This window comes from Equus quagga, chromosome 21, assembly GCF_021613505.1.
Source record: "Equus quagga isolate Etosha38 chromosome 21, UCLA_HA_Equagga_1.0, whole genome shotgun sequence".
In the NCBI taxonomy this organism is placed as follows: domain Eukaryota; kingdom Metazoa; phylum Chordata; class Mammalia; order Perissodactyla; family Equidae; genus Equus; species Equus quagga.
In genome coordinates this window covers 38,388,797-38,453,220 of record NC_060287.1, presented here as the reverse complement: position 1 = coordinate 38,453,220, position 64,424 = coordinate 38,388,797, and the positions used below count along the sequence as shown (strand labels likewise).

The following is a 64,424-nucleotide window of genomic DNA, read 5'->3' as shown; positions in this document are numbered from 1 at the left end:
GGGCTAGACGGACCAGCGTTGTCACCTCCCGGGGTGAAGGAATTGGACCCAGGAGGAGCAGTGACACTTGATCAATGGCCGAAGCTGGTCCTCAGAATTGGCAAGGGGGGCCAGGAGAGGGAGGCCCCTCCCCTCTGATTTCTGGGCAAACCCTGCAGGAAGTCTGAGGGCCTAGAGCCCCCTGCATGAACGTATGGGCCAGCACCCCAGGACAGGATCATTAACAAAGGGAGTTCCCAGGGGGAAAAGAAAGCATCACATGTCCACACTATCGCATGAAAATATTTATTTGTGGATAATCAGAAGTCAACAGGACCAGCACAGACAGACATGGCCTCTATACGCTGACAGGGAGTTTTGTTATAAACGCACCCACACGCGCACAGGACGCAGGCCTGGGAGACCACCGTCCAGACCCACAGAGACAGTCCCTCCCTTGCAGCTGGGACCAAGGGGTGAGGCGCTTTGTTCTGAGACTATGTTACACCCTGGGAAGCTGCCCAGATCTGAGCTCCCTTCCAGGAAGGAGCAGGTCCACATGGGCTGGGCTCTGCCCCAGCATTTGGTCCCGTCAGTCCAGGTCTGCCATCCTTCGCCGAAATCCCAAGTAAAATTCTAAGTTAGAACATATGTAGCCATACAGTGAAAAGCATTCAAAACACCACCCACATACTTCTTGTCCCTGGGTGGGGGAAATGAAGAATTCACTTCCACTTCCCCAACATTAGACCCATACCTCCCACTGTCAAGACCGTGGTTCCAGGCATTGGCGGGGATGCGCCAGGGCTGGGGGCCTGCTGCAGGCTGGCTTCCACCCCCCTCACTCCTCGGGACACACCAGAAGGCTGCTCCCAGGGGGCAGGTCCCCGCTTCCATCCCCCAGCACTCACCCTCCTTGTGCCAGCTCAGTCTAGTGGCTTCCCACCAGCTAACCCAGCCCCACGCTCAGAACAGTATGCGGGAGGGCGGCTGGCTCTGCAGAGCCGGTGGGTGAGCAGGCTGGGCCCTCGACTCATTAGGACCAGTTTCCCCGTCAGGGCCAAGGCCGCTCTGGGGGCTTCCTGAGCACAAGGGCTCAGGGTGGTACTGTCTCCTGTCTGTTCCAGTCTGCCCAATTCTGCCGGACGAAGGGCTGGCCCTTGCTCTCTGGCTTCAGAGCCAACCCTCAGGACAGCGATGCCCCAGGCCAGGGAGAGTGGCCCACAGCCTCATGTAGGCATCTCCTACCACAATGGGCTTCCCGCTGCAGAAGATCAGAACTGGCCCCCTACTGGCGTAGGGCCAGGTGCTGAGGGGAGGCCATAGGTGGGGGACTTTGTTCACCCTGGGGCTTGGGGGTCCCCCAGCCTCATCCACAGCCGGGAGTCAGAGATGGCCCAGAGCCTCTGGCTCTGAGCACAGGGCTCTGCTTGGCTCAGACACTGGGAAAGCTGCTTATTCTGTTTATACCTGTTTATTCTGCCAGAATTTAAAAAGAAAATTCTAGGAAGAAATTTCCATTACTGTAAAGTTTTAAAATATTCTCTAAGTCAGATCTAGAGTTTCTCATTAAATTCTGTCCTAAACAAATGACCACACTGTTGTTTGGGAGCACAGATCACTAACGAAAGGCAGGAATGTGGTGTGTAAGACACTGTTTTTAATTAGTGTCTCCGCACTTTGAGAACAGAAACCATTTCACACTGAGAATAAACTGCAGAAGCCCACAGGAAGATGCACGCACGACGAAAAGCCCACGACGTTAGGAACTGTGAGGCCTGGCTGCGTGGCCACGCGTCCAGTGGAGCCTTCCAGCCAGCGGTGATGTCAGGACGAGCCTCTGGAACTCTACCGGGAGGCAGGACATGTGCAGGGCCCCCACTCCCTGTGCAGCACGATACAGACCGAAAAGCCTGGCTCCATCACCAGGAAGAGAAAACTAATACACTGAAGAAGGGCCTCCTAGAAAGGCGGCTGATGTTTGCAACCCGCCAGGGTGGGGGCCGGGGCCTCCTGCCCACCACTGCCCTTCCTTCTTTGCCCTCACTGTCCCTCTACTGGCAGAGGCTGCAGAAGACCCTCCAGCCACCTGATTCTGCACCTGTCACCTGTCACAAAGCGACCACAGCACAGAGATGTGCACGCCAGCTCTGCACACAGCGAGGCCGTGTGTGTGGGTGCTCGATCACTGTACTTTGAGAGACCTGCCTGAACAGTGCCCGAGGGCAGAAATGGAGAGAGTAGGAGGGGTCTCCTGGAGGAATGACGTCCATCCAGACCAACTGGGCCCACGTTCAAGTCTTCCCAGGCTTAGGGTAGTCGACCTGGCCTCCCAGAGCTGCCCTCCCCAGGGATGGGGTCCTTCTGAGTGCCCTCTCCAAGGACACAGGAGACAGCTCTCCAGGGAAGTCTTAATGCAAAGAGCCACAAGAAGTGATGAGAAGGGAAGCCCCCTGCAGCCTGGCATGGGAGGTGGCCTGGAACGAAAACAGGTGGGCTCAGCAGCCGTGCCCCTCTGACAGGCAGCACTGAGTGTGGGGGGCCATGTGGCTCCCACCCAGACTCAGAAAGCCAAGACTACCCTCACAGCATCCCCGTCTGCACAGAAGCCATTCTGCTCGCTCACAAACGCCACTCCCTTCCTTCGGCCCAGGCAGGGGCTGAGTGGACCCAAGCCCACGGGAGACGCATGTGATGAAGGCCCGAGGGACAAGCGGGCGGCAGAGGAGGAGGACACGGATTCCTAGCTGTTCTGGCACCAGAATGCAGTTATGTGGTCACGGGGCGCCTCAGATGCACATCGAGATGGTCCCGGACACCCCAGGCAGCTGGTCCCATCAAAGGGCAGGAGGACAAGGAGAGGGTGTGCGTGCCATGGAGGTCCAGTGGCCAGAACACTCTCACCTCCTCTTTCGTACATTTCAGGTGAGGAGCGAAATGAGGTTCAAGCCATGAGATGGATTGTGGGTCAGGGTGGACTCAGGGTAGCCAGTCATCCCAGGCCCCACCCGCCTGGCTCCTCTGGGATCAGAGGACTCACCCTGTGCTTTAACTCCACAGGGGCCTGAGGCTCCAATGCACAGCGTTTCTTTTCTTGCCGTGGATGACGACAGTGGGGAGGTGACTGTTCACCAGGACTCAGGTGTCACGGTGTAGGCTGCACGCTGTTGACATTGAACACACCCTCCACTGACTCAGCACAGTCACGCCAAGTCGGGCTCGGTCCACTGGGGCACGAACCAACGTGCTGCAAATCAGTTGCAACACGTTTAAGAACAAACAACAAACAAGGCTTCCTTTCGACCATCACTGACATGTATTGCGAAAGAACACAGACGAACAGGACGGCCTCAGCAGGCGAGGCAACGATTCAAGACTAGTTAAAAGAAAAGGATTCATATCTCATAACTCGACTTTAAGGTCTACAGGAGAAGGTTTGAAAAACTGGAAAGTACTAAAAATCTATAGTCTGATCATCAGCAGGCGATTCAAGGCCAAGACATCTCTCATCTCGAAACAAATATTACTTTGCATGTTACTGAACCATGGGAAAGGAAGAACAAAGATGAATTCTAATTTGGACCCAACCTGTATCAAGAGCCAAGCCAATGGACCCTGGGTGACTTCTGGATGGGAAACTCCACACACAGACCATCCAGAGCCTCTGCTGTCACAGACGGAAGATGTCCACGCAGAAAGGACCTAAGACAGCACAAGGTGGGCAACAGCACGAGGAAAGGTACGCTTTGGATACAGTTTCCCATGGAAGCTGTTATTTCTACGTGAGCCTCCACCCTGCAAAGGCTCTCGGGAGCCCCCAGTGCTTCCTGCTCGGTACGGAGGGCTCAAGCCTCAAGTTCTCCTTGTGGTCCGGGCCTTACAGCCAAAGGAGACAGGAGAAGGTCTGGGGCACGCCAGAATCCATGATTTTACAGAAAGCTCAACAGGGGGAACAGTCTCATCACTCTATGTCTAATAAAGGAAGGGAATGAATGAGAGCTCGTGTCGGGGACTAAGCCTCCAGAATAAGACCTAAAGGACCCAGGAGCAAATCGTGTGTGCAGGGTGCGCCTCCTTCAAGTGCACTGTACACGCAGAATAAGCCCCACGACCAGGACCGGGTTTGCAGGGAGGCTTTGCACCATTGCGCTGAAGAGGGATACATTCAGGTTCTTTCTCTAGTCTTACACTTGCTCTTGATAGTGAAAAAGAAAAGAAAAGCAGCTTTTCCCACTGGCTGGCGATGTGGCCGTCTCCCCAGCTCTACTCGGCAGTGACAGGATCTTCTGTAGAAGGCGCCACAGAGGCCCAGGGCCCTGAGTGACTGTGGCTGCCGCCGCTCACCGTGTTGGGGAGGCTGCCCCCCTCCAGGCCGCCAGCCACAGCCTTCCTCCTTCTCCAGGCCCAGTGGGCTGCGCCCCGAGGCACAGAGGAGCCTGGTCCTCGGAACCAGGAGACACGACAGGGACACACATGCCCTGACCCGCTGGCCGCCATGGCGAGCCGAGACCCACTGACCCTGTGCGCGGGCCGCCGGGGCACGCTGATGCCTGAGAGTTAAGACATTAAGAACGTGAGCAGAGCGGAGAAGAAAGAAGAGCGGAGTCGCACAGCAAGTCGGCGGAGACCGGCGTCTCTTCCCCTTAGGGCTTTCTCAACTAAGTGAGGACAATTCTAGTGGAGAGCTGAGAGGCCCTCTGGAAGACACTGGAACTGCCACAAAAGAAGGTGCGGGCTCCAGGAGAGGGCCTGCCTAGGGGGACAGCGCTGTGGATGGGGGGACAAGGGCTGTCCTTGGAGTATGCTTTCCCAGTGGCCCACATCCAGGCCCCCCACATTCTGCCATCTCCCCACTTCTCTCCAGGCTGTAGGTTCCCGGGAGATGCAAACCTCTGCACCCCCAGACCAAGGCGGAGGGCTGCTGAGATCAAGATACGCTGAGTCTTCAGGAGGGGCACCCGGCAGTGGACAAGTGGACTAGAGTCACGGCCTAGGTGTGGCCTTCGCTCGAGGCACCCAGAGCTGCTCCTCTGAAGCTCTGCCCCCTCCCCTCTCAGGTTTGGGGAGGGACGAGAGCCGGCTTCTGCAAGCCTCTCGCTTCCTGGCCTCTGGCCGGCACAGAACGCAGAAGGGGGGGGGTACGAGGTAACTGGCCGGTGGGGTGAAATATGCCGACAGTGGGGGGCAGGAGCCCTCTGTATCTGTCTGTACACTAACACCATGGCACAATGCATTTGTCACCAGCAGCAGGTGGCAAACACAGGGCTTAACTTGTTGTACCATAAACTAGGCAAGTTTTCACAAGGACCCGGACACAGTCATCACCCCCAGCACCAGACTTTTCTTTATCTCTGCCACGTCCCCCAGTGAGTTACAAGGTGGTCCCGCTGATATACATGAGATTTACGGACCCACTTGAGTTTTCGGGGTCCTGGAAAGGTCCCCACCAAAGTGACAGTGCAGGGTCTGTGTGTGTCTGAGCCCGCTGGCATTAACCTGTCCATACGGCAGAACGAAAGCGGAACATCTGAAATCCCCAGGGATCTAACAGGCGGCAAAGTCAGAAATAAAAACATTCTGATGCAGGAACAAAGAAGAAAGGGCAAAACAGCAATAAAGATATTTGGCATAATTCTTCTGATGTGGACAGTTAAAACCGGGCACGGTCTCAGAGACGCACAGACACGGGGGCTTCCCCAGGCCCAGCCCACGCGGGACAGGGATCCCACAGACCCCCGAGCCAGCCGAGGAGGACACCCCTGAGACGGTCAACACGGAGCTGGTTTTCCAGGGAGGCCCAGGAGCCTTCGGGGGGAGGGGAGCTGTTTCCAAATTAGAAATTTCTGTGATCGCTTTGTTATTTTTAAAAAGCACAACTGGCACGTTTTCACAATTAAGACCAGTGGATGCTGGACACTCATGAAAGAAAAAAAATCTCAAGTTTCGGTCACAGCTCTAAGGCAGACGTTACACTTTTCACAGGAATGAAAATGGAGACACCAACACGCTGTGCGTCGGGAGGTGGTGCACGCGGCCTCACAGCACCGTGGCCTGGACGACGATCTCCGGGTTCTCGATATCCTTTTTGCTCTGGACCATCCTCAGCTCCAGCTGGGCCGGGTTGGGCTTCAGTCCTTTCCCAGCCTGGGCTGCAGAACGAACAGAGCGTTAACGGAGTGGGCGGGGCCGGGAGAGGCGACGCTTAGTTTCTCTCCTCCTACTGCCTTCGTCCGAGCCCCCCCGCCGTCTGGATTACTCAGGAGTTCCTCTCTCAGAAGGGGGCTCCGAGCTGCTGCCCAATGACCCCAGGCCTGAAGGCCAAGGCCAGGGAGCCGGCGGAAGGCAGGGACCCCATTCACAGTGGGACAAAGTGGTCACACCAGAGTCCAGTGGGTGTCTCCCTCTCCCACCTCTCTGACTGAGGGTCCCAGACACAGCGCCGGCCAACGAGCCCGCCTGCGGGAAGGCTACGCGGTACCTTTTGCACATTTGATGGTCCGCTGCAGAACGTGATGCATGGCTGACACGGTCTTCTCACAGGCCACCTGCAGGGAGGAGAGAAGCACTAGATCCCCCCCCACTCGACTCTCTGCTCCCTCTGCTGCCCCAGTGGGATTTCCCACCGACACAAGCACCGGCCCCGTCCTCTGAGTCACCAGGGCCCTGACCACCATCACATGCTCCCCAAACCACCACGGGACAGCCCACCGCAAAGATCCCAGCGCTGAGCAGGTGCCTGCCTACTAAACTAACCGCCTCCCTCTCGACCACAAACAACTCTGGGGCAGGCCTGTGTCTCGCGACCTGTCAGGATTGCCTGGTATGTCGTAGGTTCTTAATAACTGTTCCTGGAATGAACTGGTCATAAAGAAGCTACACAGGAAAGAGCTCCTGCCCCAAACCTGGCCAAAGTCATCACCTGCCGGTGTCTCAAAGTCAAAGACTCAGGCTTTAACTGGTGCTGAGGATGCAAGTGGAATGCCTGCCCCCTCCGCCACCAACTCGGGGAGCCGGGGCCGCGCTGAACCCCGACTTGGCCTTAGGCAGCCCAGCAGCGAGGCCTCCTCCAGGCACCAGCTGGTCAAGATGTGGCTGCCTGGACCAGACGGAGCTCCCGTGGCTGCTAATTAAACACGGCAGGTCTGCCTCACCCTGGGCCCACGAGGGAGGCAGGAGGGGGCGGAACTGGCGAGGAGACGGGTACCTGTCAGCTTCGTGTCACAGCACTCACCCCTGAGCCTCCCTCGTAGGGGAGAGGAAAGGGTGCAGCCCCAGGCCTGCATTTCACAAACACGGAGGGGGGCGAGCATCTGTCCCAGGGGAAATGGGGCCCCTCCAGGTGCCCGGCAAAGACAGCTTCAGGGGAATCCACTCCCAGATTCCCCACCTCCAAGTTCTTCCCTCCTCAAGTGGACACAGAGGCCAGTTCCTCTCTCCGACCCCTCCCCCCCCCCCCCCACCCCCCCCCCCCCCCCCCCCCGCCCCGCATTCTCAGGCGGTGGCAGGCGCCACCCACCCGAACCACTGAGGTGTGCAGAGCGGGGCATGCAAAGGGCCCCAGGGCTGGTACGGCCCCGTGCGCACTGGCTTTCTAATTCTTTGGTTTCGGCAATGTTGAGGCAGGACATGTGCTGGTCGTCACCGCTGGGCATCAGAGCAATCGGATAAGATATCACAACGCAGCTCTTCTGCTCAAAGCACAGAAGGAGGTCAAAGAATGCGCCGTGACTCCTGGGGTCACCGTGGAGCGCAGAGAAAAGAGCCTGCACCCCACACCCCGATTCACCAAATCCGTCTAGCAGCGGACCGTGCTCCCAGCACTGCCTGAGCAAAATGGCTCTCTCTACACAGATGCATTTGTGGGCATTTGCACACAAATCAGGGGGCACCGGCGTGGGGACAACGCCTGGAAACAGGTCTTATCCAAGCAAGTCTGACTCCAGAGCTCGCCCCTTGTGCCCCAAGGGGCTGCGAGCCGCCAGTCTAAGGTCACCGCAGGAGTTAATCTCAGGACAAACTTGCACGGTGCTGCTCTCCTGGAGGATGCTCCTAGCTACTGAGGCTGAACACCACCTCTCAGTCATAGCCAGAGCCCTCAGGTGCCCTCTGGGTCAGGACTTCCCCACGGGCAGGACCGGGACGACTCCGGGATGCTTTAAACACGTCCTGTCTAGACCCCCACAAGCACCCTGACCGCCCCTGCTCACAAACGAGAGAGACGGTGGGGAGTGGGGTTGGGGCTCACCTAGACGGGGACTCTGGAGCCCGGCCCAACCACCCTCCCCGCCCCCGGCTCACGGTGAGCCTCGTCTTCCCTCCCCGTCTGGGGCCCATGGGAAGCAGCTCCCTGCAGAGGCGCATGGGGCAGGGAGGGGTGCATCCTGCTGACCTTGAGATTATTGGGGTGCTTGTGCGTCCACGCCAGGAGCATGGCGGCAAAGAGGTCCCCGGTGCCCACGAAGACCGCGTCCACCCTGCGCATCTCCATGCGGATGCGCTCCGTCACCACGGAGCCATCGGGGCTCCCTGGGGGAGAAGAGCAAGGCTGGCTGGGACCCGAGCCCCTCGGCAGCAGAGGGCCAGCCCCACGGGGGCACAACTGGCCTGCCCTCCTCCTGCCCTGCAGGCCACAGGGAAGCTAGCGCTGCCCGCCCAGGGCTCAGTGCCTCCTGGTGCCCCTAACGCCCCCCCAGCAGCTGCCCCTGTCCCAAGGGGGGAAGTGGAAGACTGGAGCCCCGGAGGACCACACAGTCAGGTAGGCCTCGGGGGACAGTGTGCAGCTCAACAAGAGGCCAGCACACATGATATGACGAGGACGGAGACCACAGCCCCAGGGGAGTAGCAAGGGTACCTAGAGCTGTGGGGACCGTGTGAACTTAACGGAGTGGGGTACGTGTGCTTGAGGGCGAGTGCATGTGAGTGTGTGAGTGTTCTTTCACACAGACACAGAGGGATCGGCCAGCAGGCCGCGTACGGGCTGCCTAGGTGTGAGCCCCGCCTTCCGTGTCATTTTAATGCTGTGCGCAGAACACTAACTCAGGTGGCACTTCCATGAGTGAACCACCAACACAGTGGGGCACGGAACGCCCTCCCAGTGAGGACCCAGCTCCGTGGGAGGGGAGGCATGCGGACGCCTGGTCACCCGGGAGCCGGCCCATTCCATGTGGCCCCCGAGCCCGTAAGACGAGATGTGGACCCTGAGCTGCCCGCGTGGTGGTGGGCATTGAGAGCTGCTCGGTGACCACAGGGGAGCCGGTCAGCACCCTGTGCTCCATCGCACCCCGTGTCACAAAAACCTTTCTTTGATTCTGTTTTCAAAGTCTGATCTTTCTTGAGGTGACGGGAGTTCAGGAAACTGACTACCTGCTGAGTATGGCATGATTTTCCTCCTATGGAACCCAAAAGCTTCTCAGAAAACTCAGGGACATGGGGCGGGCGGAAAGGCAGAAGGGAGCCCAGTGCCGTGGCAAGGGCCAGCGCAGGACTCACGCATCCTCTGGCTCCCCAGTGCAATCAGGTAGTCGTTGCCCCTCGGGGAGGGCAGGTCGGAGCTGGTGATGACCACCGTGTCGGGGCCCATCGAGTGCAGCACGTCCATCACCTGCCGGAGCACAGGCAGTGCATCAGCTGAGGCCCAGGCACCCACACGGGGCTCTGGCGGCCGTTGCCCCAGGCCCATGAGCCCAAACAGCCAGGCACGACGGGAACTTGTGCCTCCGATGTGCTCTTGCGTGGTCTGGCTTAACGGGATGCAGATGGCAGAAGCCGAGAACATGGGGCACCGCAGCCCGGTCCCAGCCTGCCCTCACCAGTTCCTGCCCACCGTGGGGCAGTTTTGCTAGCTCAGAGCGGCCGTCCCCATTCCCTGCAGCTTCAGGTCCAAGGGTGCGTGCCTGCTGGCCCCCATGCTGCACCCTCCCTGTACTCACATTCCACAGGAAGACAGCAACCACACCCAGGCCGCTGTCCTTCCTCATCCCAGCTCCAGGGTGGCAAAACCACACACACCACCAAGCAACAACTGTCCATTCTGGGAGCCACTCACTTGCTCATTCATTCAGTCAACAAACATCTGTAACACCCCAGGGTCTGGAGCTCCCTGCCCTCCGAGGGCACAATGTCATGTGACAAAATACCCACCAGGCTAAACCAAGGCTCAGGAAAGTACCGGCTGAGCCACAGCGGCAGGCCTGGTATGGAGAGGCTGGGGCAGAGGACAGGGAGGGCCTTGTCACAGGTGGGAGGCCGTCTCCGCTGTCCCCCGTGGGGCCAGCGCCCACTGAGCTGCTCGGGACTCCCACCCTCTCGTGGGGTCACTCTGAGAACCTGAAAGGCTCCTGTGCGGACCCTGAATTGTGCGCACACACTCAGAGTTTCTGGTGCCCCGGGGCCAGCGTGGACTCCAAGTCACATTCTCCAGGCCGGGGAGAGGCTGGGCCCTGAGTCATGGCATGGCGGCCGCTCCCCTCCCCTCGTAGCCGGGGCCACAGAGCGGTGAGGAACTGATACGTCTTCCTTGTGCAACCGCCTCAGAGAAATGCTTGTGATCACACAGGCAGGCGGTGGGTGCCCTTTGCTCCAGAGCCCAGTGCAGGCTGTGGGCGACGTGTCCCCCGCCATGCACGCAGGCACATGCACTCACACACGTAAACACACACGGGGGGGGCACCCACCCAGCACCCACTTGCTCTGGGCACCACACGTTGTGCCAGGTCAGAGAAAGGCCTCAGAGCGGGAGGAGGGCACCCTCCCACCCCGTCCCCCTGCTCCAGCGTCCCCTCTGCACATCAGGGAAACAGAGGCACTGCAGCCCCATGGGCCCGGGTGTGGCCACAACTGGCCGCCTCCAGCTCTGACCCAGGGACGTAGCTCCTTGGAGGGTATTTCCTGGACAGGGAAGAGAGCTCATGCTTCTGACGAGGCCCAGCCACAGACGGCATGAAGCTGGTGCTGGCCCCTGGCAGCACACCGGACCCAGGTTTGTTGCTTGGGCAAGCAGCCCAGAGGGTGGCAAACCATCTAAAGCTACAGGCAGACAGGAGGCCGACTGTCAGGAGTCCTGGAGGGAAAGTCAGAAGAAAGCTCGCCCTGGGCTGCAGCTCCTGCCGCACACTGCCAGCCCACCCCTCCTGACGACTGGCCCTGCAGGTCCCGGACGTGCCCTGCCAGCCCCCACCAGGGGCCAGCCACTTCCTTGCAATCAATCTCTTCCTACACATGCACACACACACAAGTGCGTGCACACACACACACATGCATGCTGCACACTCTCACACGTGCGCACACACACCACATGTATACACATGCATGCATACAGACTCCCCCCACATGGGCATGGACACACGCACCCACCCCTCTTCCTGGTCCCTGGTGGACCCTGACAGCTATAGACGATTTTTGGTCGACACCAGGGAGAAACAAGTGGACGGTACTAGCATGTGCCTGGCGCCTGCTCAGTGCGTGTCTGCTTCTCTGACCGTCCGCCAGGCGGCAGAACCTCACCCTGCAGTGGGCCTTCCCCACAGGCAGGTTGGGCCAACCCCACAGCCTGTGGAAGGGCCCCTCCCACAGACGCACGGGTCACGGGCACCAGGTGCAGCTGCTGCTTCTCTCTGAGCAGGAAGGCGGGGACCAACGAGACCAGGGGACAAGCTGGGACGCAGAAGTTACACATGGCGTGGGTGTGCTGCAGGACCCGGCAAGCCAGACGCACGGCGCTGGCACAGAGTGAACGCTCAGTAAACGCTGTGACTATTATGGGCTGAACTGTGTCCCCTAAAAGGAAACCATGAGGCCCAGGCCCCAGTCCCTCACAACTTCCTACTTCCTTATAAGGTTCCTACTTCCTTATTTGAAAACAGGGTCTGTGCAGATCTGATCAAGTTAAGATGAGGTCTTTTGGGTGGGCCCTAAACAGGGACGACTGGTGTCCCAATCAGAAGAGGCGATCAGGACACAGACACACACGGGGAGAATGGCAGCGAAGACAGAGAGGCGTCTACTAGCCCAGGAACGCCAAGATCACCAGCAACCACTGGAAGCTGTGGGAGACGCCAGGAGCAGATTCTTTCCCGCAGGATTCAGACAGGGCGCGGCCCTGCCAGACCCCTGATTTGGGACTCCTGGCTGCCAGACCCACGAGAGCACACTTCTGCTGTTTCTGCCAGGGTCTGTGGCACTTTGTTACGGCTGCCCCAAGACGCTCACACGGCGACTGCTGCACGAGCAGAGCAGACCCCGACAGCATTGAGTGGCGGGTGGCCAACCAAGTGGGCCAAACAGATTGACATCGCGTCCCCTGGCCCTGCTGGCTGGCTGACTGGACCCAGGATGCTGGCCACTTGGAGTGCCCATCTCCCATCCCCGAGAGCATGTGGCCGCCCCCTCCCCGCCATGAGCAGTGCCTCCCGTCCCACACCAGGCCCCGGAAGCTCTCCTTACCGCTAACGCCTCTTCCTGGCTGTGGATCTTTCTGCCGCTCAGCAATCTGGAAGACAGGCAGGCAGGTGAGATGTCACTTCTCTGGGTTCTGCCTGTGACGTTCCCAAAGCTGTGGTGGCCCTGGACATGTCCCTCCATCCCCACAGGGGACTAACTCAGCACCTGCTGGCCATCACCCACCAGGTGGCACTGTGACGTGTCTGGGGACCAGTCAAGAGTAACATTTAGTTTTCAAAGGGGAGTCTCACACATCACAGGGGTGTGGTGAAGTTCCAGATTGTGGCTATGTTTACGTGTGACAAGAGCGAAAGACAGCAGCCACATCAGGCCTGGCACTCAGGCAGCAGGTATCTGCCCGACTCCGGGATGGCCTGCCCCCAATCTCCGTGCAAGATTTCTGCTCCCCCCAAGGCAGGACCTTCGGAGGAGCCCCTCAGTGGCCTGAACGAGCAAGCCCAGGGCAGACATGGGGACGCTCCCCACACACCCCTGTAGCTCTCCCCTTGGGGAGGTCTGAAAGCATCAGCCGTTTCTAATTACTTACTCAGCCTCAAACTGGTTGGGGGTTATAATGTCTGCAACCGGCACAACCTTTTCTTTGTAAACTGGAAGGAGGTCCTCTGGAACGTACTGAGGAAGAGAGGAGACAGGAGCACAGGCTGATGCACCCAGAGGAGGAGGAAATGAAACCCAGGAACGTTCGAGTCCAGGCTCGGGGACCGTGACTGTGCAGAAGAGACATTCACACCACAGGGGCAGCGTGTGGGGACCCAACGGCTCCCAGGGGCCTGAGGGAGGGCCAGGGCACCTCCTTCCATCCCTAACATCTTAGGCTTCTACGGAGGCCCTGGCGTGACTTTCTACCTTCTCCACTTTACGACGTCACCCACTCTGTCCCACGGCAGGTCGGTGAGCTGTGTCCACTGCCTGTGTACGGCTTGCAGGCTGAGAGTGATTTTCACTTTTTGTCTTTTAAAGTACGCTTTTTGGTGAGGAAGATTGGCCCTGAGCTCACATCTGCTGCCAATCTTCCTCTTTTTTTTTTCTCTCCCCTCCCCAAAGCCCCAGAACATAGTTGTATATCCTAGTTGTAGGTCATTCTAGTTCTTCTATGTGGGACGCCGCCTCAGCATGGCCTGATGAGTGGTGCCACGTCCGCACCCAGGATCTGAACCAGCGAACCCCGGGCCACTGAAGCAGAGTGTGTAAACTTAACCACTCAGCCACAGGGCCAGGCCCTGATTTTCATATTTTTACAGGGTTGGGAGAAACAAGTCAAAAGATGAGTAACATTTTGTGACACAGAGAAATTACAGGGAATTCAAATTGCAGACAGTCCGTACACGAAATTTTACTAGAAAACAGCCATGTCCGCTCATCTGCAAACTGTTTGTGGCTGCTTTTGGCTACAACAGGGACCACAGCCCAAAAACACCTACTCTCTCGCCCTTTACGGAAAACCTCTTCCGCCAACCCGCTTCTCCTCCTGCCCAGGGTTATGTCATCACCCCGAGTGCAGTCTCCCAGCCAGGCATTTAGAGAACCGGCGTCCCGTGTTTCGATTAACAGCAACGGGTCCACTCACCCCCCTGATATATGCATGAAATTACTAACCATGGAGCCCTCGCCGTTCCACTTGTCACCCATCACTGGATCACACACTGGAGAGACACAAAGGGCATCTTATCAGCAAAAGCTGCAGCGGATGAGAAAAGAGCCCTCGATGCTGACTTCTGTTGTTAAATCTCACGTATGCAACTAAAAGCTGGGAAAAAGTGTGGCCTCCCATTCTCATTTATCCTGTCACCTGGCACTGAGCATTTTGTTGTCCTGCCCCACCCGGGGCATCCATCCCCACCGTCCCTAGGGTCAGTGGTGGTCGTGCACCTCACTGCAGGGCCTGGCAGCCCAGCCTCCACATGCCGACACTGACTACAGCATGCTCCTGACCTGCTTCTCTCACACAGACGCCAGGTTCACTGTGAAGACGTTTCTAACCCACGTTCTCAAGACTCACATCTGTGGAGGCCCAGCAGATTCACACTCACGGGCTGGGAGAGGCGGCACGTGAACGGGGCGCCCAGAAGGAAGGGGGCTGAGCTGCCATTCACAGGGGCCCAGGCCGACCCCACTGGAGAAGGTGGCGGCCCTGAGGGCACGCGGGGTGAGCGCAGCGCCTACCGTACACGAGCCTGGGGTTCTGCTGCTTCAGCTCCCGCACGATGTCCACCACCATGGCCAGGAAGGACTTGTCCCTCGTGTAACCTTTGGGAGGGAAATCCAGGCCACCCTCACAAAACAGAAGGCTCACGCCAGCTGACCGCAGCAAAAGGGAAATAACCGCCATAGAAAGTGTTCCTCCCTGGAGAACGGCGGGCTGTTCTCAGATCCTGGGGCCACAGTTAAAATGAAGTGTCCCCAACAACCGGGGTAAGCAAGGGGACACCAGGCATTTCCCAAAAGAAACGTCAAGTTTTAAAGGAAAGGAAGAGGCCACAGTGACAGGTGTACAAGGAATGTTCTCCTCCTTCTGTCCTTTCACTTGCAAGAATAAGCATATTCACTTTTAACTACGTATGTAAATACAAACGGGTACTTCTTTTTTACCATGAGGGTTTGTAAACAAAACCAACGCACCAGGTGGCAGCGTATCGCTCGCCTGGGTGTTTTCACCCCCCGACACCTTCCCCAAATCCCACCTGTCCCCTGCCGTGGGCTCCAGAACCCCAGTGTGGTGACTTGGCTTGGCCAGGACAGTCATCATCCAAGCAAGAACAGCCTGGCCAGGATCCCAAGGTCATGCTATGGGGTCATGGCAGTTACTAGAGTTCCACCGGGTTCTTGGTGGCACACGCCACGCCCCCTTGAAGGAGGCAGGGACCAAGGAGAAGCACGGGAGTGGGGGTGCTCCGGGCCTTCCCCAGCCCAGTCCCGGCTGGAGTGAGCCCCACCAGCACCAGCGCTCAGCTCCCTCCGGGCCTCACCTGTGAGCACATAATCATATTTGTTCACGTTGTTCAGCTTCAGACCTTCGTACAGCTCATGGAGTTCATCCGAGTTCAGCACCTGACCCTTCCAGTGTGTGTAGCCTGTGGAGAGAGCCGGACTCTCAGGGCCCTGACACATGGGGACACAGGTGAGACACAGCTCACCTGATGGCCTGCTGAGGCCCACACAATCGGCCAGTCACCCCCGATGACGCCAGCGGATGGTCCTTTCCCCAGGGGTTGCTGCAAGGACTCAGTAAGGTCACCCAGGCATGGTGCCTCGGTGGGCCCTCCTGGGCCATCAGCCTCAAAGAACCCCCTGGAAGGTCCTCTGGCTCTGACACTGTCTGGGGTTGTTGTTACTGACGTCAGGGTCCCACCCTCCCACAGCAGTTCCCTCTGGAATTCACCCAGTGCAATGAGGGCGGTCAGCTCTCCAGGCCAGCTAAGGACGCCTGTGGAACCTGTGTCATGTTGAGAGATGGGATGCGGGGAGGGACACGCCAGACCCACAGAGCTGTGTAACTTCTCCCTATCTGTAGCAGGGCTCCTGGGGGTGACCCCCCCCCCCCCATGTCACAGTCACTTGCTTTGCCAGCCTCTACCATACATGTTTCCCCATCCAGGACAAGTTGTTCCATCACTGTCACCTGGGCACCTGGCAGGTGAGGGCTTGTTCTGTCCTTGCCCGCACCCCTCCCCGACAAGGCTGAGTTGCAACAGAGCAAGTCTTGGACCAAATCGCAACCAGGAGCCACATGTGAATTAGAAACAGGCCCAGGGGCTCGACCTGCTCTCAGCCCCGAAATGTACCCAGGTGAAGCATTCCCTCCAGGCAGACAGACATGGGGGTGGTCTGCGGGGGGACCTTCCTGCCATGCGGGACCCTTGCCCACACAGGCTCAGGTAGGGGCAGGGTGGAAGGTCAATGGCTAGCCCATACATGCGGGGTGGGGCTGCACCATGGACACCCCGCATTTCACCCATGAAAACGCGTTCCTGGCATCCCTTAGGCCCTGAGGGATCTCTCTGATGGATGCGTTTCTAAGCACGAAAGTCAAAACCTCAGGAGGGTGGATTCCCACGATAGCCAAGTCCATCTGGACCATCAGGCGGTGGACCCCGGTGGACAGGCCCATGTCCTCACCCGGCTACAGGCTTCATTCAGGCGAAGCCCCACGGGCCAGGCAGCGCAGGCCCAGAGGAGAAGGAGCGATGGCTCCCTCCACCGGGTGGCCTGTGGGCATGAGGGCTGGCTCCCACCCGAGGCGGAGCCATGGTGAAGAAGCAAGTCTGGAACAAACGCCCAAGAACACCTGTCAAAGCAATTCTCCAGGGACTGCTGTGGCCTCTGGGACGTCAGCCAGGGGCAAATGCCCACCCTGTATGTTCCATCAGAAGACAGCGGCGTACCCATCAGACCGAGAAACTGACTGACCCCTGTTAGCCGGGTAACCTCAGGGGCAGGAGGGGCAGGGGTGTCCACCACGGGCCAAGACCAGCTTCTCGCTGCTCCAGCTCAGGTGTCCATTAGGAGCTGGCCGTGTCCCAGACAGGCGTTTGCTCCACAAAGACCTGGGCTGCCACAGAAAGCCCGCAGCCCAAGGGTGGGGGAAAATGGTCCTTCCTGCCCCTCGGTTTTCCAAACATCCTACCAGACAGGGTGGGACTTAAGGCGACTGCACACGTAGTATATTTGTGTCCTAGGGCGGCGGTGACAAAGTCCCCCAGACCAGGCGGCTCCAACAGCAATTCTGGAGGCCAAAGTCCAAGATCAAAGTGTGGGTAGGGCTACTTCCTCGGAGGCCTCTCTCCTGGGGTGTGTAGATGGCATCTCCTCCCCTGTGTCCTCACGTGTCCTCTGTGTATCTGTGTTCTGATCTCTTCTTCTCATAAAGACACCAGTCAGGTGGGACGAGGGCCACCCTCGTGACCTCATTTTACCTTAATCACCATCTCACAATACAGTCACATTCTGAGGTGCTGGGTTAGGACCTCAACACACAAATTTGGGGGGACACAATTCGGCCCGTAACACGCAGTGACAAAGGTGAGTCACACAGACCTCCAGGTCTCAAATGCAGGGAATCACGCAGAGCACGCAGCCCCTCGGTGAGGCCGGCTTCCCAAAGAGACAAGGGGGCTTGGTCCACACCTTTGAGCCCTCCTGCCCAGTTGCTCCTTCTCCACGGCTCAGGACAGGTCCAGAGCCTTCCAGACCCTTCTGAAACAGGGGAGGGGCACTTGGACCCTCTCTCCAACCCATCAGGTTATGGATGAAAAAACAAACTCTGCAGAGGTCGAGCGAGTGACCCCAAGGGACACAGCTCCTCAGGCAGCCAGAGCGGGCCCAGCAGGCCTGTCCCGTCCCAGCCTGCTGGGAAGGCCCCTCACTGTCCCCAGCCTGTCCCCAGCCATCAGGCTCCTGGTGTCCACACCAGCTACCTCTCCTCCCAGGATTTCACCACTTGGCCTGGCAGCTGGTCACACTAAAAACTGTAAGCGCCAAGCCAGCTGGGCCTGCCCTGCCCACTGACCTCCAGTGCCACCAGTTTCTTCCAGCTGTCCCCGGGGCAGGGATCCTGGCTAACAGGCAGCTCGAGGACACCTGTGCGGAAGGAGCAACTTGAGCACACTGGGTGGGCAGGCGCTGCTTCAAAGCCTGGCGCTGCCCTGGAAGGCGGGCCCTGGGGGAGCCTCTCCACGTCCCAGAGGGCAGAAAATGAATTGGGGTGGGGGCCTTGCCTGTTGAAAGAGGGCCTGTAAGAATGCGGGCTGGGGAAAGCTGAGCAGAGAGCCATCCTGAGACGGCTGTCCCCAGAAAGGCCAGCTGCAAGGCCGGCCCCCACTGGCGTCTTGTAACTTGCATTCCCCCATTCGCAGAACTGAGAAGAGAGGCTCACTGTTTGCAAGAACAATGTGCTTTGTGCCACCACCTGCTTTGCCTGAGAGGCGAGAATTCGGTGCATGCCAGGCAGAAGCTGCCCACAGGACCAGCCCCCATAAAAATCCCAGGCGCTGATCTCTGACGAGCTCCCCGGTAGACGACATGTCACATGTGTTGTCACGGCTCCTTGCTGGGGAGTTAAGTGCGTCCTGCGTGACTCCGTGGGAGGGGCTCTGGAAGCGTGCACCTGGTGTCCCCGACCTCCCCTCATGCTTCCATTCCCTGCGCTGAGTTAGCTCGGTTAGGCCTTTTGCCGTCAGACAGCATAGCCATGAGTCCTCCCAGCCCGTCACCGAAACTGGGGGTGGTCCTGGGGACCCCTGGCACAGTGGGGATCCACCCTAGGAACACCAGGGCTATCCCTGCCCCCTGCAAACGTTCCCTCAGCCTCCCTCAGCCCCCAAAGCCTGCCTACCTCAACCCAGCCACCTCTCATGATCAGCCTAGACCCTCCCCATCCACGGGGGTCTCGGACGCGGATCGCAGCACTGCAGCATCCGGAATGCAGATTCTCAGGCCCTGCCCAGGCCCGCGAGCCAGACTCCCTGGAGCCCCGCACTCAGTTTTCACAAGGCCCCAGGCGATTCTCAGACACACACAAATTCCAGAAACCCTGATTGAGATCAGGAGGCAGCAGACCATGGCCCCTGGGCCAAATCTGGCCAGCCACGGGTTTTTGTACAGCCTCCAAGCTAAGAACCAGTTATGACATCTTCAAATGGTTGGGAAACAAGAATACTTTATGATTTGTGAAAATGATATGAAATTCCATTTCTGGTGTCCATAAATAAAGTTTAAACTCTACTGGAACACGGCCGCACCCACTTCTTTACTCACTGTTCTCTGGCTGCTTCATGCTCCAACAGCACAAGAGTGGCAAAGCCTCAGTCATTTAGCATCTGGCTCTTTACAGGGAAAGCTTGCCAGCCCGGCTCTGGAGTACCTGCTCCCCCAGGAAGCAGGCTCTCTGGCCTCAATCTTAAGAGTGATTTCTGACTCTAATCACAATGACATCCCACTTCATGCCCACTATGATGGCTAGTATAAAAAAGACAAATAATAACAGGTGTTGGAGAGGACGGGGAGAAACTGGAGGCCTCGGACGTCGCTGGTGGGAATGTAAAATAATGCGGCCACTTTGGAAAACAGCCTGGCCGTTCTTCAAACAACTACACACAGAGTTACTATCTGATCCAGCAATTCTATACCTCGGTGAAAACAGGAGAAAACTGAAAACACGTCCACAAAAACACTTGTGGAACAGTAGCATGATTCATAGTAGGCATGATTCATAACCCCAAATGTCCATCACTGAATGAATGGATAAACAAAATGTGGTAGATACAGGCAGTGGAATACGATTCAGCCTTAAAAAGGAATGAAATACTGACTCATGCTAAAAATGGATGAACTCTGATAACATTAGGCTGCATGAAAGAAGCCAGTCACTAAAGGCCACATATCTATTGTATGATTCCAATTTACGTGAAATGTCCAGAACGGGCAAGCCACAGACAGAAAGTGGATTGGTGGTTGCCAGCACCTGGGAGGAGGAGGAATGAGGAGGGACCGCTAACAGGTAGAGTTACTTTGGTATGGTTTCTGCTGGGGCAATGAAAGTGTTCTGGAAATATACTGGTGATGGTCGCACAACTCTGTGACTACACTAAAAACCAGTGAATTGCACACTCAAGTGGGAGAATTAATTCCACGGCATGTAAATATCTGAGTAAAGATGTTGTTTAAAAAGAAAAAAGGGATTTCTGACCTGGAAGAGTGGGCGGATGTCGGCTGGCAGGACTGCGTACTTGGGACCAGAGCTGCTATACCGGGCGACCCCGACCCCAGGAGACAAGCAGAAGCAGGCTGAAGTGGTCAGAGCCTCTACATGGCTCAGGCGTCCCAGTGTGGGATCTATGGGGAGGCTTGTGGAGCAGGGTATAGACAGATTGTGGTTGAACCCTCAAGGCCGGTCATGCATAGCCTGAGCTGAGCACCGAGCACACAGTAGGACCCATGGTGGAACTAACACAACAGCGAGGCCTTTGCCAGACAGCTCGAGAAGCACAGTGCTGGACAAGGGTGCTCATGAATGGGGACAGCCTCTCTAACCGGGTGATTCACACACGGCTCATGCAGTAAATCTTTCTCCCCGTATAGACAGGCCTTAACAGATGCTTGCTGGAGGTGAGTGCAGTAAAAAAAATAATAAAGCGCCTCTGTTCTTAAAAAAAAAAAAAAGGTAAAAATAGCAAGTACTCTTGGGTCCAAAGCCCAGGACAGAACAGACAGGGCCCCATGGGCGTCCTATACACACAGGGAGCGATTTGGCTCTACTCCCCGGGAATGGCGGCCGTGGGGCTGCATGGGAGCGGCTGAGTTATGTGTCCTCACCACCAGCTCCCCAGGTACCACGTGCCACACTGCCATGGGCGCTGGGATAAAAGAAACACCAGCCTCAGTTCTGAGCAGCAGAGTGTGGGCAGGGGGGAGGGGAACAGCAGAAAGGGGTACCTGGGCTCAGGGGCACAGTGAGGCCTCACCTAGCTACTCCCGGTTGGGGTGGTGGCACCTGAGCCACAGGGTGGCCCCGGGGAGGCCTGCCCTGGAGGCCCCAGTTAGGCTGCACAGACAGCGCCGTGGGCCCAACACAAGGTGCTCAGAGCCGCCCACAGATGGGAGCTGCCTGAGGGGTCCCCTGGCCAGGCAGGCCCTGAACAGCATCTGGGGGCGGCTGGGGTGGGGGCAGCGGGCTCTTCCCTATCCCGGGGGACTCCCAGGACCACAGGGGTGGGCCCCCCTGGAAGGGAAGCCCCCGTCCTCCTCCTGGCTCTAACCAGCCCCATACCTGCGTGGGCTCCCAAGCATGCGGGAGGGAGTCTGTCTTCATCCATCCATCCCTCCAGGGGCAGACCAGAGGCCCCCTTCTGTCTGGGAGCCCTCAGGACGGCCTGTCCACCACCAACTGAGAAGGTTCCACGGGAGCCCAGGAGACAGCCAATCACTAGTGAAGCCCCCAGAAGCTCCCGTCCTCACCCGGAATCTGGCGCAAAGGGCGCAGGAGTTTCTAGGCCAGGTCTTTGCTTAGCTGAACAAATGCTGATCGTGGCACAACATAACATTCAGCAATAAATTTAACTCCATTGTTTAATGTCCAAGCCAGTTTGGCTTATTTACTTAAAAAAAAAAAAACAAGAGGGCAAGAGGGTGGTTAAAACAGCCAATAAAACACAAAGGATTCAGGGAAGTTCGCTGGATCGAGTTCGACTTTTCATTTGTTTGTTTTGACTTAAACTTTCTGGGGCTTCTCCACATTTCCGAGCACCCTGGCCATTCGGCAGAAGCGAAGGCAGGAAAGGACCACAGCCTTTTCACCAGGGCCCGGCATGCAATTGCTCCCTCTCGATTGCAACACCCCCTCCCTTCCAAGAAGAATCGCACCCAAGAGAATTACGGAAAATCTTCCCCGTGCGGGCTGACCCTGAAGCACCTGCCCTCGTATCCTGTTGGCACCAACGCCAGGCTGTTTCTGGGACGTTCTGTGCTCCCAGGGTTCCTCCTGGGTTCAGGTAATTTCAGAAGAGGCGACGTGGCGACGTCTCCAAGAACCGAGAGGCTTTGTTCTCCCGCTCCGCACGGTGTGGGGATCACGGGCCAGCGCAGCCCGAGCTCAGGAGCTCGCCTGACAACTCGAGGGCTTTCCGAGGGCAGTGACCTTCACATACCCTTGAGCCAGCAACTCTGCTTCAAGGAGTCCGTGCACAGAAATCCTCGGGTCCTCGTGCACTGAGACACCCACACAAGCTGCCCCAGGCACTGGTTTTAATAGAGAAATCAGGATCCACCCACTTGTGCACCAGCAGCATGAACATGTGGGGCCCTCCCCACGGCCCGCGGTGTCACCCCAGTAGACAGCGGGGGGCATGAGCTGGCACATCACTCAGAGGACAGCACAGCCCTAGAGTAGGAACTGGGATCACTGTCCTTGTTTTACGGAGGAGGAAATTGAGGCACCGAGAGGTTATGCCACAGGCCCCAGGTCACCCAGCTCCAAAGCAGCCAAGCGGAGATTCAGAGGCAGCAGGCCAGACCACGGCCCCCGCCCTCCCATGCTGGGCAGCCCTCTGGTTCCATTTCCCCACCTGTCACATAAGGGGTGGGACCCCAGATGTCTACAGGGCCGTTTCTCATGCCCACACTCAGCTCTATGATGACGCTGAGGTCAACACCTTACCTGTGTGGTTTGAGAACTGGACAGAGTTCACCGCGTCGATCTCAAACCCCAAAACCTGCAAGACACACAGAGAAGGACCAGGTCTGAGAGAGCCGGGCGGCCCGCTGCCCCACAGCAGGTGCCCGATGACCGACGGCCTGGGGCCAGGCTGGAGGAGGGGAGTGGACTGAGGCCGGGCGAGTGCAGGTCCCCAGCACAGGCTGGAGGGTCTCCGACGTGGGGAACAGGAGGGTCTCCCCGAGTTGGGCCAGGTATTTGTACTCTTGGTGCTGTACATGTCTGCTGATGAACTTGTTCACTCCTTTATTTAAGAAATATGTTGGGGAGCAACCAGCCCAAAGGGCGGAAACTCAGAGGCCACAGCCCTCCTGCTGGAACTCAATGGAGAAGCACTTTCAATCCCTCTGGAATCCCACCAAACGAAAGTGCTCAAAGAAACCCACGAGCCGTCCATCGGTCAGGGTGCTGAAGGGCGGTATGAGGTTTCAAGCCCCCACTCAGACGAGGAGGGAAGGCCAAGGGCTCCCCCACTCGGGGACACAACTGACTGCTCCCTCCCCAGGAGCCTGGCTGGCAGCCCCTCTGTCATCACATGTCAGCTGGGGAAAAAGAAGGCACCCAGCCTGGGTGCATACAGAGCATACAGAGCAGGCGACGGAGAAAAGCTAAAGCCATCACTGAGCGAAGAGCTGAGTTTATGGAAGGTGGGAGCTCTTCCTTTAATGACAGGGAAGAAATGGCCCAGAAGCCAATGCTGACAGGTGTTCGTGGTGAGAGGGAGAGAACCAGAGAGAGCCTTCCTGGTGCTTATCTTTACTCTTCTGATTGTCCACGTTCATTCAGTATTGATTCTCTCAGACGCTATGACATAGAGGACACTGCAGATCCCTCGGGGGGACAAGGCACACTCTCTGTGGGGGCCCCCGCACCCAATGGCTGTCAGAGGGGGCAGACATCAGGACACTTCTCAGCCCATCTCTTGGCCTCCATGTGCCACCCTTACCCTGGGTCCCTGCCAGGCCCCACAGGCTTCTTCCACCTGCCTCTTCCAGGCTGGCCCCCGCTGACATTGTCGCAGGCGGACCCAGGACGATGGCCCTGCTGCGTGGTTCCCTCCCTGCCTCTCAGAGCGTCCACTGCATCGCTCCGCAGAGCCAGCCATCTCAGCTGCCGGAGGACCACCACCCAGCGCAGCACAAAGGCCTCAGGTGCAGGGCCCTGTGCTTGGGGATGAAGCCACGAGCCATCACCTACCAGGACGCGAGGCCCAAACACCCAGGAGCAAATCAATCCAGCGTGAGCCGTGTACCAGGGCCCGGCCAGGTCCTCCAGACCTGCGGGCACCAGGCAGCCACCCCCGAGAGCAAAGGGAGTGGCCTCGGGGCCATCAGCGCAGGAGGGACATCACTCAGGCCCTCCTTTCGCATCCCCCACCCTACATGAACGATGTCACCAGGGGAGGTTGGGGACTCATATATGGACCCATCCACCATTTGCCCTTTGGACACTCGAGTGCAAACAAGCTCTCAGCCGGCCCCGACTTTGAAGCCACATGAAACCACGTCATGACAGACAGGTGTTTAAATTGGGCTCCATGTGTGTTGACAGCTGAGCTGTCCTGCCGGCCCCCACCACCGGGACAAGGTCATCATCTTTCCTTTCGGAGGCTCTGGCTTTGCCCACAGCTGGGACGTGGGACTAAACTGGGAGTGCTGTCCCCCCACAAGGCCAGACCACGAAAACCACGTCATCCGCCAGGATCAGCGTGAACAGGACCAACCATGCCTGGAAATCCGGGACGCAGCTCACCGAGTCCCGGGACCTCTGCCTCCCCATCTCTGTCTGCTCCATGCCACCCAGGCCACCAGCAGGGCCTCTCAGAGCTACCCCCCACCTCCCAACACCCTTCCTGAGGGAAGCACACCCCTTGCTGGCCGCTCCATCCCGGCAGCTCCCTGGGGCACACACGGGGCCCACCCTGCCGCCTGCCTGCACCAGGCTGCCCGGAAGGGTCCTCCACCTTCTCCCCAACTCTCCCAGCTCCATCACCCCCACTCCGCTTCCAAGGCCCCAGCCTCTCGGCCATGGCCTTCCAGGCCCCACTGCATCCGTGCTGCGGGTCAGTCGCCGCTGCCCTCTGTGACGGTCAGGGCTCCAGGAGGGCAGGACCTGTTCTTTGGGACACGTGGGGACAGAGCAGGGCTTACTGAGTATTCGCTGATTTGATACACACACCACACGTATTTCCCATGTCTGTGTCTGCCATCCTCGTCCCCTGCTCTAGGCCCCAGCCCCCCACAGGGGGTGCCCAGTCTCCCCTCCATTCCCTCCCGGCCAGCCGGGTCTCAGCTGGGGGCCCCTGGGACGTCCACTTCCACAGCTGAGGCCACCAAGGGCCACCACAGACCTCGGCCCCGCCCGGAGTGTGGGGATTGGGGTCACGGCTAGAGCTCAACTGATGATGACGGAGAACGGACTGGCCGGGGACTGAGGACAAAGAGGCCAAGGGGCGCTGAGGGGCTCAACGATCAACAGCCAGGACTTCCAGTTAATGTGGCCGCTGCCCTTGAGACCCTCGCCCTCCCCCAGACCCCAGGAAAAGGAGGACAAAGGACCTTTTTATAATTCTGGTCCACAGAGACAAGGCAGGGAGGGGGCAGACGGTGGGTGAGAGGTTTCAACAAACTCAGTTTGTGTGTATATGAGAGAGAGGCAGACAGACAGGGAGTCAGAACCAAGGGGAGAAGCTGGTCCCAGGGCCCACCCCTCCGCCATCCTGCCCTGGCCGTCCCTGCCTTCTCCTCTGTGTCAACTCCCCACCCTCTTTTCCCCTTCATCTGACACCACCAACCAACCTTCAAGCCTCCTCGCCAGGTTCAAAAACAGGCAAAGCTCTGGCGTGGGCAACGAGGAGAGCGGGGAGGCGGGGGCGCGACCGGGAGCTGGCTTCTGGGTGCTGCGCATTCTCTTCTTCACGTGGGTGGCGGGGACATGGAGCGCTCACTTTGTGAAATCGGTAAGCTGTACATTTATGACTCGTATTTAACAAGTCTTCTTAAAAATTTTAGGCCGGTATTATCAGGACTTAAAATAATAAAACAAAAGTCAACAGTCTTTTTAACTAAGAAGTTAAGATGGGCACTTTGCAAATTGACTTGCCAGATTTCACGGCCTCCTATACACGGATATAGCCTGCAGTATTTCAAATGCTTTACAATTCTAATCAATTCTGAGGAAACAGATTGGAAGCAATGATGACACAAATCCCGAAAATCCTGCCAAAATATCCTGCTCCACTGCTTCTGGATGTGCAGATAATTAATCCTTTGGAGCTGGCAAATTGGAAGTCGCTATTTTCCGCTTTTAAAAGACAGAGAGAGCTAAGCCGCCAGGCTGGCATCTCCATTTCAAATACCAGCAGCGACATCAGCTTACTAGTCAGTGTCCCATGCTAGTGTGAGTGCACCTCTCAAACGGCAGGTGCGGGGCTGAGCGAGACTCAGAGAAAGACCACGCAGAGGGGCCGAGCTCCACCACGGAGCCCTCAGACCCCAGAGGAAGGAGAGTCCTGTGGTTTAAATCTAGTCTGCAGCTCAAACGCGCCCTGTGATGCTGGGGCTGCGACCCTGGAAATCACATCCCTGCTCAGCCAGTGGCTCCCAACGGCATTTGCAACAGGGAGGGAGAGAGACACTGGGAGAAGAGAAGGGTCCTGCCCCTTCCAGGTGGCTTTATCCCAGCGCTCTGCTCCTGCACAGTGATGGGCTTCCTCTAGCAGCAGCTAAATCCACTTCTTGGATTTCCCATCGCTGGCAGAATGCCTCGTCACCACCCTCCCCCCCGCCCACGGATCCCCTCCTCCCAGAGCTCCTAACGACCACAATCTCTTCTCTCTGATCCCGTGGTATCAGCTGCCGGCAGGTGCCTCCTCCACTAAATTTTCATGTTCCCTTTTTTTCCCTTTTCTGTTCTTCCAATATCTGCCTTAACAGCTGTCTCTATTAAATTCTCTGTGAAAATAATCACTCTGGTTTCTGTTTCTGGACTGGCCCTGCCTGACACACCTCATCTTCCCCCACCCACAGGGGACCCGGACACAGACTGATCCTCGGCCAGGGGTCAGCGCTGTGTCCTGGCCCCCCACACACCGTGAGCAGCCGGGTTCTCCCCAACGGTTGCCTGCCCGGTGTGCGGGCAGATCAAGTTCCTGTAACCTCGGCAGCCATCACGCGAATCACATCATGTGGCAACAGACCAGGGTGCCCCGTGGACCCTCCTGCCTGTCAAGACCACCCCATACGGGCCAATTTGTGGGAGAGCACTGCTGGTCTAAGTATTCTCACAGGTGAGAACCACACAGTTTTACAGTAAACCTTGGAGCTCAATGGCCTGTGGGCTCCTGCAAATTCTCAGAATTCTAAGAATGGCCCCGGTGGCCCTGGCTCACCCTTGCACAACCCCACGGGAGTGTGGGCGGAACCTCTAAATCTGACAGTCTCTCCCGTGATTCTGTCCTGTGGCAAACCAGAGATTAGCTAAGCCAGTCTGGTCCAACAACACGAACCCTTTAGACGCAGAGTTGTCTCCAGCTGATGGGCAGAAGAGGACATCGGAGCGATGCGAATGAGAGGAGGACCAATACACCGTCGCAGGCTTTGAGGATGCGGGCCACATGGTGAGCAATGCAATTTGCAAGTGAGTTTTACACACAGCCATTACTAAGAACTGAGTCATGAAACCACACATATAAATTACATCTTAAGCAAACATAAGAAATAGCCGAGCCCCACCACCCCCTAATTAGTCCGCTGTATTTCACCATTAGCCAGGCTCCTGAGCCTTCTGCGTCCGTTGGATTGGCATGGCAGGATTCTACCCAATGGAGGCCATGAGGCATCTCTTCCAACCCCAGCCAGCACTTTACCGTCAGCCGGGTGGATGTACTCACACCACAGGAACTGGCCCTCCCCCACCCCGAGACAGTTTTTTAACATTCACCAGCACACGGCAAAAACATCCAGACAAGACTTGTTTTAAGAAAAAAGAGGAAGAACTGACTAATCTAGACCCAGGGAGGATGCGGGAAGGAGGCCTTGAGAGGCAGGGACGGACCCCCCTCCACCAACCCCTGCTGCCCCGGGCGAGCGGCTCCCCCTCCCAGCACCGCCCTGGCTGACCCTGGTGGTGCCTGCCCTCCGCCTCCAGCTTCCCCACCCCACCCCAGTCAGGGGCCCGGGGAAGCGTCTCCGTGCCCCATCTCTGCAAGGATAGCCTGCAGTCCTGGCTCAGGATCCTCACTCCCATTCCTGTGAGTCTGAATGGCCTCCCCGCCACCATTCTCCTTGCCCCTTCCCCCGACCCCTGGTGTATCCCGCTAAACCCCAACCTTCAAGGGCTTGCCACTGCCCATGGGAGGAAGCCCAGACCCCCATTCTGTGAGTCCCTCCCAAGCGCCTCTGAATGAAGGCTGGCAGTGGCCAAAGCCCCAGCTTTGGGCTCTACCACCAAACCCACTCCCACTTCAGAAAGGGCTGGGAGTCTCGGCTGAGAGGGCCCGTGACAGAGCAAGCTCCCGCTCCCCCGAGTACGTGCCGCCCCCCCTCCGGCTGCTGAGGAAGACCTGCCACACGAGACCACGCAAGCACAGCTGACGCCGAACAGCCAGGGCTCTCATAGCTGAGAGGGGCCACAGAGACTCCCAGCCAGCCAAAACCGGAGGCATTTCTGGAGAGGTCTTAGCATCGGATACGCTGCCTGTCACCCCTAATCAATGTCTGGCATGTGGCAAGGCCCCCCACCTGCTGTTGGAGGAGAAGTGTGGACAGGCGCACGGCACACAGGGAGAAGCCAGTCTCCCGCCAAGGGAGGAGTCCGCACACACGGCCTGAGTCCCAGGCTGGCGGGATGGCTCGGAACTGGCTCCAGCTTCCGAGCCCTGCCAACGCACGGGGGAAACACGGCAACCGTCAGCGCAGACTGCACCCGGGAGAGCACTGTCAAACGTCCCGGAGTCGTGCAGACACAAAGAGCAGTGATGGCCAGGACGCAAGGAGGTGATCAACCTCTCCAGTTCTACGCGCCACGGCAGCCAGAGGATGTCAACGCGGGCTCCCGTCCTCTGCCCCAGTGCAGACCTCGGGCTGCCCTCCTGGGCAAAGTGTCCCTCCTCGAGGGTGGCTACATGTGCCAGGGGGCCTGAAGCCATGCTCCGGTCCCTCAGCCTTGGGTGGTGACGCATGCTCCCCGCGGCCAGACGGCCGCCTCACAGCTGCACCGCCAGCCCACTCTGCCGGCAGTGAGGTTAACTCGGCAGCCAGGCGATCTGCCCTCACTGGGGAGGCAGGGTGCTCAGAACAGCAGGAGTGGGGAAGCTCTGGAATATTCCAAGGCAGGGCCCCACCTGCCCAGACCACCCTTGGGAGAGTGGTTAGTGCCGGGCAGGGACAAGGGTCACAGTCATTAAGATCCTCGTGGTGGCTTGTTTTGCAAGACGTTAGCCACTTCCATAGGAAATTGGAATTAGAAAAGAGGAAACACGTGTCATGTGACTGCTGTCATCTAGATCAGCCTGGGGGGTCCATGTCCCTTCTACCAGTTACCGGTCAGCCTACAATTCTGCTCAATCCTCCTCCAGCGTCCTCTCATCTCTCACAGGAACTTCTGCTGGAAACAGCCCTCAGCCCCGCAGAGACAGCTGTCCCCAACATGTCACACGGCCTGTCTGCCCTTGACTGGCAGCCCCCTCTCCATGCAGGGGGCGGTGAGGAGGGGATGGGGTCACGGGTCTGCCCTCACCCTCCCTGCGCTCTGCAAACACCGGATCATTCTGCCCCATGCTCTATCTCCTCTGTTGCTGGTCACAATAACACGTTCCCCTCAGCCACTAAACGGTACTTTAGACTCGAGCCCGGAAAGAAATCCAGAAACAAGGTCAAGGTTCTGCTCTTTCCTCTGCTGTACAGCATTCTTCTCTTCCCGGGGAAGGCGGCTGCCCCGGGCTGCCGGCCTGACACCGTGAGCGAGCGGTGTGCTTTGGGGACCTGGCCAAAAGCAGTTTGGGAACCACGGCCCTGAAGCCCAGAGCCGCAGGCGTCCAGCCGGCACAAATCAGTGTCACGCTCACCGCGAAGCAGCTGTGCTGGCACCGTGGGCAGAGCTCCGTCCAGGCAGCACCCTGGGAGCCCGCACTCCTGACTGCCAAGGGGACTGCTCTCACTCTGCCGAGGAGGCTGAAAAAGGCTCAGAAGGCAGGGCCAGGCCTCTGAGCCAGAACTCCCAGATGAGGGGCCGCGGGGTCAGTCCCCACAGGTGGCCTCTCTGGCACCCCTCACATGCATTTTCCAGTCTCTGAGTAGCAGGAGGGCAGATCTGGGGGGCCCAGACAGAGCCAACCTCCTCCCGCCATTTCTAAGTTCTCTTCCCACACTCAGCTGTGTGAACAGGCGTACCTTTGGAGTCTCGAGCTATAGGGTGACCATCAAAACTCAGAATATAATCCCCTAAGCACGGCTCTGGGTGTCCAGGCCTGGAAACCCGGCTGCAATTGGCAAGTGCGGGACTCCAAGGCCATTTCCAGGCTCTGCCCACCCCAGCCCATGCCGCACTTGGTGAGGTTGCTGCAAGCCGGTCAGCAGGCCACCCCCACCCATCTCCCAGCTCCTCCCCACTGCAGTGGGGCTTAGACGTGGGGGTGGGGGAGCAAAATGCCCACGTGGGACCCTGTGGAGCATCCTGCAGCGCTAACAGACTGATCCCACAAGAGCCGAGCAGCCTGGGCCAAAGGCAGCAGGTGCAGCCTGACAAGGAACCCAGACTTGGGCCAAGGAAGCGCTCAGGGGTTAAGGGCAGAAAGTGTCCTCTGGACTAAGAAGCGTCTGGAAACTGCTCTTGTGATGGGCTGAACTGGGTCCCCTCCAAATTCCTCTGTTGAAGCCCCAATCCCTGGAGCCTTGGAATGTGGCAGTATTTGGAGAAACGGTCTTTAAAGAGGGGATTAAGGTAAAAGGTAAAATGAGGTCACTAGGGTGGGCTGTAACCCAATCTGACTGGTCATCTAATAAGAGGAAGAGATCAGGACACAGACACACACAGAGGGACAGGGACGCCGTCTACAAGGAGAGAGGCCTTGGGAGGAACCAGCCCTGCTGACCCCTGGATTGTGGACTTCCAGCCTCCAGACTGCGAGACAATGACCTTCTATTGTTGAGCTGCCTGCTTCGTGGCGCTTTGTCAGGGCCACCCGAGGACACCAGCAGAGGCCTGTTTGAGGCCCGGCTGCGGGGGAGCATGGTCTCAGCACCACCAACCCTGCACCTCCCCCTCTCTTCTGCTCTCCCCATCCCTCAAGACCACATCTTATTACTGTAATTAAGAGGAGGGGGAGGTCATTAGGGCAAAGGACGCAGGGAAGGAAGCCAAGACCCAACCCACACCCACTCCTGACAGCGGTCCCGGTCTCTACGAGGCACCCCAGGCACATGTGGGTGCCACCCAGCGCTCTTTCCTGCCTGGTCCTTCTGCACGCTGGGAGGTGAGCAAGGCACCCCCGGCCCACCTCATGCAGCAGCCGGCACCTCCAAGAGACTGCTCACTCCCCATCTCCCCCGGTCCTAAAACAGCCTGTGAGGCAGGTCTCACATCCATTCCACAGAGGAGGCGACTGAGCACCACAGGGCTCCAGGCAGCAGGTGGCCTCTTCAAGGTCACGACCCCAGTGAAGAGGCCCTGCCTTCCGTGACACCCGCCCGCCATGTTCCTCCTGGGCCTCACAAACGTCGAGGGGAGCAAAATGCAGGGCGATTAAATCAGAGACAGAGGGGTCACTCCTGCCCCAGGGATGACAGGAGGGAGGAGATGACACACTTCTCCACCCCCCCAGCCTATGGCCGTCAAGCCCACAGGGAAGGATGCTGGGCACTGGGGAGACCCCAGGTAAGAATAACAGCTTGGTCCTTAAGAGGCACTTACTTCCCCAGGTGGCAATCTGGAGGAGTCCCCTCCCCCGGAGTAGGTGTGGAAGTTAAGAGCGTGTGCCTGGAAATTCAGGAACAAGGGACACCACTGCAGGACCCGGGAAGAGCTGAGCAAGGGACAGTTTGCCCCGTGGAAAAGGAAAAGGGCACGGCAACAGGTGGATGGGGAGGAGGACAGGGCAGAGGGCATGGAGAAGCCAGCAGGGGCCTGTGCGCCTCTGCTGGGGGCGAGTCCCACGGCACCCTGGCGAATGCCGTGCTGGGATGCTCCTGTCGCTGGGCAGGGAGCTGAAGCTGTTCTCAGAGCCCAGCCTGGTCCCATTCTCCCAGGCTGCCCTCCACCTTCCCCGGCAAGCACAGGTCCCCCCAGTGGCCCTGCCTGCACAACCCACCTAACTGCCAAGTCTCCCCTCCCTGAGGGGCTAGGGGCGGGCAGTCCATCCAGAGCAGCGGCCAAGAGCGGGGGCTGGGGGACAATCCCAGGCTAGCACCCTGACCACTCTGGGGAGTCAGCTCCCCACTGGCTGGAGTGAGAGGGGCAAGGACAGGACTGTGCACTAAGCACCCCACACTTCTCAATGGTGCTCGCCGATGAGTGGCGGCCGCCCTGCTTTGGACTGAACCCTGCTACCTCTCCACCTGCAAGTCTTTGCTCCACTATTTCCCCCTTGGCGCTGGGCATCGCAGCCTCAGGTCAGCCCTCAAACTCTACTGGGAGGCAGTTCCAACCCGTCCTACAGTCCTTCCAGCCAGCCTGCACTCCGCAGGTGGCAGTGACCCATGGCCTTTTATGTCCTGCAGGGCCCAGCAAAGGACTAAGCATGCACAGCAGGGGACATGGGACCTGCCGAGACCTGTTCCTAGCCCGGGGTCAGGCCCCGAAACACCAGCCAAAGGTGAACGGTACAGGAGAGTCATCACCTTGTGCAGACAGGCCAACAAGGCAAGGAAGTGCTGGTCACCCCAGCGTTGCCTCTGGCCCAGCACGACACCCCGCCACACCCAGGCCTCCTCCTGTGCCTTCAAGGGCCACGCAGCCATAACCCTGGGGCTGCAACAGGAAGGACTGGGCGCCGGTCAGTGAGCCACAATGAGATGGGGTGAGCGCCCAACCAGGACAGACACACGAGGCAGAGGCGGAGCGAGGGGAGCTTGTGGGGATGGCCAGTAAGGAAAGCCTAACACATTTAGAAGGTGGCTTCTAAAGTCAAACCCTGCATGGGACTGAACTGGTTTCTGGGATTTTCTTCTTCAGAGCTAACATCTGCAGGCAGGCCTCGTCTGCCCTATCCCCGTCCCGGGGGACCACCTCCCGGAAGGTCAGCCGCTCGCCCGGGGGCTTCACTATCCATGAGCTTACTCCTCCCTCCCACAGGGGGCAGGGACAGAATCCGGGGCGCCCGGCAGGTGAGCACTGCAGGCACCTGCCTATCCTCTCTCCTCCTCCGCTCCGGGGACCCCCGCTCGCGTGACGCCCCGGCCGCTGCGAAGCATTTTCTCGCCTCCAGGGAGCCCCCACCCGCAGCTGGCCGGGCCGGAGGGAAGGGGCGGAGGCTGGCGAGTGCGCACAGCTCGTGCGCGGGGGCTCCAGCCTAACTAATCGCTCCCGCCCCCCATTCCCTCCCACCCTCAGGGGCCCACCGAGTGTGCCCCCCGCCCCCGCAAAGCACTCGCCTCCGGAGCCCGCATCGGGCACCCCGCACTCCAGACTAGGACCTGCGGCTGCCTCGGTGGCCCGGCCAAGGTCACTCGGCCCGGCTGCGGCTACCCCGCAGCGGGCCCGCACTGCCGGGCGCGGGGACACCAGCCGGGTTACGTAAGGCCGGCCGGGCCGGGCCGGGGTGGAGCGTACCTGCAGCGGGAACGTGGCCGCCCGGTTGCCCACGTAGCCGCGGACGACGTGGCTCTGGATGGAGAGCACCCGGCACTCCTCCTCCATGCCGGGCCTGCCGCGGCGGCGCGGGGCCGGGCGGGCGTCAGCGTCTCCGCCGCTGGCGGGGGCTCCGGCTCCGCTCGCGCTGCCCTCCGCTGCGCTCCGCTCCGCTCCGGCCGCCCCGCTCGGCCCCGCTCGGCGCAGGCGCTCGGCTCGGACGCCAGGCCGCCTCCCTCTGACCTCAGCGCTGCTGGGAACCCGCGGGTCCCGCGCTGCGCTGGGGGCGGGCCGGGGGCGGGCCATCGCGCAGGCCCGCCCACCCCGCTCCTCCCCGGGGACGGAGAAAATCGAAACCGCGCTCCCCTGGGCCGCGGCGACCACGTCACTCTGCGCTCCCGGCACGTGGGTGGGGGTAGCCACCCTCCAAAAGCCGGGTTTGCACTTTTAATTTTTCCCACTAAGGGCACTGTTGCGTCGTTCATTCATTCATTGAGTCATTGATCCATTCATTCATTCTACAGAGGTCCGCGCGCCCTGGCCCTGCGCCTCCTTTCTGACGTCCGGGCCCCATATTCCCGGGCGCAGGCGGACCGTGACCCCGTCCGACCGGGACAGTCATGGAGGAAACGCGCGGGAGAGGGCGCAGAACTTGGAGACTGCGGAGGCGCAGCGCGGGGAAATGACCGGGACCGCCTCCCCACCGGCCGCGCCGCCCGCAGTGCCAGGTCTCCCCTCCAGGGGCGTCAGGGCCGCCGAACGCCCTACAGGGCCCGGATCCCGCCATCCGATCCAAACTCACCCCTCCGGCCACTGCGCGGACAGGCGCAGGGACGCGGGAGCCCCGGGCCCGCCCCGCAGGACCAAGGACCCAGGCTCGCTCTGCCCGCCCTGGCGCGCCCACCGAGGGGACGCGGAGCTGACGATCGCGGGCCACGAGGGGACTTGCCCTACCCCGCAGATGTCTGGGGGGCGGACATCTCCCGGGCACCATGAAACCTTTGGAGACCCCAGCCCCCCAACCCCAGCCACGTGGCCAGCCCTCCCTTCTCAGGTGCCCCGGGCTGGGCCACGTGGCCCGTGACCACCCCACCACCTGGCCTGGGGCCTGCGAGGAGGAACCCAATGCCCCGAAGTCACAACCCCCAGCCCCACACCCCGCCTTTCCCTCCCACCCCACACCCCCAACCTCTGAGGCGCCCCCTGCGGCTTCCCCTTGCTACCCCCCGGGTCTCAGACCTCCAGACATGGTGATTTGGGTCTCTTCTGGTGACCCAAGGCAGCATGTTTAACCTCCTCTAAGCCTGGTGAGAAGGTCGAGGCAGTGACCCAGCAGGTGACAGGATAAGGAGGAGGGAAGGCAGGTCCTCAGCCATCCAGATTTTAAAGAGGAGGAATGTCCTAATGAATAATAATTAGTTGTTAGGTAATCACAGCTAACATTTATTGAGTGCTTACTATGTGCTGAGCTCCTTTCCTGCATTAACACACTTAATCTTCACCAGCATTCTATACGGCCCGGTTTCATCCCATTTTTACAGATGAGGAAACTGAGCAAGAGAAACCAGAAGTTGCAGGCTGAGTGGCACACGCTGCTGGGTGAGAGGCGGGAATCCGCAGGGCCGGCAGCTCTGGCCACTGCCCTCACTGCCCTTTTCTCCTTCCTGCTCTGTGAGGTCACCCGCCCGTGGCTCTAGGATGGCCTGCTGAATCCTTCCCTGTCAGCAGCTGACCTCACCCCTCCCCACCTGATCTGTCACCTCCTGTCCCTCCCTCTCCCTGGGCAAACCGCCCCCACTCTCCATCCCACCCCTCACAGCTTCAGCCTGGGGATTCCCAGGCACCAAGAGGGAAAGGGGCTCGGGGACCCTGCTCCTCGACAGAGGGCCCGGGGAATGATGTTTTGGTGAATTCACTTTTCCTTCGGCTTTTGAAAGGTCTAGGTTCCCCATTCCCAGAACCCATGGTTCCCGAACTGGTCACCTGAGAGTCACCTGGGTCTCTAGTCACCCTGGTCAGCTAGCCAAGGCCCAGCCCTGTCCGCCTGCTGGAGGCTGGCCCCCAGGGTGCTCTGTCAGCTCTCCAGGGGCTTCTGGGACCACTCAAGCTTGAGAGGCACTGTTTAGGCAGCTGAGTTAATTTGGTGTTTTTGTGAACACTGTCAGTTGCCACTAGTTACCAGACCACGGACAAACCTCTTTCCTTAATGACTCAGGCAGTGAAGACCTTCCAGAAACTGCCAGTCTATGGAAAAGACACTCCCAGGCCTAGCCAGCCAGGTCATGGGTGGGCAGCTTCACCTCTGTGTCCAGGTGGGGGGCAGAGCCCCTCAGGAACCCTCCCACCCACTTGCATGTCCCCGCAGGCCTGTGGACAGCCTTTCCTGGGAGAGGGCACTGTTCCTAATGTGCGGTGCATGCCCTGAGGGGGTGCCCTCAGCTGGTTAGGATGAGGTGGCCAACTGAGGGATCCCTGGGGGAGATTATGACTGCACAGGCAAGTGGGTGGGGTCTGGTGGTGGGCGGGGGCCATTCGAGAAAGTCATTCACCAAGAAAGAAGAGAGGTAACTAAGAGAATTCTCTGTGCTCTGAGCTCATCTTCCATGACAGCACGTGAGTGACCGCTCTCTGAGTTGCTGGAGGTGGTGTGGTGTGTCCACAAGGACACTGGGCCTTGGAAAATGACCATGATTTTGGTGACCTTGTGTCAGCGCTCAGTAATTTTTTTGAAAAAGCTTTCCATTTGGACACAGTGATGTATTGTGTGTAATTGTGTGAGTATTGTGTGTAAATGTGTGTAAATACCTTTTCTTCTACACCCTGGCGGCGTTTGAAATGCCCTCACCGGGAGACCACACCCAGAGAGAGTTAGGACAACAGCTGCCGAGCTCCAGAGGCTCCTGCGTGAGGGGTGTTAGGAGTAATTTTTCTCTAATGAAATGAGGGGTATGCAGGATCTGTGGTTGGTCAGAAGTCTGGACAGGCATCTGCGCCCCACCAACCTGGGGAGCCCAGCAGCCTAACACCCTCAGAGCAGCACCCTGGGTCCAGAACCTCACTTAGGCCTGTGTCCCCCCACTTCAGGGGGGTGCCTCGACCTGACCTGAGAAAAGGCTGGCTGATCCTACTCTCAGAGCAGTGTCACCTTCGACTCAGGGTGAACCTTGTGTATAAGCTGCCTCTTATAGGTTGAATTGTTCCCCAAAATCCATATGTTGGACTCTTAAGCCCCAGTAGCTCAGAATGTGACCTTATTTGGAGATAGGGCCTTTGCAGATGTAATCAATCAAAAGTGAGGTCTTTAGGATGGGCCCTCATGCAAACTGGTGTCCTCATCCCCAGGGGAAGACGCTGTGAGGAGATCCAGGGGGAAGACTGCCATCTACAAGCCCAGGTCAGAGGCCCTCAGAAGGAACCAGCCCTGCCCACACCTTGCTTTGGGGCTTCTGCCTCCAGAACTGAGAATAAGTTTTTGTGGGTTAAGCCGCCCCATCTGTGGCACTCTGTCCCACCTGACTAATACACCGCCTGTCCAAATGCCTAAAACGACGGCATGCCGGGCCATTTTGGGGTCTGCTGGCTGACATGCTGCACACGTGTCAGAGTCCTGGCTTCACCCTCTTGCACCACCTGGTAGGTATCAAGCTTGCCCCTAATGATCCGAGGGACTGGCATTGACCCCAAAGAACCTGACAACCGTGACAGGACAAACTGGCTGGGCTCAGCTCACGACATCGTGTGTCCCAGATTTTCTGAGCCCCTCCCAGTTTCAAATGTTCTGTCCCACTAGCAGACCGTGAATACTGATTTTAGGGTCAGAAAAAGCAATCGCTGTCCCAGGTTTCTCCTGGCCAGAGTGCTGTCTCTGACCTTGGCAACAAAGGACACGGGGCTCAGTGGCCTAAACACGGTTGTGGACTGAATGCTTGCCTCCCCCAAATCCACATGTTGAAGTCCTACCCTTCTAACTGGTGGTATTTGGGGGGGGGGGCCTTTGGGAGGTGGTTAAGGTTAAATGAGGTCATGAGGGGGAGCCCTGATCTGCCAGGATGGGTGTCTGTAGCACAAGAAACATCAGCGAGCTCACTCTTTCTGTGTGCAAACACTGAGGAAAGGCCCCGTGAGCACAGAGCCAGAAGCCAGCCGTCTACCAGCCCGGAAGAGGGCTCTCACGGAAGTGAAGCCGTGGCGCCTTGATCTTGGACTTCCAGCTTCCGGAACTGTGAGAAAATAAATGTTTGTTATTTAAACCGCCCAGTCTGTGGGATTTTGTCACGGTAGCCAGAGAGGACTAAGGCAGTCACTAAAAACATCCTTTTGCCTTACGGACCGTGCATTTCTTTGATGCCCTGCCACTATTTTCAGACCACACCTCCTCATAGACTAGAACACATTCCAGAAGGCCGCTCCCTGCTGTGCTGGGTGGGTTTCGTTTTATTTGGCTGAGAGGTGGTAGCCGAGCGTTTAAAAACATAGGTTTTGTTATTATCCAGGTATAGTGAGGTCAACAGATCAGGGACAACTGCCATTGAAAAGATAGCATGTCACGCACAGCTCCCAAGAGATGCGGGCTTGCCATGCCACGCAGGGCCGGGTGGGGAAGAACCAGGCGGGTCAGGAAGCAGAGGGGGTGAGGGGAAAGCATGAGCAAGAGCCTTTATTGTGGTTCCCACGAGAAAGGCAAGGCTACGCAGGTAAGCAGGATGAATACTGACTAGTCTGAATAATCTTGGCAGGCTCCAGGGCAGGGTCCGTCTCTGGTTGCCTGGTCCCTGGCCCTGTGGTGATTACGGCTGAGGGGTAGTGCCCCCACAGTGTAAGAGCTGATAAAAGAACGATTTGGAATGGGGGCTCCGGATTGTTAGTTTACTCGTGAAAGTCACGTTTGTTCTCTCTAAGAAGTGGCAAACCTTGGGAAGGGTCCAGTTGCCAGAGTATCAAGAATACAGAAAATAGGAAAATGCATTTAATACACTGGGTGAGCTCTGGACCCTGGAGCCACACTGCCCAGGTTGGATTCCAGATCCTCCGATGGCCCTGTCAGCTTGTGACAAGTTCCGTCAACTCTTGGACTCAGTTTCCCCATTTCCTCAAATGGAGAAGTGATAATAATATCTACGCCGAAGTGATGTTGAGGGGGTCCAGCAGACCGCCCCACCTGGAGATGGGGAACCGGGCCTGGCACGAGCGAGTGCTCAGTAAAGCTTCCTTTTCATTATTTATCCTGGATTCTGCTGGGCCCGGTGGAACAGAAGCTGATGGAAAATTCCACTTTCTCCCATAACTGATGGATGCCAAGCCACCATTTTTATGGGGTGAAGAATCTAGCTTGAAATCCTTCCATTCTTCAGAAGTGGCTCCATCCTTTTGGGGATAGGGTTTTGGATGTTTCTCAGTTCCAGAATGTCTTTATTTAGAGGCAACAACTGAACCCAAAGCCTGGATTACAGGTTTGTTTGTATGTTTATGAGTGGATTATCTTTTTTGCTTTCCTCTTGGGAATAGCCAAGATGTCTTGAACCTTTAAAGCTGTTTGGGCCAGTGTCTTCAGGAACACTGGAGAGCTCTCTGGATTCTTTCCTGACCTGTCTGGGTGTAGTAGTTTGACTTGAATCCTCCAGCACTCTTGTCTGGTTAAAGCTCACCTTGCAGTCTCGGGTCAGCGAGCTGGCCCCTGTGACAACGTCCCCAGCTCTCCCTGCTCTGCAGGCTCCGCCTGAAACAGCTCCAAGCCATCTGAAGAGTTTTCTCCCTAGAGGTCGTAGAAATGTGCAATCAGTTTCCACTTAAGCGCACGGGGTGGGGGGTGGGGGGTGGGGCGCTGTCTCTGCTCATAGATCCCATCGAAGAAATAACCTTGAGCGCCACCCTCTGATCCTACGCAGCCTTTACTGGCCGTGCCTCCTCTTTCTGTGTGGTCTTCTTTCTACGCACATCTGTCTGCTTTTACATGATACGTGGTAAGTGCTCAAAAACATACCCATGTTAGATTGTTTTTGAAAATTCGGATTGTAATATATTGCGTATGGACATAATATTATATTTTTATACTTTCCATCTGTCCTCCAATATTTCTCAGCGGTCTTTCATGGCTGCATCGTTCCCAGCATGTGAAGGTATAAGAATTTCTTTAGCTAATCCTCTAGTATTTGGACAGTTTGTCTACAGTTTTTCACCATTATAAATAATTCATTGGACTTACTTGTAAGCAAATCTTTGTGTGCATTGCTGCTTACTTGCTTAGTACAAATTCCTCGAGGTAAAAGAGTAAAAGATCAGTGAAAAGAGTAGCGTATAGCTCTAGATTCTTCACATATGTCGCCCAATACGTTACGCTCCAGGGAAGTGTCTAACCCACGCTCCTGTCAGCAGCCGGTGGTAATTTCACCACAGCCTCATCAGGACTAGGTATCTGTATTTTTACAGAATCCCTGGAAATTGGCAATAAAAAACACAGGAGACACTTTTAGATATGAACTTGTGTAACCTGTCCCTAGCGTTTTATAGACGTTATGCAAATATAAAGGGTTAATCTAATTATAGCAGTTGGATTTTTAGAGGTCTTCTGTTTGCTTCTGAGATCACGCCAAACAGGCCAGTCCTCCTCAGCCAAGGGCTGACCTGGACCTGATCACGCAGCGTCTGTGGCGATAAGAGCCGCGGGCTCACACCCCCTCGGCACCTGTGGTCCTTACTAAGGACTGCGCATGCCCAAGGTGCGCCGTCAGCTCACCAGCGCCGCATCTGGAAAACAGGGGTAATAACAGCGTCCTTCACCCAGTTCTTGCGGCAATCTCATGAGATGGTTCCCATAAAGCACACAACAAGTGCGAGCATGATAAAACCAGCTTTTCCAACCAGACTGCAACTCCGTTAGGGCCAGGACCAGTCCTACACCCCAACATCTATACTGTGCTACCTGGTGGCAGTCAGTTAATAAATGTTGGACGGAGGGATGGATAGAGGGAAGACATGGATGGGTAGAGGGAGGAAGGCGTGGATGAATAGATGGATGGATGGACCAGTGGATGGACAGATGGGTGGGTGTATGGGTGGACAAATTAATCAACTGGTTTAAAAAAGGCAATTTCTCAAAAAATTAAACATAGAATTACTGTATGATCCAGCAATTCCACTCCTGGGTATACACCCAAAAGAACTGAAACCAGGGACTCAAACAGATATTTGTACACCCACGTTCCATAACAGCATTATTCACAATAGCCAAATGGTGGAAACAACCTAAATATCCATCAAGGCATGAATGGGTAAGAAAAATGTGGTGTATACATACAACGGAATATTATTCAGCCTTGAAAGGAAGTAAATCCTGGCATCCTACAACGTAGAGGAAACTTGAGGACATTGTGCTAAGTGAAATAAGCCAGTCACAAAAGGACAAATACTGTATGATTCCACTTATGTGAGGTACTTAGACTAGTCAAAATCATAGAGACAGAAAGTGGACTGGAGGCTGCTGGGGACAGGGGGAGGGGATGGGGAGTAGGTGTTTAATGGGAACAGAGTTTCAGTTTTACAAGATGAAAAGGGTTCTGGTGATGGTTGCACAACATTATGAATGTATTTAATACCGCTGAACTGTACCTAAAAATGGCTAAAACGGTAAATTTACATTTTGTATACTTTACTGCAATAAAAAAAAGGCAAGCAAGCTTGATGCAACATCAAATGTAATGAAAGCAAATCCCTTCCACTCCAGGAGCTTACATTTCAGATTTAAGCAAAATAAACACAAGTGACTGGCTGAGGGTGGTAAAACATAACATTCAGTTAGAACAAAACACAGAACTCGAGGTGTGGCTGGTGTTCTGGTTCATTCCAGCTGCTGGTGGAGCACTGTGCTGGCAGAATCAGAGGAGCCTGTGGGCTGGGAGTATACTGGGGGCGGAAAGGCAGACCCTTCCTGCCTGGGGAGGGGCCTGGGCACCTCACCCAAACCAGAGTGTCTGAGCACACTGTCCCTGGAGGTCCCCAGCGGTGGGGGTGGGCTGGTGCTCAGACCCGTGCAAAGTCGTGTCTGCTCCTCTTGGGCAGCCAGTGCCCAGAGGGGCCTCCTTAGCTGTGAAATCCCACCGGGGAAAGGCTGGTGCCTGCCCCTTCTGCTTCCCTGGGATGTGGATGGAGGAGGTGGGAGGGACCCAGGATGCTGTCACTGGCGCTGTGCCCATCAAAGCCCATACCCAGAGCCTGCTTTCCCCTCATTTCATCCTGGTCCTCCTCCCAGTGATTCCCTCCTTTCTCGAACGCTCCAGTCTGCCCCTCCACCTGCCCTTTTGCTTTCTTCTTCCAACATGTGCTGCCTTCTCCTGCTGTCTGGCCCTGTGGGACACTGGACACAGGGAACTTGTGGGATGGGAGGAAAGGATGGCATCCTGGGCAGGGCATCCTCACTGGTGGGCGCCCTCCTTGACAGTAGATGTGATTAAACGCAAATGAGAAGCACTGAGAGGCCCCTCTGTGGCTGACACATCCGTGACCAGGACTCCCAGGCCCTTTTGGACTCTGCTGGGCCAGCCAGGAGCTCGGTGGCAGCAGGGGGAGGGAGCGTGGGTGTCTCCTCGCCTTTGTGAGGATCAGGCCCAGACGGCACTCAGCCCACGAGGACCTGGGCTTCAGAGCCTGCTGAGGACAGGCAGGAGGCAGAGCCAGCCACCAAAGGTCACCTACTGTAGGATTCCATTAATGTGAAATGTCCAAAATAGGCAAATCCATAGAGACAGAAAGCAGATGAGTGGTGGCCAGTGGCTGGGGTTTGGGGAGAGAATGGGAGTGACGGCTGATACCGACATGATTTGTCGGGGGAGGCTGTGCCGAAAATGTTCTAAAATTAGATTATTGTTACGGATACACAATTCTGTGAATATACTAAAAACTATTGAAATGTATGTTTTAAATGTGAACTAAATGGTATGTGAATTGTATTTCAACAAAGCTGTTTTTAAAATTATAAAAAATTGCAGAGTAAAAAAAATAAAGAAAAGAGAAAACCAAATTCTTTAAGGAAAAATCCAGACTTAAAAAGAGATGCACAGGGGAGGTGATTTTTTTTTTAAGATTAGCACCTGAGCTAACAACTGTTGCCAATCTTCTTTTTTTTTCTCTTCTTCTCCCCCAAACCCCCTAGGACTTAGTTGCATATTCTAGCTGCAGGTCCCTCTGGCTGTGCTATGTGGGACGCCGCCTCAGCATGGCCTGATGAGCAGTGCCATGTCGGCGCCCGGGATCCCGACCAGCGAAACCCCGGGCTGCCAATGGAGTGTACTAACTTAACCACTGGGCCACAGGGCCGGCCCTGATTCTTTTAAAACTACATATTCTTTCTCTCTGTTTTTTCCTACAAAATAACACAAGTTGAGATTTCTGGTTTCGGCTCTGATATGCATAGACCTTGGGAGTTGTCACTCTCATCCTCACAACAAGAAAAAAGATGAACAAACTGAAAATCAGGGACTTTTCTTAGATCTGTCAGATCAGAGAATTGAGGTCATGTGACAGACCGCCACCCCCTAATCTGGAGATGTGGGAATATGGAGTCACCGCCGAGATCTGCTTACCTCGGGCGGAAGCTTCCAGAACCAGTAACCATAAGAACGGTTACACCGTTCCCCTATCCTTATAATTGAGGAATTGCTGGAGGCAGAATGTGGACTAACTGGAGAGTTAAAAACTTTTGGTGGGGGGCGAGGGGCGCACTTGGTGGTTTTACCTCCGGGAGCCCTGCCAGGATCTAGCTGTAGAAACCAGAGAAAACCCTCCCGCGCTTGGGGCAGGAGGAAGGGAAAAGCAACCGTTTTGAAATACACCCTGAGCAGCCTCCCCAGCGAGCCCCCTGGAGGGGACTTTAGCAGAGCCTGTGTGACCCGTGGGAGTACAGCCCCTCTGCCTTCCCGTCTCAGGAGAGGGGAGAAAAAAAGACTAAGAACCGCTTCTAAGGGGCACAGCCCAGGGAACGTCTTCAACATTTCCTGCAAGGCAGGTCTACTGGCCGCAAAGGCCTTGTTTGTCAGAGAAAGTCTGTATTTCTCCTTCACTTTTTTTTTTGAGGTCATAATAGTTTATAACATTGTGAAATTTCAGTTGTACATTATTATTTATCAGACACCATATAAACGTGCCCGTTTACACCTTCTGCCCACATCCACCCCGCTTCCCCCTGGTAACCACTAAACTGTTCTCTTTGTCCGTAAGTTTGTTTATCTTCCACACATGAGTGAAATCATACGGTGTTTGTCTTTCTCTGTCTGGCTTATTTTGCTTAACATAATACCCTCGAGGTCCATCCATGCTGTCGTGAAATGGCACGATTTTGTCTTTTTTATGGCTGAGTAGTATTCCATTGTATATATACACCACATCTTCTTTGTCTATTCATCAGTTGATGGGCACTTGGGCTGCTTCCACATCTTGGCTATTGTGAATAGTGCTGCAGTGAACATAGGGGTGCGTATGTTAATTTTGATTGTTGATTTCAAGTTGTTTGGATAGATATCCAGCGGCTGGATAGCTGGGTCATATGGTACTTCTATTTTTAGTTTTTTGAGGAATCTCCCTACTGTTTTCCATAGTGGCTGCACCAGTTTGCATTCCCACCAGCAGTGTATGAGGGTTCCTTTTTCTCTACATCCTCTCCCACATTTGTTATTTTTTGTCTTGGTGACCATAGCCATTTTAACAGGCGTAAGGTGGTATCTAAGTGTAGTTTTGATTTATATTTCCCTGAGGATTAGTGATGTTGAACATCTTTTCATGTGTTTATTGGCCATCTGTATATCTTCTTTGGAAAAATGTCTGTTCATATCCTCTGCCCATTTTTTGAAGATTTTATTTTTTTTTATTTTTTCCTTTTTCTCCCCAAAGCCCCCCGGTACATAGTTGTATATTCTTCGTTGTGGGTTCTTCTAGTTGTGGCATGTGGGACGCTGCCTCAGCGTGGTCTGATGAGCAGTGCCATGTCCGCGCCCAGGATTCGAACCGATGAAACACTGGGCCGCCTGCAGTGGAGCGCGCGAACTTAACCACTCGGCCACGGGGCCAGCCCCTCCTCTGCCCATTTTTTGATCGGGTTGTTTGTTTTTTTGTAGTTCAGTTGTGTGAGTTCTTCACATATTTTGGAGATTAACCCCTTGTCAGATATGTGATTTGCAAATATTTTCTCTCAGTTAGTTGGTTGTCTTTTGGTTTTGATCCTGGTTTCCTTTGCCTTCCAGAAGCTCTTTAGTATGATGAAGTCCCACCTGTTTATTTTTTCTTTTGTTTCTCTCATCTGAGGAGACGTGATATTCAAAAAGATCCTTTCGAAACTGACGTCAAACAGTGTATTGACTATATCTTCTTCTAGAAGTCTTATGGTTTCAGGTCTTACCTTCAAGTCTTTGGTCCATTTTGAGTCTACTTTTGTGTATGGAGAAAGATAATGGTCTACTTTCATTCTTTTGCATGTGGTTGCCCAGTTTTCCCAACACCATTTATTGAAGAGACTTTCCTTTCTCCATTGTGTGTTCTTTGCTCCTTTGTCAGAAGATTAGCTGTCCAACTCCTTCACTTTTTTTTTTAAAGATTAGCACCTGAGCTAACAACTGTTGCCAATCTTTTTTTTTCTGCTTTTCTTCCCAAATTCCCCCAGTAGATAGTTGTATGTATTTTAGTTGTGGGTTCTCCTAGTTGTGGCATGTGGGACGCTGCCCTGGCATGGCCTGACGAGCGGTGTCATGTCCTTGCCTAGGATCTGAACCAGTGGAACCCTGGGCCACCAAAGCAGAGCATGCGAACTTAACCACTCGGCCACAGGGCCAGCCCCCAACTCCTTGACTTTTTTTTTTTTTTTAAAGATTTTATTTTTTCCTTTTTCTCCCCAAAGCCCCCCAATACATAGTTGTATATTCTTCGTTGTGGGTCCTTCTAGTTGTAGCATGTGGGACGCTGCCTCAGCGTGGTTTGATGAGCAGTGCCATGTCGGTGCCCAGGATTCGAACCAACGAAACACTGGGCTGCCTACAGCGGAGTGCACAGACTTAACCACTCGGCCACGGGGCCAGCCCCCCAACTCCTTCACTTTTGAAGGAAAATTTCACTGGATACAGAATTCTAGTTGGCTGTGCTTTTTCTTTTAACACATTCAGCATTTCACTCCACTCCCTTCCTGCTCGCATGGTTTCTGAGGACATCAGATGTAATTCTTACCCTTGTTCCTAGAGAGGAGGTGGGTTTATCCCCTCTCTTCTTTCAAGATTTTCTCTTTGTCTTTGAGTTTCTGCAGTTTGAATATGATATGCCTGTGTGTACATTGTTTTGTATTTCTCATGCTTGGTGTTTTCTCAGCTCCCTGGATCTGTAGTTTGGTGTCTGTCATTAATTTTGGAGAATTCTCAGCTCTTAATTTTGTTGTTGTTGTTGTCTTTTTTGAGGAAGATTAGCCCTGAGCTGACATCCGCGGCCAATCCTCCTCTTTTTGCTGAGGAAGACTGGCCCTGAGTTAACATGCATGCCCATCTTCCTCTACTTTATATGTGGGATGCGTACCACAACATGGCTTGCCAAGCGGTACCATGTCCGCACCCAGGATCTGAACCCCAAACCCTGGGCCGCCAAAGCAGAACATGCACACTTAACCGCTGTGCTACCGGGCCGGCCCCTCAGCTCTTATTACTTCAAATAGTCTTCTGTTCCTTCTCCTTCTGGTCTTCCCATCACGTGTGTGCCATACCTTTTGTATTTGTCCCATAGTTCCTCTGTTCAATTTTTTTTCACTCTTTTTTCTCTTTGCATTTCAGTTGGGAGTTTTCTATTGACATATCTTCAAGCTCATTGAGTCTTTCCTAGTCATACAGATGTCCCCAGGTCAACCTCTGTGTGGCCCTGCCTGGCAGCCTTGTCTCATTTGGACCTCTAAGTAAGGAAGGGTTCTGTCTTTATCTATCTGAATGTCACTGTGTTGTGTCCCACAGTCAAAGAAAATCTTTAAATCTTATAAAACACTGATAAAGAACAGTGTCCAAAATACACATAGATTTTTAAAACTCAATGATAAGAAAACAAACAGCCCAATTAAAAAATGGGCAAAAGATCTGAACAGATGACTCACCAAGGAAGATATACAGATAACAAATCAGCATGTGAAAAGTTCTCAACATTAAATGTCAGCAGAAAAATGCGAATGAAAACAACAATGAGATACCACTACACACCTATTAGAATGGCCACCATCCCAAACACTGACAACACCAAATGCTGGCGAGGACGCAGAGCAAGAGGAACTCTCATTCACTGCTGGTGGGAATGCAGAACGATACAGCCACTTCAGAAGACAACTTGGCGTTTCTTACAAAACTAAACATGCTCTTACCATAGGATCCAGTAATCACTTTCCTTGGTATTCCCCCAACGAGTTGAAAACTTACGTCCACGCAAAAACCTGCCTATGGATGTTTATAGCAGCTTTATTGATACTTGCCAAAAATGGCAGCAACCATGATGTCCTTCAATAGATGAGCAGATAAACAAACGGGTCCAGCCACACGATGGAATATTATTCAGCAATTAAATAAATGAGCCATCAAAACACGAAAAGACATGGAGGAAACTTAAATGCATATTGCTAAGTGAAAAAAGCCAATCTGAAAAGGCTACGCACTGTGCGATTCTAACTATCCAACATTCCAGAAAGGGTAAAACTACAGAGATAGTTGAAAAAAAATCAGTGGTTCCCAGGGTAAGAGGGGAGGGTGGCATGAACAGGTGGGGCACAGAGGATGTTCAGGGCTATGAAACTCCTCTATAAGAGACTGTGATGGTAGATACACATCATTACACATTTGTCAAAATCCGTAGGATGTACAACATCCAGAGCAAATCCTCATGTAAACTATGGACTTTAGTTAATAATAATGAAATGATGCTGGTTTGTTAATTGTAACAAATGTACTACACTCTTGAGATGTCAGTAACAGGGGAAACTGTGTATGGCGGAGGCATTTATGGGAACTCTCTGTACCATCTGCTCAACTTGAAATTGCTCTGAAAAAAATAAGATCTATGGATTAAAAAAAAAACATGTTTATCAATAAAATCATGGTAAATCTATGACCCGTTGCTAACCTTTCGATGTAAATCTAGAGTTTTTATTTTCATTTAAGAGCAAAGGAATCCTATTGCTCATGCTATTTGAGATCCTGCCATTTCCGTTAACATATGATGGTGTGCATCTTTCCATGTCAATAAAAATTACTCTCCATCGACATTTTTCATGACTGCATTTTACTCCAACCTTTGGATATTTATGTTTTTTCTTAGGCAAATCCTGGTCTCGGTTAATGGATATTTGGGTTGTTACTACTTTTTCACTGCAGAGAGTCTCATTTAACCTGCATGAATCCAACTACAAGTGCTCCACCAAAAAGAAAAAACCAGGAACGAAACTAGTCAGTGGGTGTGGCTGAGGGTCCCTGTGGGAAGCGGGCTGACTGGCTCCTCCACTCAGCTTGTCTCACTTTCTGTGCTTGTCACAGCAGGAGCGCTGTCAAGCTGAGCCAGTCTTTAAGGTTTAAAGACATATTTTTTGAACAATCTGGCCTCTAAACCCACGTCAGACATTTCCTCTGTGCTCGACCAGAGTGACAGGGCTGTGTTCCAACATTAGAGGAAATGCTGTGGCTGCACTCCACCGAGGGCCTTCGAGGAGCTCCCGGGGGCAACTGTGGTTCCTCCTATGTCTCACCTACCCAGGTGAGCAGCTCTGGGAGCACATACTCGCACACAGTCTTTACACGCACTCATAATTAGCTCCTAATGTCAAATTTCTTGCAGTGCAATTTTTGGGTTAAATGGCACGCACTTAGACGTCTGAGAATTCGGGTGCAGATTGCCAAACCGCACTTGTATAAATTTGTGCCAAGGAAACACCCACCAGCTGTGTATGAGAACCATGTAGAAAAAGACAGCATCTGAAACCAAAGATTCAATGAAGGACTTGACAGGAGCTGGGACACAGACACGATGAATGAACTGGAAGACAGACTACAAGCAAATCTCAAACCAAAGCACACTCAGAAAATAGAATTTTTAAAAATCAGAGAAAGAGCTTAAAGGACACATGGCACACAGTCAGAAGGCCTGGCCTAGGTGTAGTTAGAGTCCGAGATGGAGAGGAGAGAGAGGACGGACTGAAACAGTATTTGAAGAGACAGTAGCTGGGAATCTCCCAAAGACATCCATGCAGCCAGTGAAGCAATGCCCTGACCCCCAGGCGGGACAAACACAGAGAAAGCTATCCCCAGGTACATCCTAGAAAAAACGCTGAAACCCCCTCTGCCGCACGCCATCCCAACACAAGGGTCTGCAGTGACTTCCTGGACACAGTGGTGCTCGGCTGGGTGACCCCAGCCCAGGGTGCTTTGGGTCTGTGCCCCCTTTGGATTGGCCAAGGGTTAGGACATGCTAGAGGCTTGTGTTTGGGGTGAGACAGGCTTCCCGCCCAGCAAAGTACAGGATGGCCCCACACAAAACCAACTCTCCCGGCATGCTTTCAAGTGGGCGAAACCCTGTTAACAGTGATCCTCCCCTAGAACCTACGTGTATTGTATATCGAAACACTGCTATGGACTGAATTGTGCCCCCCCAAATCCATGTGTTGAAGCCCTAAGCCCCAGTGTGCCGTGTTTGGACCAAGGAAGTATATAAGGTTAAATGAGGTCATAAGGGTGGGGCCCTGGTCCAGTGGGATTAGCGTCCTTATAAGAGGAGACAGCAGAGCGGCTCTCTCTCCCTCCACCCCCGGAGGACACAGTGAGAAGGTGGTCCCCCATACACCAGAAGAGAGCCCTCAGCAAGAACCCAGCTGTGCTGGCACCCGGATTTCGGACTTCCAGCATCCAGAACTGTGAGAGATAAGCGTCTGTGGTTGAAGTCGCCCCGTCTGTAGTATTTTGTTACAGTGGCCCAAGCTGACTAATACAAGGACAAATGGTTGCACCGTTTTAACACAATTTTCCAGGAGTGCAAATGCGGTGCAAATTGACAGAAGATGACAGTTTGTTTTGTTCTGACCTTTACCCATGGCTGTTCACCATCTCTTAAGGTCACGTTTCCAGCGTAGCGCCCTGGGGTCTGAGCGTCTGTTCTGCGTCTGCCTCGCTGGCTTTTGCAACTGCTCATTGCAGCGACTCGGCATGTCGGCCCAGGCACAGCCCCTCGGCCGGGCACCCACATGCCCAACCAGTTCATCTCCCTAGGAAAGCACTTCTCCTTTGTATTACAATCAGGGCACCACACTGATGTTTTAGAATGTGAATGTAGCAGTGGCATCCATTTCATTTCAGGAAGGAGGTGTTCCGTTCTTGTTATAAAGGGGGCCTGGGTCTGACGGGAGGAAATATTTTATTCGGTAATAACATCCCCCCCATCAGACACAGGTGCTGAAGACTGGGGCTCCTGAGAAGCTCACCCCCCGAATTCGACTGCATCTCAGAGGCAGTCCAATCTGTTTTGAGACATTTCAGCAAATCTTTGGTTAAGAGGGAGTGTGGACTGACCGTTATGCCCAAGGCCTTGGTTCAAAACCGGCCCCATCACTGACTGACTTATAAGACCCTTCTCTGCCTCAGTTTCTTCCTTTGTAAAGGTGGGGTGTATTAGTTTTCTAGGGCTGCCATGACAAGGTACCATAAGCTGAGGGGGCTTCAACCACAGAGATGTATCGTCTCTCAGTTCTGGAGGCCGGACACCCAAGATCAAGGCGCCGGCCTGGTTCCTCCTGAGGCTCCAAGGGAGAACCTGTCACAGGCCTCTCCCGGTTTCTGGTGGTTTGCCGGCAATCTTTGGCGGCCCTTGTCTTGTAGACGCACCTCTCCAATCTCTGCCTTCATCTTCACATGGCATTTTCCCCGCGTGCATTGTCTGTGTCCAAATACCTCCTTTTTATAAGGACTAGTCGTATTGAATTAGGGCCCCACCTAATGAATCTCGTCTTAACATGATTATCTGCAAAGATCCTCTTTCCCAATAAAGTCACACCCACAGGCACCAGGGGTTAGGGCTGCAGCCTCATTTTGGGGACACGATGCAATGCATACCCTGAGGTTCACAGCATGGGGCATTGAATGGCATGTACAGCCATGTAAACTTCACAGACGCACTGGGCACACGGAGGTCAGCGCCGATGCGCCTACACCTACGCGGTTCATGAAGTCCAAGGGCAGGGGCCGGGTCCACGCTGAGCTAGGAGGTGCCCGCTGCATCCAGGGCGTGTTCCACAAACTCACTGAGGGCCTCGCATGTGGTTCTGGGGATTGAGAGCTGGCCAGGAAGGGTGGGAGGGGCCTTCCAGACAAAAGATCCGCACAAAGTGGGTCACGAGCACGGCATGTTTGGGCAACAGGTGGGACGTGTGGTTACAACGGCACAGGGGAGGCTGCCATTGCACTGGAGGGGCCAGTGGTTCGGAAAGCAAGGAAGGGGGACTTCGCCCAACGTCTTAAAAAAATCGTCACATAAACACCCTGAATCCCAACCGGATGCCACACTCCATCCTTCGTACGTTTTTGTCAGCAGATTTCAGCACGTAACCATATGTCCATCATTTAAGATAAAGTCCCCACCTCAACTGAGTTAAAAATAAATAGCATGGCCAGAATTACCTGTGGGGAGGAAAAAGCAATGTCTCCTTTCACTAACAGGAAGTCAATTATTGGGGGAAGGTATGAGTTTCAGAACCTGCTGCCTTTTCGAAGAGTCGCTACGGTCAGTGTGAATTATTTGCCAGGACATCGTGAGCTGTGGTGCCCATCAATGGTGCTCAGTAGAAGGTGCGTCTGAAACAGGACTCAAATCTGGAGCTGCCAGTCGAGTATATTTTCGACTTTTATTCTTAAAAACCTAGGTGGAGAAATAATTGCAGGATTTGAAGATTGACGGACCAGAGCCTTAGTCACCAGGCAGTGACAAATGCCTGGAAGAATTGCAGCTGTTTTTAGACCGGGTTCAAAGAGGCCGTGAGTCCCGGGAACAAAAGGCGTGTTCTGAGCCCCTGACACACGCGCGTGGAGGCGGAATCACGGCCCAGACACAGCCGCGGCGCCCGCTGCACTTGCTGCTACTGGCTGAACGCAGGGACTCAGCATGACCTGCTTCCCAAAGGGAAAAGGATCAGCGAGGCGGGTACGGCTGGCCTTCCCTGGGGCAGCTCTGGAAGAAACAAGAGTCTCACCCCTCCTCCGGCCCCTGCCCTCGTTGGCCCCCAGGCCAGGCCGGTCCTCGGGAGCCGGCCACCCACAGGGCAGTGGTCTCCCACAGCCCCAGGAGACACCCCTCTTCTGGGGATGTTCCCAGAGAAAGGTCAGAGGGTGTCTCTGTGTGATAACCCCCGAGAGCCTGGATCTTGAAGGGGCCCCCACTGGATGCCCTCAGTGGTCACTTGCCCTCGGGCCCCACGTAGAGCTGCCTCAGGCCTGTTGCTGCAGAGAGGGGACCCAGAGGCCGGGCCTTCAAAGTGGAGTGAGGACCAGGCCTGCCACTAGCTCCCAGCTCCTCTTGGAGGGCAGGAAGGAGGGAAGGAGGGAAGGAAGGAAGGAGGGAGGGAGGGAAGGAGGGAAGGAGGGAGGGAGGAGGCAAGGAGTGAGAGAAGGAGGGAAGGAGGGAAGGTGGGAAGGAGGGAAGGTGGCACACAGCCCGCGGCTCACGGTGAGAACTGGACCTTCTCCCAGCTTCCTGAACACCCCAGCAGCATCACCGTGGAAGGTTCAGACCACAGTGCCCAGACCTGTTTGTGGCTTTACAGGCCCAGGACACTGATCCACGTCCAGTCACTTTTCTGCATTTGGTGCTCTGTTTTAACACAAAACTTTGACTTGGCTCCTGTTTCACTTACAGAAAAGAGATACCTGGTTGGGGTGCTGCTAAAATAATCAAGTTTATCCCAGGGTTCCGACCACTCGCCGCGCAATCCAGCCACGTGTCCGCTGCCTGATGTGCTGACCCCAGAAGGTATGGACCGCTGAGGTCCTGGGTGGATGCACAGCTTAGGGGCACGTTTGAGGGAGAGGCACACCCTGTTGGGGAGAGAATGCCCTGCCAGGGTTGCCCGTGTCCCCACAGTGTGGGCTCAGCGCCTGGACAGCTGAGAACCCACCTCCTTGGGTTATTTCCCAGGAGACACAGACCGGGCTTGCCTTGTGTGCTGGGCCGGGGCTGCCCTGGGCCCAGGTGGCGGGGAGTCCAGCCTGCATTCTAGGGGGTCCAGTCCTGACGCTAGGCCAGGGGAAATCGTCCTGGAGTTGAAGATAAAGCCCCTCCTCTGTCAGCTTCCTGAGAAAGCAGGAAAGCCAAGGTTGCAGGTGTCATGGCAACCAGCCCAGGGCTCTGAGGCATCAGCTGGCTCAGCAGGGCCAGGGGTGTCAGATGGCCAGGGCCTCCCACACTGCAGTCCCGAGACAAAGTGGAAAGACTACGCCCCCTGCCGGACCATCCCCAGGGCGATCCCAGCCCACCGGGGGGCTGCAGGGTCAGGGTTAGACATACTCTGCTTCAAAGATGCAATGTCCAGGGCAAAAATAAGGGGCAATGTTCTAGAATAAGAGAAACTCTAAGACACAACAAGCAAATGCAACGTGTGATCCTGGTTATTTCCTGGTTAGAAAAATGTGTTTAGGGGGTCGGCCCGTGGCCGAGTGGTTGAGTTCGCGCTCTGCTTTGGCGGCCTGGGGTTTCGCGGGTTCGGCTCCTGGGTGCAGGATCCCACATAGCACAGCTGGAGGGACCTACAGCTAGAATATACAACTATATACTGGGGGCTTTGGGGAGAAGAACAAGAAAAAAAGAAGATTGGCTACAGATGTTCGCTCAGGTGCCAATCTTTAAAAAACAAAGGCGTTTGGGGGAAACTTAAAGCTGAACTCGTGTGAGGGGACGTCGGGGATCTAAGCGGGCCGGGCCGGTGTGACTAGGGGAATGTCCGGTTCCAGAGGACATCCCTTTGGCAAGGCAGGCTGGAGTGCGAGGGGATACATGTTGTGTCGCCCATAATCTCCTTCGAGAGGGTTGGGCAGAAAGGGTCTCCAAACCAGGTGCATGGCAGAGGTCATCAGCTCGCTCTAGATGACGGGTCTGTTTGTTCCGCTCTCAAGGCTGGAGGGGAGGCTGAGCCCAGGGGTCTGGGCGGAGCGTCTCTAGGTTGGACCTTGAGGACAAGAGCCGGGGGAAGCCCTCTGCTTTGCTGGTTTTTCAGCTGGCTGGATTTGATTCAGTTCACCAAGTATTTGCTGAGGGCCCTTCTGTGTCCAGGGCCCTGTGCTAAACGCTGTGGATCTGTGGACAGTGTTCCTCCCACCTGCGCGGGCTGGTGGACTGCAGGCGCCCATGCAGTGGGCCTGGGGGCCTGAGACTCTGCCTTCTTCACCAGCTCCGGGTGGTGCCCTGCTGCTGGCCAGGGTCTGCACCGCAAGGAGCGAGGCCCCAGCCCTGTGGCGCCAGAGCTTGGCGAGGTGAGGCACAGGTCTGAATGTGGGCTCTGCAGACTGGCAGAGCTGGCATCAGGGCCCCGCTCGCACATCCCAGCTGGGTGGTCTGGGCAAGGGCCTGACTCCTCTCAGCCTCCTTTCCTTGTCTGTGAGCAGGGACTCAGCATACCTTCCGGGCAGCGGGGAGACTAGACCCAGGGACACCCGTGATGCGCAGAGCCCGGCAGAAGAGAAGGCTCCCTTGGGAGAAGCTCCTATGTCTCCAGGGGCTGCAGACCCGGCTTCTGCGGCTCTGTCCAAGCTTTGGAAGGTGCGCCCCCCACCACACCTGCCCCAGCCCGTGCCCAGGCTCCGGCGCCTCCCAGTGCCCCCTCCGGAGCTGTGGAAGCATGAAGCTGAGCTTTACTTGGGCTGTGGAGTCTTGGCGGAAGAGCCCTTCCACTGCAGGGAGACGGGGGCATGGGGAACTGCCACCAGCTGCTGAGCACACTGAAGCTGTCCTCTGCGAGCCAGAGCCCTGGGCGCACAGGGCAGCCCCTCGCTCGACCAACCCAGCCTCCCCGTTGTCCTGTACATTTTATTAAGTGCTTCTCAATTTGTTCTAAGTCCCTTGATCAATTTCTGGAGACCCTGAATGGCTGTCTTTGTTAATTTTGACCAGCACATCAGAAGTCTCTCCTGGGGAGAGGTTTCCCTGAGCTCCTCCTCACACTGCCACACTCCTTCCTGTTCTTTGAATTCACGAAACATGTACCTGCCTCAGGGCCTTTGTATGTGCTTTTCCTTCTGCTTGTAATACTTTCTCCAGATATCCACATGGCTCACTTTTCAACCTCTTTTGGTCTCTTCAAATAGTACCTTCTTGTAAACAGTTCTTGCCAGCATGGTCAGGTAAATTACGGAAAAAACCTAAAAATTAGCAACTGCTTCCAGATCATCTTTATACTTCTCTGTGCTTTAAAGTTCAGTGGAAACTTGAAAGGATGACACATCTGTCAAGTGTACCACTCTGTACAGCATTGGCTAGGCCTGTGGGCGGGGGGTTAGCACTCACGAGAACCCTGGGCCCCGACGCACCTTCTCTGCTTGGTCTTCTCCCTCTCGGAGCTCTGGTCCCCAGCTGACATCGCACAGCTTGTCCTGTCTCCTCCAACTCGGTCAGCTCCACCAGGCACTGGGCTATCTGTTGTCTCTGCAGGACGTGCTAGAGGACGGGACCTGGCCCGCAGCGGGCCCTCAGCAAGCACCTGCCGATGAATGAATGGTGTAGGGGATATGCTGAGTACCTGGGGGGAAAATAGCCATTTTGCAACCTGTCTTCTAAAGAGGTGGCTCCTGTCACATGCAGCACTTTCTATGGGGCACCACGTGAGGACAGAGCTGAGCGCAATGGGGGCTAGAAGGAGCTGAATAGCTGTGTACAGCGAGAGGAGGATGTGGGACAGTGACGCCCGTGGAGGCGGGAGCATGGGAGCCGGCTGGTGGCCCAAGGCTCAGAGCTGCAGGCCCAGAAATGGGGAGGAATCTCCAGCTGATGGATCACTCCAAAAAAGGACGTGTTTCAGGCGTGATTCTAGGTTTGTGGTGGGTGAGTGACAGAACCCCTCCCTTAACCCCCAAACCTTCGGCAACACATTTGCTCCCCGCCGCCTGCAGTATCTAGGGGGTCCGGGATGAGGCCCTGGGCCCCACATTTGGGGTGACGGAATAGAGAGCAAGAACAGGGCAGAGGAAGACACTCAAGCCTGGGCGTCCATGGAACATGCCCCTCTGGGGACACGCACTCCCCTCGGGGAGCGTTCTAACTTCAGTGAGGTGCAGAAGGGCGGCCTCCGTGACACCTGGGCCAGTCCTAACAGCCAGAGACTGAAACCTAAGTGCCCACGGCTAGTGGGGACGACGAACGAAGGCCATCTACACACTGAGACGCCACGGGTCCTCCTGTCGAGACCTGGGGTGAGGTCAGAACAGGAACGGTGGGGGCCTGCCTGGGATTTTAGCTGTTATTTATGGGTTAAGTGATCCTCTGTGAACTCGTCTGGACTCCGAACCACAACTGTGAAGAAACTGGGGAACACGTGCATATTAAGGTCCAGAGCACAGTCAGTGTTCCACGCGCCCCACAATCAAGCCCATGCTGACGCCCAGCAGGAGAACGGGCCGTCTGCCCGGCCTGACGGTGCCCTCGACACCGGGGGCAGTCATTTCTCTGGGCTGGAGCTGGGGAGTCTCCGCCAGGACGCAGGCACCTTTCCACTCATCTTCACAGGCCGAGGCCCAGGGAGCAGATGCTGCAGGCCTGGCAGCGAGCATCTTTGCGAACAGTCTCAGGCCAGCTTCCCCCATAAGAGAAGACTCGTGAGCAGCCCCTGGCTGGCTCTAGGTAGTGGGCGCACCACAGAAGGAGAGGGGCCCCAAGAGTCTTGTTTTCGAACACTCACGACCGACGCCCACATCTTTCAACCCCTGCTACGTTCAATTTCTCAGACAGGCATATTTTTACGCACACTGACAGTCAATACCAACACGAATCTGAGGGCAAAGACAGATTTTTATTGGCCTCAGCTTTGACGAGGACTGACGACCCCTGCAGACACGAATAGAGTGACTGTAAACAAAGTCCTTGCCAGCACTCAGGCAAATTCAGAGAACACACACACATCAAAAGGTGGATTCAATTTTTATATTCTTTCCAACACTAACAACTGCTTCCAGATTTTCTTTAAACTCTTCTCTGTGCTTTCAGCTCAGTAAAAGTTAGAAAGAATAATACGTTTGTAAACGGCAGTACCAAATTGTACAAAATTGACCAGACCAGGTGGGAAGATGATCATTTTACAAAATACTATAACATCACCAGCATTAATTGAAATTATTTTTCCTTTTTTGGACTTCCAAGTCCCCTTGGCAATTTTACCTAGGAAAATAACATGCATCCAATAGAAAACAGGTATTCTAAATACATTTTCTTTATGTGACATATTCTTGTTGTGTATATATGTCATGAGAAATTTTAAAAATAAGTCACAGTAAACCTATTGAACTTACCCACAAAATGGGGTAAGTCAGGACATATTGAATCCAAGACACACTATCCCCTGGACCCGAGGCCACAGGCATGATGTCACAGGAGGTGCATTTAAAGGACAGTCCACCATGCCTCAGAAAGGACAGGGGACATAGAAATGCTAAGAGGAAACGTTCCTGCACCCACTGGGAGAACAAATGTGCCATTCTGCCCTTGAATGCTGTGCTAAGACATCTTAACATTGCTGGATTACACGGCCCGGTTGGCTATACGACCCATCTTTAAAGCTGAAATAAAAATTGTTAGAAAAATAATTTGACCAAGGATAATGAAATTTTTTTTTTTTAACAAAAAGTTAAAAATACTCGCGTACTCTAATCTTTTCAGGCCCTCGGTTTTGGTTTTGGAGTGACTGTCAGCACTGTGTCAGGCGCACATGCTGAAACCATGCGAGCACCACCACAGAGCTGCCCTGCATGCGAGTGAGACTTCTCGCGACAACGACTGCTCAACAGCCCGATGTTAACGATTTCTCTTCAAGGCCTAATCCTGACAGAACTTCCTTGCAGAGCAGACAGAACAAAGCTCGCACTCCCTTCTCCCCAGGGTCTTCGTCGCGAGTCAGCCCACTGACACCCCAGACTGGCCAGTCACAGCCTCGGCAGATGAGGCCCCCATCAGGTGGGTGGAAACCAGTCAGGTCGACGCAGCGCTGCAGCCCAGGGGCCTCCCTGTCCTCCCAGCCGAGGCCGGGACCACGGGGATGCCGGGCTCCTCCGCTGGGAGCAGCGCAGGGGCTGGCCGGGGCTTTGGGGAGAAACTGGAGCAAACGGGGAAGCAGCTTTCACGCTCAGGAGCCCCGAGGTCCCTGGGGCAGTGCAGGCTGGGGACGCACCGAGCACCCGTGAGCCAAAACTATGGGTCCCCCAGGTCACGCAGCTCCTTTAGGTCTGCGATCTGTTCTTGTGGACGCTCCGGAAAGAGCCAGCGGCCCAGCGGCTCGCCTGTGACCGTGTGGCTGGATTTCTGCATCTGCATCCTCTCCATCACTCAGGCTCAAGGGACAGATGCAGCTTCCCGAAACAAGGTCATCAAGTGAGCACTGCTCTAAGTCGCACTTCTGTTTCTCCAACTAAAGCCTGGGCGCCTTCCACCCCCGCTTTTTGTAATTAACTAAAATTAGAACTGTATAAAAATCTGTATGTGCAAGCTGCAATATTTCAGATAAAAGGTAGCTATGAACAAATAAATATGCACGAACAATATTAAGGGCTGCTAATTCTGCCTCCAGCAGGAACTCAGGTTTCCAAACACTGCTGCCACACTTCTAAAGAAGTGAGTTTAACTGAAGTTGGGAAAGCTGCTTTTGGAGACGCCAGCCATTTAGGTCGCTGGCTCAAACATCCATATGTAAAGAGCATCCAGAGGCCAATGACCTGGGAGGAGTGTGCTCGGCCCCTGGGGCTGGAGCCCCAGGGGCAAGCCAAGGAGGGCGCTGGCTCTCCCCAGTGAGGACACTTTGGGCTGGCCTGAGAGGTAGGAAAACGGGGAAGGAAACAAGACAAAGGCAGGAGAGACGCCCCCAGGGCAGAGGCCCTCTCCCTGCCCCCATTTGCAGGTTCACCCCCAGCTGAGTACGCATACAAAAACTACCGTATTGCTGATTTGGTTACAACAATCTTCTGTATCACAAACACCAAACACCCACAGAACATGGGAATGAAGTCGTACATGCTTTTTAAAAGAAAAAGATGACCCTTAGACTAAAAACAGCCAGAAAACCAGCCTAGCATGGCAAACACAGCAGCGAGCACCAAAGCTTTGTGTACCGGGTGGCTGGCGAGGAGCCCCCTCCCAGCTCTGACTGGGCCGCCAGCACCCACTACTGAGAGTGATGGGCAGCGTGCTCTCAGTTCACACAGCTCTCAGGCCCCTCGTGGGGATCACTGAAGCTACCCCGAAATGTGGAATGTGGTGAGCTCAGGCACAAACACCGCTTAGAGCAAAAGCTTCAACCAAGATGCTCACAGCCCCTGGTGGAAGGACAGAGAAGCAGCAGTATCACAACTCACACTCAAAATCTCGTATATACAATTTATGGGAATTTATAAAACAATAAAAAAGGCCCCACCTTCATAAAGTTATAATTTATAGAATATTCTGTAAAAAGCAGTCTTTAAAAGGACTCTGTCACGACCCTAGAAGAAGTCCATAGCTGTCGGCCTTCTCTTTGGTGTGGCGCTCAGTGGTTTCTTGGTCCCCAGGGGGGTGCTGGCAGGTGAGCTCGTGGGGGTCTTCAGCACCCCATGGAGGGGTCTCTGCTCAGGGTTGAAGGCCACTCGGGAGGGGCCTGTGGGACTGACCAGGATGCTCTTGTCCGTCTTCTTGAATTCTGCCCAGATGAAAGCAAGGACACATTAACAGGTATGATTCTTCTGTCCTGTCAACCTGCCCAGATGGTGTCCCGCCTTGGTGCTGTCACAGCTCACGCCCCGCGGCTCAGTGGGCCCTGAGGGCTCTCGGAGGCCGTGGAAGGCCCTGGTGCGGCTCCTTCACCGCACCAATGTACTCTTACAAGGAAGCGCCCTGAGGGCCTGGGCAGAATCCGAGGGCGCACCAGGGAGGCAGCTCCCAAAAGGGGGAACTCTGGGAGCTGGGGCGTGTTTACGGAACATGAAGAATTAGTGAACCCCGAGTTTGGGTCTGGGACGAATCTGAGGTAGATATAAAGAGTGAAAGGAGGAGCTTTTCCTGCTGGCGGGTTTGCTCCTCCCTCCCTCTGCAGCTCTAAAGACAAGGCCTCGGGAGGGAGCTGCGTGGCTCCTCAGGCCCTTCAGATGGGCTCTCCTCTCTCCATGCACATGCGCGTGCACAAACACACTGACTTGTGGTCCCTGAAAAGAGGCAGGTCTTCAACTCATATACTTTTAAATAAAAGTTTGGTTTCCTTGGAAAAAAACAAAACAAATGGATCGCACCAATATGAAAAGCAGTAAGACAAGAACATCCCTCTTTCTCCCTCTCCTCTTGGGCAGGGTGGTTCCAAATTTTAGTACAGGCAACTGCAGCCTACAGACCATGAGATCTCAGGCCGAGTTGGCTTAAAGTATTCTAGGACGGCAGGCCTGGGAGGATGGCTTCACCATCTCCTGCCAGGCAGCCTCCTTTCAGGGGGCCCCAGAAAGACCCCCTGCCCACCGCCCTATCAACTGTCAGCCGGGGCTGACTTCTTTTTTTTCCTAAGGTGTGCTTCTTTTTTTTGGTGAGGAAGATCGGCCCTGAGCTAGCATCTGTTGCCAATCTTCGTCCATTTTTTTTCTTCTCAGAGCCCCAGGACATAGTTGTATATCCTAGTAAGTCCTTCTGGTTTTTCTATGTGGAGGCTGCCACAGCATGGCTTGATGAGCAGTGTGTAGGTTTGCGCCCAGGATCCAAACCTGCAAACCTGGGCTGCCTGAAGCAGAACCTGGGAACTTAACCACTCGGCCACGGGGCTGGCCCCAGTGGCTGACTTCTGACTCAGGAATGGGTCAAGACCCTCCTTCCCCCGAAGAGTGGACCCCAATGTGGCCTTTGTGGAAGGAAAGCAAAGCCCACACTCACCTGCAGTCATGTTTCTGTTCAGGCCGAAGGTGACCTTCTTGGAGCTGGACGGTGTTTTGTACAGCTGCAGAAGGACGACAGAAGCACAGGAGTAAAACGACAGCCGCGGAGGCGCTCAGTCTGTCTGACTGCAGCATCCCTGAGGACCCACAGGCGCCCACTGGCCCATGGGGCAGCCTGCAGCGCAGAGGCCACAGGGCCGCTGTGTCCCCCTGGTGGCCTGGGTCAGGCCCAGGGCCTCTGGGAAGCATGTTCATGGCAGGCAGTGCACAGCGCCAGCACTGCTCTGCACTAACCCAGCTCATTGCTGGCCACGTGCTTGCGGGTCCCGGGGATGAAAGCAGAGGGGGATTACGACGTTTGAAACCTCCTAAGTAACAGGACAAAGCTTACCGCTGAAAAACTATGAGCAACTCCCACTCACTGTGTCCCAGAGCTTGAACTTGTACATGAAATTGACTAGACTACACCTGTAATGGAATCTAACTTCAACGGGCGATGGGTTTCCCAAATTCCCGTGCACTAGGACTCCAAATTGGATATTCTAACAATTTATCAAAATTAACCAAGTTGTTTCCTATTTGAAAACTCCTACAAGTGGACCCATTTTGCATTACAAAGCACTTTCTCAAATTCCTTCCTAGAACCCCACATTTCTGTGTGAATCTCATAATTCTGCCTTACACCATTTTTGCTTTAATACCATAAACACTCTGCGAGAGGAACTTGGCTTCTGTAAGCCCTGAGTCCTTCGGCAAATACACCTAAAATATCTTATGTACAAATATGAACGCAGATGGTGGTGATTCTGCTGGTTCAAAGCTATTTAAATTGCACTGAGTTCTTCTCAAAATGTCCACCTGCTTGTGAGTCTCCCCAGCAGGGCCCGCCCAGCACGCCGGCCACCGCAGCAGGCCTCTGCCCCACGCAGCTCCAAGACGTCTACCTCTTGCAGGCAAACCCAGACTCGCCTGCACAGCTGCCCAGCCCGGACCTTGCTCCACCTGCCAGGGGCACTTGGCAGAGCCGACCACTTCCTTCACGAGCCCCCGCCCCCGCCCGGCCTCGCAGAAACAGTGACTGCCCCACCCCCACCCTCACCACGACCACCCTGACACCCGTGTCCTTGGCAGGGCCCCTGCCCGCCTCCTCCAAGTGACTTACAAATCCAGGGCTCTTCAGGGCTTCCTTCCTTCCCCCTTTCACTACCCTTTCCTCTAGATCTCACCAAATCCCACAGGTTCTAAGACGCGGCACCCCTGACCCTGCCGATACAGAATGGGCATCATCAGCGGCACCTGAGATTCCCCCCGACCGATCTCGTGGCGTTGGCCCCCTGACCCTGATGGTCCCTCAGCCAGTCCCTGACCGCCCAGAAGCAAGCACATGCTACAGGGCTGAGACCACAGCCCAGAGCCGACCAGGCCCGTGGAACCCAGCGCAGCCTAAACAGTAGACCTGGGCTCCTTCACAGGAACCTGCTCACCGTGGACAGCAGCAGAGGCCAAGCAGCCTGCAGAGAGTGCAGCTGGGGCTAGGAGAGCAGAGCAAGGCCCAAGGCCCAGCATGGAAAGTCCCTTTCTGTGCCCTTCACGGGGGACCGGGCTGTGCCACTGTGGGGACGGGCAGCAGAGGCAAGGGCCAAGTGTGGCTGGAGCGCGTGTACCTGCACGGCAGGGTTCGGAGAGGAGGTGGTAGTGCTGCTCTTAGCTTTTCTGAAGAACAGGGGCTTTGGTAGGAAGGGGGCGTCAAACTTCACAAAGTCATTCTCTCTCCTCATCTTCTTCTTCTTCGAAGGGCCGAAAGCCCCACGGGAGCCCTACATAAGCGAGGGGCGAGACAAGAGGGAGAGGTCACACCCACGCACACAGGAAATGAAATTAGGACGGGAGTGCAGACAAAACCGAGGGGGGGGCCCACATGATGCAGTGTGTCTCAGATGAGCCCATCCACCAGCTCAGACAGCCCGCACCCTGTTTCCTGTCCCAGGCTTGCAAACACCTTGTTTACTCAGCAGAGCGCAGACTTCATGCACAAACTACCACCTCTCCATCGTGGCACCACGCCAGCAGGGCAGGAGATTTCCTCTCTCTCCAGCCGCAAGAAGCCTTTTTATTTTGTCTTCAAACTTAGGCCCTATGTTCTGAAGATTTCTGCCTTTCAAACACCATCTGTTAAATACTAATTCATTTTCTCATTTCTGACAAAAGACATCACTGTCCATCGAAAGACTGGTATGAAAGAGGGAGCGTGATGACCTGGTTAGGCTCTGTGGTCCATCGCAGGCAGGCTGAGAACACTCACTGGGTGTTTCACAACTGACGGCCACCCACAGCAAAGACCCTGCTCTAGTTCTGGACCCCAAGGGCCTGGGAAACCCCGTGCAGCCGATGTCACACTGGTGGTTTTGGCAAGTTCTCGGTGTCCCTTAGCAGGACCCATGGTGCCACAAGTGAGGGGCAGAGCCGGGAGCCCTCTCTCTGTGCCTCCCCGCACTAGCAGAGATGTAGGGGGCACGTTGAGCCCCTTCGGGAGGAAGGCCTCCTTTGCCCGTGACTGATTTATCAACTGTTTTCATCCCTTCTAAGAGGGGTTGCCAGCAGCCCGAGACATGAGACAGGAAGGAGGAGCTTTCTCTGACACTCCCAGTGAGGAGCGAGCAGCACATGAGCAGCGAGCGAGGCCGGCGGCCGGAGAGCTGAGGGCAGGTTTTACAGGACAGCCAGGTGGTCGGAGGAGGTCTGGGACTGGAGCAGACTTCCCCAACTCCAGCTGAGTGCTCTGCTGGCCGACCTGAGACCTTTTACTGACCATTGGACGGGCCTGGAACCAGCATTTGACCAAGTCTCCATGAGTTCCCCTAACAAAGGCCTCAGCGTCCTGACCGCTGCAAAGCAGTACGTGCAAACACAAGTGCTCGACGAGGTCAGCACACGCGCTCTGGAGAGGGCCAGGGAGCATGTAGGCCATAAGGTATGTCACAACCACCCAGCTCTGCTGTTGAGGAGCTGAAGCCAAACTTTTGGGCTTCCTCTTTTGCCCAAGGGGCCTAAGATTGGACATGAGTTGAAGGATAAGAATGAGGCCAGCATTTGATGGAGACACACACCTGCCTGTTTATACTGCAGGGCAGCGGTGCCTGCCTTCCATGGGGACAAGTCTCCCAGCTTGATGCAGGCGCCGGGGAGGGTGGGAGTGTGGATGGTGGTGGGGATGGTGGGGGAAGGAGGAGGCGGAGGTCGTCAATGACGACTGTCTCGGCCACTGAGATGGGTCATCTGTCTATTTACTCATTGGAAAGGGTGTTAGAAACCATGACTGCTCCTTAGTCCAGAGGTCTGACCTGTGCCCATGCCCCCATAAACAGGGGCCCAAAGAGGCAGGGAGTCCTGACGCTCCTGCAGGGAAGCCTCAGCCACCCCTGCTTGGGTCCAGCTGCCTTACCAGAGCCCGGATGAGCTTGACTTCGGATTCCAGCACTCCACTGTGTTCCACCAAGTTGGACATCTCTTTCATTTTCTTCCTCTTTTTCAAGATGGCAGTTTTCTGACTGGACGGGTCATAGAGGTTAAGGGTGCCAGGCTCCCCCTTCTTCTTCTTCAGTCTCCCGCCCTGGGGCAGGGTGGCTGGGCAAGCCCCTCCGTCTGCTGGGTTCGCCAGAGGGCCCTCCTTCTGGGGCGGGGGCCAGGCCAGCGTGGGCGGGCCACGGCCATTGACTGGGAGCGCTCCGAGCTTCCGCTTCTTCAGGACGGGGGCTCCGCCGGCTGGGGAGGCTTGTGGGGCAGGTCTCTGAGCACGGGCACTGCAGGGGCCACCCTGAGACACATCCTCCAGAGGCGACGCTGCCACTTCTGTGCTCTCCCTCTGGAGCCCTGCGCTCCTCTTCCTCGGCCGT

The 64,424-nt window shown here is 55.5% G+C and overlaps 2 protein-coding genes across 2 annotated transcripts in view; both read right to left on the bottom strand.

Annotated features, from left to right (window-relative positions):
- Positions 1-3,760: 3,760 nt before the first annotated feature.
- Positions 3,761-33,675, bottom strand: LOC124231339 (pyridoxal kinase). The gene is made up of 11 exons (XM_046648093.1): positions 33,413-33,675; positions 22,589-22,643; positions 15,405-15,509; positions 14,602-14,685; positions 14,035-14,081; positions 12,965-13,050; positions 12,421-12,466; positions 9,469-9,580; positions 8,369-8,505; positions 6,458-6,524; positions 3,761-6,128 (listed from the first exon to the last, which is right to left on the bottom strand). Exons 1-11 carry the CDS (start codon positions 33,497-33,499, stop codon positions 6,016-6,018), a joined length of 939 nt encoding a protein of 312 aa, XP_046504049.1. The 5' UTR covers positions 33,500-33,675; the 3' UTR covers positions 3,761-6,015.
- Positions 33,676-56,431: 22,756 nt separating this feature from the next.
- The window catches only part of LOC124231396 (ribosomal RNA processing protein 1 homolog B-like), a 26,331-nt gene continuing 18,338 nt past the window's right edge, over positions 56,432-64,424 (bottom strand). Inside the window, exons 13-16 of the mRNA XM_046648181.1 lie at positions 63,974-64,424; positions 62,196-62,348; positions 60,530-60,593; positions 56,432-59,318 (exon numbers count right to left, since the gene is read on the bottom strand). The exon at positions 63,974-64,424 is cut by the window's right edge and continues 268 nt beyond it. Of these exons, the coding sequence (XP_046504137.1) occupies positions 59,125-59,318; positions 60,530-60,593; positions 62,196-62,348; positions 63,974-64,424 (862 nt within the window). The 3' untranslated portion in view covers positions 56,432-59,124. The remainder of the gene's footprint in view (positions 59,319-60,529; positions 60,594-62,195; positions 62,349-63,973) is intronic.

Excerpts from the sequence above, each read along its gene's own strand:
- LOC124231339 (XM_046648093.1), bottom strand. The coding sequence starts at position 33,499 with ATGGAGGAGGAGTGCCGGGTGCTCTCCATCCAGAGCCACGTCGTCCGC. Across the intron at positions 22,644-33,412 it reads CGGCCACGTTCCCGCTGCAG|GTTTTGGGGTTTGAGATCGA; the intron begins GTACGCTCCACC and ends TGTGTCTTGCAG. Across the intron at positions 9,581-12,420 it reads GCCAGGAAGAGGCGTTAGCG|GTGATGGACGTGCTGCACTC; the intron begins GTAAGGAGAGCT and ends GTGCTCCGGCAG.